Source organism: Scyliorhinus canicula, chromosome 19 (assembly GCF_902713615.1).
Source record: "Scyliorhinus canicula chromosome 19, sScyCan1.1, whole genome shotgun sequence".
NCBI lineage: Eukaryota > Metazoa > Chordata > Chondrichthyes > Carcharhiniformes > Scyliorhinidae > Scyliorhinus > Scyliorhinus canicula.
Window position 1 is genome coordinate 104030388 of NC_052164.1, and position 54202 is coordinate 104084589.

The window sequence follows — 54202 nt, forward strand, 5'->3', positions numbered from 1 at the left end:
CTGGGAGTAACACAGTAGCATAGTGGTTAGCACTGTGGCTTCATAGCGCCAGGGTCCCCGGTTCGATTCCCCGCTGGGTCACTGTCTGTGCGGAGTCTGCACGTTCTCCCTGTGTCTGCGTGGGTTTCCTCCGGGTGCTCCGGTTTCCTCCCACCGTCCAAAGACGTCCAGGTTAGGTGGATTGCCATGCTAAAATTGCCATTAGTGTCCAAAAAGGTTAGGAGGAGTTATTGGGTTACAGGGTTAGGGTGGAAGTGAGGGCTTAAGTGGGTCAGTGCAGACTCGATGGGCCGAATGGCCTCCTACTGCACTGTATGTTCTATGTTTTATAGAGACTGATTCGCCACATTCCCCAGATGTAAAACTGCGATCTATTGGGTAAAATGTTTCCTCCTTGCCCCTCTCTGAGCTCCTAATTCCAGGGATCTGTTGTTTCTTCACAGAACTACCAGGAAGCTCTGTACTACATTGCAAAGCTTCCCTTTGACCAGGCAGAGAGGAACATGATGAAATATGGGAAAACACTGATCCATCACGCCCCAGATGAGACCACTGAGCTGCTGAAGGCCCTGTGTACAGACTACAGACCCGGAGGAGACCCTCCAGCAGAGAGAGAGCCTGTCAGCAGATACAAGGACAAGGTACTGGCACAGCCCACTGCCAACCCCACTCAATATCACCAAAGGTGGAGGTTGTTTGGTTCATTGTGTCTCTGCCAGCCTTTGAAAGAGTTATTCCATTAGTCCACTCTGCTCTTTTCCCACCCGCCCTATCAGAGCCCTGCAGATGTTTTCCAGTCCAGGATCTTTCTAACCCTCTTTTCAAACTTCTTATTGAATTTGCTTCCGCCGCCCTTTCAGACAGAACCTTCCAAATGATCACAAATCACTGCATTTAAAACACAACTTCTCATCTCCTTAATTGTACCCCCACCCACCCTTCTGGTTACAGAACCAGCAATGGAACCAGTTTCTCCTTATTTACCTTAGTTCTGTACATCTTGATCAAATCACTCCTTAACACGTTCTCTATTCTAAAGAGAGCAACCCGAGCTTCTCCAGTCTCTCCCCGGATCTGAAGCCCATTCATCCCAGGTATCATTCTTGTAAATTTCCTCTTCACCCTGTCCAAGGATTGACATATTTCCCAAGTTGCCTTACCCAGAGTTGGACACAATAGCCAGCGGGGCTGGACCAGTGGTTTCCTAAAGTTGCCCATATTTCTCACTTTTCCTTGTGATTTTCTATTTTGTTTTAGGCAAATTCCGAGCAATTTATTTCAATCTTTGCCAACAACCCACGGGAGCTGAAGAATTTCTTGGAGCACATGATCCAGGTTCAGGTTAACTCGCCGCAGGGTGTGTACGATACGCTTCTGGAACTCCGACTGCAGGACTGGGCACACGAGGGGGATTCTCAGGTTTGAACGCTGTGTCTTCCCCCATTGAGATTTTCACTGATTTGCAGATTGGTAATGAAGACATACTTTTGTATCCTGAGTACAGCGTGGGGTAGAGGGGTGGAAATGTTCCTAATTCCTCCTCCAACAATTTCCATCATCACAGCCTCAATAGCACCTCTTTCTGGTCCTCTGCAATTCCTATTTCTTCCACTGTCCCTTCTGGAACTTTTAATTGAGATTCTTAATTTATTGGGGAAGATTCCCATTTATGTTTGTGCTCACTTGATGTCCATAAGACCATAAGATATAGGAGCAGAATTAGGCCACTCGGCCCATCAAGTCTGCTCCACCATTCAATCATGGCTGATATTTTTCTCATCCCCATTCTCCTGCCTTCTCCCCATAATCCCTGATCCCCTTATTAATCAAGAACCTAGCTATCTCTGTCTTAAAGACACTCAGTGATTTGGCCTCCACAGCCTTCTGCGGCAAAGAGTTCCACAGATTCACCACCTTCTGGCTGAATAAATTCCTCCTCATCTCTGTTTTAAAGGATCGTCCCTTTAGTCTGAGATTGTGTCCTCTGGTTCTAGTTTTTCCTAGAAGTGGAAACATTCTCTCCACATCCACTCTATCCAGGCCTCGCAGTATCTTGTAAGTTTCAATAAGATCCCCTCTCATCCTTCTAAAAGCCTTTGCTCCATCACTCTCTGTTTGATCAATGAATAATTATATCAAATTTAAAGCACAGACCAATCCGTGTTGGCATTAACGAGAACCGTCTCCTGTCCTTCCTCCCTCACTCCATCAATGTAACCCTCTCTTACTTTCTCCCTCGTGTTTTTCCTGCATTTATGCCATTTTCCTCAGCCACTCCCTGTGGTAGTGAGTTCCACATTCTCATTGGTATCTGGCTGCAGACATTTCTCTATTTGATTTCTTGGCAACTATTATTTTTTGGTGGCCTTGAGTTTTGCTCTTCCCAAATGGAAACATTCTGTGTCTACTCTTATCAAACTCACCCACAATTTGAAGACCCTGATTTCATTCATCACTCCTCAGCCGTCTCTTTTCAAGATAAAATAGTTCTTCATTTCTTGATAGATATGACCTCACAATTCTGCTATCATCCTTAAATCTTTCTTGCATTTCTCCAATGTCTCTAAATCCTTTTTATAAATTGCACATGTTCTCCATGTGTGAGCTAAGATTTGATATGTTTAGTATAACCTTTCTACTTCACAATCCCCCTCATGTTTGGCTTGCTTTCTATATGACCTTGTTAATCTATGTGACTACCGTTAGTGATGTGTGTATTTACCTCCAAGATTCCATACTGTTGCTCCAAAATGAAATACCTCACATTTACCTACATTGACATTAATTGCTTGTGGACCCATTCTGTTTATTAATGTTCTCTTGTGTTATGGCTGTCGCCCTCTGTACTGACCACTCCAGCTCACCACCAAAATGTGGTGTCATTCACAAAAGTGCAGTTTTAAGAGCCAGGACTCAAAATGATCAATGGCACTTTGATTCCAACTCCAGGGGTAGTGGGTACGGAGGGCGAGCGAGTTTGACGTCCTTGTGCTTCCAGGCAGTCAGTAGTGATGCCGGAGCTCTGTTTTGCTGTGGCCTACGGCTCTGTATTGAATGGTGATATTGTTGCATTTCTCACTCAGGCAAAGAAACAGCTGCAGGAAGATGTGATGAGCCTGTTGAAGAGTGGATTATTTAAGGCTGTCTTTGACAAGGCACTGGTGTTGTGCCAAATGCATAATTTCAAAGATGGAGTGTTGTACCTGTACGAGCAGGGCCGACTGTGAGTACAGAATTAGATCACTCGTGTTTCTGAATTGTTGTGACATCCTTAATCTGTTGCGAAGACACCGACTGTATCAGTCTTTTATAATTTACAGCTGCTGCTCAGAGGCTTACTCAGAGCAAGCATTGCTGTTAGTTTTACTCATAGGGGAGCTGGTGGGGGGAAAGAGGGTCAGGGAGCTCGGGGGTGGGATGGGGGTGTAAGAGTCTGGGAGCTCGGGGGGAGGGGGAGTCGGGGGAGCTAGCAGGGGGTGGGGGGGCCAGACGGGGAGGTTAGGGAAGGACTTCCAGGGCTTAGAGATCCAGGTAATTGAAGGCATGACCAACAGTGACAGAGTGAAAGGATACAGGAGGTCACATTTTGTGGAATGTGGAGAAGCTGGGAGGTCGTACCTCCTGGAGGTTGAAATGGGGAGAGGTGAGACCATTGGAACAGTTTGAACGCAAAGGCCGTGGATAGAGGGACTCCGGGTGGCAGCATCGAGTGTGGCTCAGAGGATAGCACCTTCAGAGTCAGAAATCCTGGGTTCAAGTTGCACTCCGGGAACCAATATTACTGGACTGCTGCACCCTGAGATACCGTGATGTCAAATGAGGACCCTGTGTGCTTCCTCGGGTGTAAAGGATCCCATGGGAATCCCATGGCACTGTTTCAAGAGGATCGGGGGATTTCCCCCTACTGCCCTGGCCAATATTTATTTTATGGAGAGAATGCTGACTGAGGAAAGGGCAAAAGGATCGACATTGTCCTAGTCTCTGGTGTCTCTCGATTCTATGTTGTAACTACTTTCTGTGCCGGTACAGGTACCAGCAGATAATGCATTATCACATGCAGAACAATGAGTATGCCAAGGTGATTGAGACATGTGAGTGGTACGGGGAGCAGGAGGCCTGTCTGTGGGAACAAGCACTGGGATACTTTGCACGAAAGGAGGAAGATTGTAAGGAATACATTGGCAATGTGTTGAGGCACATTGACAGGAACAACCTCATGCCTCCGTTGCTGGGTAAGGCCTGGGTCTTCTCGTTGTATTGTGTCCTATAGCAGGAACTCAGCTTCCTTTGTGGGTGGAAATGGACTCACCCACTGACCCGATTAAACTCTGAATGTCTTGCGGGTCAACCTATCCTTTTGTCCATTTTGAAATGTGCTTTCCAAGTCATTCTAGTGGCAAATCACCAGGTTTCCTTTTACCCCTCCCCCACCTGAAGCTGCACATACAATCGTGTAAGCGGTCTTACCTATTTCACAAACGTCCGCCAGCATCCCATAGCTGAAGAAGTGAACGATTTGTCTACTCTGATGTTTGCTTCAATAGAGAACACAGAAAGGTCCAAGTTGGCAGCCACACGGCATGTGACAATCTGCATCAAATCACATGATCAGAGATGATGTCTGTTACATTTTACTAATCGGCACTAAGTCACGATGTTCGTTTGGAGAAGCAGTTCAAACACGATGGGCCAAATGGCTTGCTGCACTGCTTCAATTCTGTGGGACTTTCATTAGCTACATCTGGTTTCCCAGTTCACCACATGTGGCCAGTGGTTAACATATTGCACAACATTGGGTTACAGTAACAGAGGTTCAGTAAAATACCGAATGATGTTGTGCAGACACTGCTCTGTGAGTGGGCTTACTGCTATGAAGCAGACAGACCAGATCACTTGACCACACCGGTACTTCACAACGGCCTGGTTCTCCTGACAGAAGGACTGTCCACGTGCTTTACAATTGCGAGACCAGAAATAGGGAGGGAGCAATTGTACAGTTTGGGCAAAAGAAATCCCAGCTTGGGGGAGGGTCGTTGCCATTCCCTTCATTCCTGGGTGCAACACATTGCTCCTCTGAAAAGAGAACTGAACAGCACTGATGGAGGCCACTCAGCCCATTGCACCGTTGCTTTCTCTCTGAAAGGGCTTTCCAGATTTACCCAATCTCTGCCTTGACTTTTCCTCATAAACCTTTTAAATGTTTGCTTTCAAATATTTACCCACTTCCCCTTTAAAAGCTGTTTGAGATTCTGCTGCCTGTCTTAGTGGTTCTGTTCATCAATCTGAGCTGTCTCTGGCCTCCTCTTCTCTCAGTTGTACAGACGCTGGCTCATAACTCCACAGCCACACTTTCGGTCATTAAGGATTATCTCATTAACAAGCTGCAGCAGGAAAGTGACCACATTGCTGAGGATGAGCGAAAGATCAAACAATATCGAGAGGAAACCAAGAAAATCCAAGAAGAGATTGAGGAACTAAAGAGCAGGTAAATTAGCATAAAGCAGCCAGGATGTTTCTTTGCCTCATTGAGTCAGGTAGAAGTTAAAAATGGGGTTGATGTCCCCTGTCTGCATCTCACCTACAATGCAAACTGGGACTCAACCTGTAACCAAACCACCTGACATCTGGCACGACTGCGATATGTGTTTTGCTCCTCTTCAAGGTATTCATTTTCCAAAGGTTTTGGGGTAACTCTGTCTCAGGGCTGCGGAGAGGTTTGTTGGGGTTCAACATTCCTGTCTTCAGGAAGCAGAGGCTTAACCTGAGCTCCACACTGCCGTGTGCAGAGAGCAGGTTCCATCCTTTAGCTGTGAACATGAGCTCACTTTCTCTAACTTCCTCATTTTCACCTGTGTTCCTCACCCTCCTGCATGTTAGATTTTTAAATGAAAGATTGTGGATTAGGACAGAGTTATCGCGTGTTTAGGACGGAGTCGCCGCGTGTTTAGGACGGAGTCGCCGCGTGTTTAGGACGGAGTCGCCGCGTGTTTAGGACGGAGTCGCCGCGTGTTTAGGACGGAGTCGCCGCGTGTTTAGGACGGAGTCGCCGCGTGTTTAGGACGGAGTTGTCGCGTGTTTAGGACGGAGTCGCCGCGTGTTCAGGACGGAGTTGTCGCGTGTTCAGGACAGAGTTGTCGCGTGTTTAGGACGGAGTCGCCGCGTGTTTAGGACGGAGACGTCGCGTGTTTAGGACGGAGTCGTCGCGTGTTTAGGACGGAGTCGCCGCGTGTTCAGGACGGAGTTGTTGCGTGTTTAGGACGGAGACGTCACGTGTTTAGGACGGAGTCGTCGCGTGTTTAGGACGGAGTCGCCGCGTGTTCAGGACGGAGTCGCCGCGTGTTCAGGACGGAGTCGCCGCGTGTTCAGGACGGAGTTGTCGCGTGTTTAGGACGGAGTTGTCGCGTGTTTAGGACGGAGTTGTCGCGTGTTTAGGACGGAGTTGTCGCGTGTTTAGGACGGAGTTGTGTGTTTAGGACGGAGTTGTCGCGTGTTTAGGACGGAGTTGTGTGTTTAGGACGGAGTTGTCGCGTGTTTAGGACGGAGTTGTCGCGTGTTTAGGACGGAGTTGTCGCGTGTTTAGGACGGAGTCGTCGCGTGTTTAGGACGGAGTTGTCGCGTGTTTAGGACGGAGTTGTCGTGTGTTCAGGACGGAGTTGTCGCGTGTTTAGGACGGAGTCGCCGTGTGTTTAGGACGGAGACGTCACGTGTTTAGGACGGAGTCGTCGCGTGTTTAGGACGGAGTCGCCGCGTGTTTAGGACAGAGTTGTGTGTTTAGGACGGAGTTATCACGTTGATGTTTATCTGTTGTCAGTGCTAAGATTTTTCAGAAGCCCAAGTGCAGCATGTGTAACAGTCCCTTGGAGCTGCCATCTGTCCACTTCCTGTGTGGCCACTCCTTCCACCAGCACTGCTTCGAGAGTTACGCAGACACTGACTCCGAGTGTCCAACTTGCATGCCCGAAAACCGCAAAGTCATGGACATGATCCATGCCCAGGAGCAAAAACAGGATCTTCATGACAAGTTCCAGCACCAGGTAATGCGAAAAGTTTTGCATGCGAGGGTCGAGGGTTAACAGGACGGTATTGTGTTTGAGGACTGACAGAGTACTTGCCCTTGACGGCCATCGCAGTTGATTCTGATCCCCTTTGACAGCTAGCTATGCAGAAATTGAAACTCAGACTGCCTCTTTCCTGCGACCCAGAGTCACTGTGGACCTAGATCCATAGAATTCCTACAATGCAGAAGGAGGCCATTTGGCCCATTGAGCCTGCACTGACCCTCTGAAAGAGCACCCTACCTAGGCTCACTTCCCCCATCTTTGCCCTGAGGGGCAATTTAACATGGCCAACTAACCTGCACGTCTTTGGACTGTGGGAGGAACCGAAGCACCCGGAGGAAACCCACATAGACACGGGAAAACTCCACACAGTCAGTGACCCAAGCCAGAGTCGAACCTGGAACCCTGGTGCTGTGAGGCAGCAGTGCTAACCACTATGCCACCATGCCACCGTAGTGGTCAGTCGACTGTGTAAAACACAGTGCATTGGACAGAGCCTTACTCAGAGCCTGGCATTCCTCCACACGTGTCACCGATTGTGTCGTGTCGCCGATTGTGTCGTGTCGCCGATTGTGTCGTGTCGCCGATTGTGTCGTGTCGCCGATTGTGTCGTGTCGCCGATTGTGTCGTGTCGCCGATTGTGTCGTGTCGCCGATTGTGTCGTGTCGCCGATTGTGTCGTGTCGCCGATTGTGTCGTGTCGCCGATTGTGTCGTGTCGCCGATTGTGTCGTGTCGTGTCACTAATCCCATGCTCTGTCGTCCCTGTCCCTAACACTCTTAATTGTTTCTTTCCCAGCTGAAGTGTTCAAAGGATGGATTCTCCGTCATTGCGGATTACTTTGGTCGTGGAGTCTTCAACAAACTGACACTAATCACGGACCCCCTCCCTGGGAGAGCAGCCACTGCGAACATTGACGTTGCACTTCAAAGGGACTTATTGATACACACTAAGAGAACAGCCTAGGGGCAGAACCCAACACCTGCACCTTCTTCAAACATTTTGTGCTGTCCTGCTGTAATCTAGAAGTTACAGAAAGTTGACTTGTTTGGTGACAGACTTGCTGCGCCGGTGAGGGGTTTGTGTATCTGACGTGAATCAATAACCCTTTAGAGCCACATCTCATTGGGTGTAGCTGGCAATAGGCATTCTAGCCATAGATTAAACCCCGAAGACCCTTGGTTACTATTGGCGGGAGAGACCGATCCCTCCAGCTCTTATTTTGGGATAAGGCTGGCTCCAGCTTTCAATTTAGAGTAATTTTAAATTGTCGGAAAACACAACACTGTGTCCAGGGTGTATGCTCGGTCCCACGGCCCTCCATAAAGGAGTCAGGGAAGCTAGCAGTGTCCAGCTGCACCGTACATTCATGTGCAATATTGAATTATGAGTTTGAAGTCTTGTATCATGAGAGTTCTGCATGCAGACCCACCAGAACTGTTTGGTGTTGGTGTGAATTGATGCCCTCCTGGTGTGAATTGATCTCCCTGACAGTTCACAACAATACTGGAGAAAATCTTACAAATCATGAATGGATTATTGCCCCAACGCCTCCGCATTAAATCCCCTTCCTCCACCGGCTGCACAATAAGATCCTGTCCGACATTCCCGTAGCTGGCAATGTTGGGGAATGGGAATTGTTTCCTCCATCTCAGTCCATCTGCTCTAAATGTCTGATTGTAGCCGTTATGTATCTTACCAGGAGACAGGAGGGTACAGTCCTGATGATAGTATCCTGTGTGGTTTTCCAGGTGCCCCATAAGGAGTTTACATTGCTTTTAGGATTTGACTTCACTGACTGAGGCCAGCTTCTCGCTCTGACTTACACAGATCACTGGGCAGGTTCTTTCCTAGGTTCTGTCCTAGGTTCTTTGTGATTTGTCTATTTCCTAGTCTTGCATTTTCTGCTCTTCTGCCTGGTCAATGATAGATTGTATCTGTGTAGCTGAAATATAACCGTCACAATTTGAAAATGTAAATAAAGAGTATTGCAGTACTCCAATTGCTGTTGTTTTTACACATTTATGGGATGTGGGCTTCACTGACTGGGCCAGCATTTATGGCTCATCGCTAATTACCCTCTGTTACAGAGGGCATTTATGAATCAACCAAATTGCCGTGGGTCTGGAGTCACAAAGGCCAGACTAGGTACGGTCGGTAGACTTCCTTCCCAAAAGGACATTAATGAACCAGATGGGTGTTTGCAACAATCGACAATAGTTTCACAGTCATCATTAGCTCCAGCACCGGGTTTAATTCCAGCCTTGAGTTTGCACATTCTGTTGAGTTTGCACGTTCTCCCCATGTCTGTGTGGGTTTCCTCCGGGTGCTCTGGTTCCTGTCACAGTCCAAAGATCTGCAAGTTAGGTGGATTGGCCACGATAAATTGTCCCTTAGTTTCCAGCGATGTACAGGTTAGGTGGGGTTATGGGTTTAGGATGGGGAATTGGCCTAGATATGTGCTCTTTCAGAGGGTCAGTGCAGATGTGATGGGCTGAATGGCCTGCACTGTAAAGATTTTATGATTCTATTAGACTTTTAATTCCAGATTTTGTGGTTATTAAATTCAAATGTCACCATCTACCATGGTGGGATTTGAACCCAGGTCCCCAGATCTTGCCGTGGGTCTCTAGATGACCGGTCCAGTGATGCCATTGCTGTTCATTGATCATTATTATCTGCATGGACATTTCGGACAACAGTTGCATTTATCAAAACGTCCAGAGGGAAGTTACAGAACAAAATTTGAGACAGTCACACAGGAAATATCAGGAGAGGTGACCAAAAACCTGTTCAGAGGGGTAGGTTTTAAGGAACATCTTGGAGGTGGGCGGCACGATGGTTAGCACTGCTGCCTCACAGCGTCAGGGACCCGGGTTCATTTCTGGCCTTGGGTGACTGTGGAGTTTGAACATTTTCCCTTTGTCTGCGTGGGCTTCCTCCAGGTGCTCCGGTTTCCTCCCACAGTCCAAAGACCTCAAACAACATGAGTCAGAGTACAAGAGGGAAATAGAGAACCTAGTGGAGTGGTGTAACAACAACAATCTATCCCTCAATGCCAGCAAAACGAAGGAGCTGGCCATTGATATCAGGAAGCAAAGTATCGTACACACCCCTGTCTGCATCAATGGTGCCGAGGTGGAGATGGTTGACAGCTTCAAATTCTAGGTGTGCACATATTTGTGATAATAAAGATTATTATTATTATCTGTCCTGGTCAACGCTACGACCAAGAAAGCGCAACAGCGCCTATACTTTCTCAGGAAGCTAAGGAAATTCGGCATGTCCACATTGACTCTTACCAATGTTTATAGATGCACCATAGAAAGCATCCTATCTGGCTGCATCACAGCCTGGTATGGCAACTGCTCGGTCCAAGACTATAAGAAACTACAGCGTCGTGAACACCGCCAGTCCATTAGTGAAACCACCTCCCATCCATTGACTCTATCCACACCTCCGCTGTCTTGGGAAAGCGGGCAGCATAATCAAACATCTCTCCCATCCGGGCTATTCTCTCCTCCAACTTCTTCCATTGGGCAGGAGATACAAAAGTCTGAGAACACGCATGAACGGATTCAAAAACAACTTCCCCGCTGTTACCAGACTCCTGAATGACCCCCTTATGGACTGAACTGATCTCTCCACACATCTTTACCGTGTAGTGCTACACCGTATGCTCTACTCGATGTCTGTGTATTTACATTGTGTGTTTAATGTATGTCCTATGTTAATGTATGGAACGATCTGCCTGGATTGTACACAGAACATTACTGTACCTTGGTACACGTGACAATGGATCTAAATCTAAAAAATATGTGCAGGTTAGATGATTGGCCATGCTAAAATTGCCCCTTTAATGTCCAGTGATGTGCAGGTTCGGTTATGAGGATAGGGCGGGTGAGGAAGGGTGGGTATAGACTCAATAGGCCGAATGGCCGCCTTCTGCACTGTAGGGATTCTACAGGGAGAGAATTCCAAATCTTTGGAAGGCCTTCCAATGGTAGAGAGATGGTTGCTCGAGGCTGGAATTGGAAGTGTGCTGTGATTTTTGGAGACAGTTTGATGTGGGACTGGGTCAGCAGAGATAGGTTGAAAGTTCCTCTCCATTGAGTGGGTATATTTCATAGTTGGCCCACAAAGCTTCAGAACTACTTTGTCTCCAAGCTCTAGGTGTTAGCTAATCGCAGAGCTCCATTTAAGCTTCATCTAATCACAGTGACCAGACGGGAGAAATGTGTTCAGATCTGGTTGAGAAGGTGAAGGCATCTTTCAGTTAAATGAAATGAAAATCGCTTATTGTCACAAGTAGGCTTCAAATTAAGTTACTGTGAAAAGCCCTTGGTCACCACATTCCGGCACCTGTTCAGGGAGGCTGGAACAGGAATTGAATCCGCGCTGCTGGCCTTGTTCTGCTTTGCAAGCCAGCTGTTTAGCCCACTGTGCTAAATACAGTAAGAAGTCTTACAACACCAGGTTAAAGTCCAACAGGTTTGTTTCAAATCACTAGCTTTCGGAGCACTGCTCCTTCCTCAGGGGAATGAAGAGGTGGGTTCCAGAAACATATATAGACAAAGGCAAAGATGCAAGATGATACTTTGAATGCGAGTCTTTGCAGGCGATTAAGTCTACAGGTGTATTTAAGTTAAATAGACTGTTGACAGTGCAGTCAGTGCACATGAAAAATGGCCACTTGGGTAGATCAATTTGGGAACTGTTGACCTCTGGGTCAGTTCTGCAGTTAAAAGACTGAATTGAAGTGTTCTTAACCAAGCTAGAGCAATTCAGTGACATTGCGACTCAAAATGAGGATCATAGAATTTACAGTGCAGAAGGAGGCCATTCAACCCATTGAGTCTGCACCAGCCCTTGGAAAGAGCACCCTATCCAAGCCCACACCTCCACCCCATCCCCACACCTCCAGCTAACCTTTTTTGGACACAAAGGACAAATTAGCATGGCCAATCCACCTAACCTGCACATCTTTGGACTGCGGGAGGAAACCGGAGCACACAGAGCAAACTCACACAGATACGGGGAGAAAATGCAAACTCCACACAGTGACCCAAGCCAGCAATCAAACCTGGACCCTGGAGTTGTGAAGCAATTGTGCTACTGTGCTGTTCTTCTGCCTCATATTTTGCCAGGGATTTAGCACAAAGATGTGGAAGGTATTTCATCTCATTTCTGAGGCACTTTGCAACAAGACATCTTGAGAAGGAACCTCCAATTATTTTTCTTAATATAAATTTAGAGTACCCATTCATTTTTTTTCCAATTAAGGGGCAATTTAGCGTGGCCAATCCACCTAACCTGCACATCTTTGGGTTGTGGGGGTGATACCCACGCAGACACGGGGAGAATGTGAAAACTCCACATGGATAGTGACCTTGGGCCGAACGTGGGTCCTTGGCGCAGTGAGGCAGCAGTGCTAAAACCTGTACCAAGGCCGGCCGCCTATTGGCTCACCAGCTGAGAAAGCAGGCAGCAAGAGGGAAATAGCGCAGGTAAAGGGTAGCAGAGGCAGACTGGTAACAGAACCAAAGGGGGTCAATCGGACATTTGAGACCTTCTACCGGGGACTGTACACCTCCGAGCCCCCTGACGGGGATGCGGGAATGAAACTGTTCCTAGACGGACTGGGACTACCAGTTATGGGGGAAGACAGACGGGGGGAGCTGGAAGTACCAGTAGACCTGGGAGAAATCATGGAGAGCTTCAGCTCCATGCAGGCGGGGAAGGCACCGGGACCAGACGGGTTCCCAGCGGACTTCTACAAAACATTTACACCAGTCCTGGCCCCACACCTAAGGGACATGTTCGCAGACTCACTGGCAGGGGGCACCGTGCCCCCCACGCTAGCGCAGGCCACAATTTCACTGATACCCAAAAAAGATAAAGACCTGACGGAATGTGGATCATACAGACCCATTTCACTGCTGAACGTGGATGTGAAAATACTTGCAAAGGCCCTGGCCAAAAGGCTGGAGGGCTGCGTACCAGAGGTGGTCACAGAGACCAAACGGGCTTTGTCAAAGGTAGGCAGCTCACAGCGAACATCAGGCGGTTGCTGAATGTGATAATGACCCCCCCCCCCCCCCCCCCCCCCCCCCCCCCAACGGAGAGAACACCAGAGGTGATCGTCTCCCTGGACGCAGAAAAGGCCTTTGAGAGAGTCGAATGGAGCTACCTCCTCGAGGTACTGGAACGGTTTGGGCTCGGAGTGAGATTCAGCGCCTGGGTGAGGCTCCTGTACAAAGCTCCCAAAGCGAGTGTCCAAACTGACACCACCACTTGCAGAGGAACAAGACAGGGCTGCCCACTGTCCCCACTCTTGTTCGCGCTAGCGATCGAACCCCTGGCGATAGCCCTGCGGGACGCAAAAAACTGGAAGGAAATCCGGAGAGGAGACAGAGAGCACAGAGTCTCACTCTATGCAGATGACCAGCTCCTCTATGTCTCAAAGCCACAGGAGGGACTGAAGGCAATACTGCAAATACTGGAAGAGTTTGGAACCTTTGCGGGCTACAAGCTTAACCTGGGCAAAAGCGAGGCATTCCCAGTGAACCCAAATGGGGGAGGGAGAGAGCTGGAAGGGCTCCCGTTCAAAATGGAGCAGAACAGATTCTGTTACCTGGGGATCCAGATAGCTAGAGACTGGACACAGATCAACAGCAGAAGATTAAGTACGCCATCCGAGGGTCAGAGGAAGGCTTCCTGGATACCTGGGGGCAGTTTGTCGGCCTGTTCCAAAACCTGTTCGAGGCCAGCAACGAGGTGTAAGCTAATAAGAATTTATTTTTAAAACCACCAAGATAGATGAGGTACCGAAAGACTGTGGAACCCGGGGGGGGGGGGGGGGGTTAGGCGGAAGGAAGGTGGGGAAACGACGAGAGATGCCCCCCCCTCCCCGTTTTCTCCATTCTGTCCGGAAAATAAAAGGAAAGCACAGCCGAAGCCTGGGGGGGGTGCGGGGAAGGGGGAGGAACCATGGACCGATCCAGAGGGCAACGAAATGCACATAGGGTCAGTCAAATGAAGGACAAAATAAACCTCTCTGTATAATAAAGGAAATTAGAGCAGGTGAGAAAAATGTGATGTGTAGATATACAACCGAGGTAAGAGCAAATTATACAACTGTTTATAAATATGGGAAATGCCAATAAAAAGATTTCTTTAAAAAACTATACCACCGTGCTGCCCAGGCACCTCCAATTCTATGACAAAGAGTCATTGGACTAGAAACATTATTTCTTTTATCTCCCTACAGATGCTGCCAGACCTGCTGAGATTTTCCAGCATTTTCTCTTTGGTTTTAGATTCCAGCATCCGCAGTAATTTACTCTTACCTCCAATTCTATAGCACCTTTCAACACTTCAAGGTGCACAGAGTGTTTTACAGCCCATTAAATCCTTTTGAGTTATCACTGTTATAATGTAAGAAACTGGGCTGTGTAAACAACAGTAAAATAAATAAGTTGCAATGTGACCATGAAACTGAGTAGACCGAAAATGGGATGTTTTCAATGTGCAAAGTATTGCGGTGGTGCTCAGTTGCAGTTCTCTGACTCTCCGGCCGTGGCGCAGCAGCGGGAGTAGCGGAGCAGGGGAAGCGGCCCCCGGGGTCTTCTCCTGGCCTTTCAGCCGTGGACGGCAGGGGGTGCGGGCGGCGTCATGGCGGAGTCGGACTCGGAGGGAGTTAAGGTAACCATAGCAACGGGGCCTAAGTCCCGCGGCCGCCTCACTCCAAAGCGCCGCCGCTCGGGGTTCCGGGGGATGAGGGGAGGCCACCAGGTAACCGGCGGGGGCGCGCCACTGCGCACAGCAAGATCCCACCCTGGGCTCGGAACCGGGCGGCTGGAGAGGGAGGAATGTTGGTCAACACACCGGACCGCCCGGAGCCGCCAAGCTCCGGGGCTCAGAAACCAGCAACACAAACAATCTTCCCACTAATTTACTATAAATAACGGTTAAGGAGCCAGATAGCAAGTAACCCCCTCAATACAGAGCAGCACTCCCTCAGTACTGACCCTCTGACAGTGCGGCACTCCCTCAGTACTGACCCTCTGACAGTGCGGCACTCCCTCAGTACTGACCCTCTGACAGTGCGGCATTCCCTCAGTACTGACCCTCTGACAGTGCAGCACTCCCTCAGTACTGACCCTCTGACAGTGCAGCACTCCCTCAGTACTGACCCTCTGACAGTGCGGCACTCCCTCAGTACTGACCCTCTGACAGTGCGGCACTCCCTCAGTACTGACCCTCTGACAGTGCAGCACTCCCTCAGTACTGACACTCTGACAATGCAGCACTCCCTCAGTACTGACCCTCTGACAGTGCGGCACTCCCTCAGTACTGACCCTCTGACAGTGCGGCGCTGCCTCAGTACTGACCCTCTGACAGTGCGGCACTCCCTCAGTACTGACCCTCTGACAGTGCGGCACTCCCTCAGTACTGACCCTCTGACAGTGCGGCGCTGCCTCAGTACTGACCCTCTGACAGTGCGGCACTCCCTCAGTACTGACCCTCTGACAGTGCGGCACTCCCTCAGTACTGACCCTCTGACAGTGCGGCACTCCCTCAGTACTGACACTCTGACAGTGCGGCACTCCCTCAATACTGACCCTCTGACAGTGCGGCACTCCCTCAGTACTGACCCTCGAACAGTTCAGCACTCCCTCAGTACTGACCCTCTGACAGTGCGGCACTCCCTCAGTACTGACCCTCTGACAGTGCAGCACTCCCTCAGTACTGACCCTCTGACAGTGCGGCACTCCCTCAGTACTGATCCTCTGACAGTGCGGCACTCCCTCAGTATTGACCCTCCGACAGTGCGGCACTCCCTCAGTACTGACCCCCTGACAGTGCAGCACTCCCTCAGTACTGACCCTCTGACAGTGCAGCACTCCCTCAGTACTGACCCTCTGACAGTGCGGCACTCCCTCAGTACTGACCCTCTGACAGTGCAGCACTCCCTCAGTACTGACCCTCTGACAGTGCGGCACTCCCTCAGTACTGACCCTCTAACAGTGCAGAACTCCCTCAGTACTGACCCTCTGACAGTGCAGAACTCCCTCAGTACTGACCCTCTGACAGTGCAGAACTCCCTCAGTACTGACCCTCCGACAGTGCAGAACTCCCTCAGTACTGACCCTCTGACAGTTCAGCACTCCCTCAGTACTGACCCTCCGACAGTGCAGCACTCCCTCAGTACTGACCCTCTGACAGTGCAGCACTCCCTCAGTACTGACCCTCTGACAGTGCAGCACTCCCTCAGTACTGACCCTCCGACAGTGCAGAACTCCCTCAGTACTGACCCTCCAACAGTGCAGCACTCCCTCAGTTCTGACCCTTTGACAGTGCAGCACTCCCTCAGTACTTACCTTCTGACAATGCAGCACTCCCTCAGTACTGACTCTCTGACAGTGCGGCACTCCCTCAGTACTGACCCTCTGACAGTGCGGCACTCCCTCAGTACTGACCCTCCAACAGTGCAGCACTCCCTCAGTTCTGACCCTCTGACAGTGCAGCACTCCCTCAGTACTTACCTTCTGACAGTGCAGCACTCCCTCAATACTTACCTTCTGACAGTGCGGCACTGCCCAAGGAGTATCAAACTAGATTTTTGGCATGAACTTTGAACCCAAAGTTGCTGACTGATTCGTAAATGCTAGTCACTCGCCACGTCTGGCACATGAAACACATTGAAGCAAGAGCTGGAGAATTGTCGTTATCCGGAAATCTGAAGGAAGTAGTCCTGTAATATATAATAGATTTTACAAGGACAGTTGCTAAATATTTAGGGAAATAAAATTTTGGAGCGTGTAAATCTGGAATGAGACAAATTGTAAGTCTGTCTTCTTCATACATTACTTACTGAGGTGCTGCTAGAATGTGAGCATTCTCCTGGTGACTTGATCAGGATTAGCATTCAATAAACACCAAAGTGCATTAACTGTTTATCTCCATGGTATCTGAATCTTGCCTCCCTGACTGTGACAGCATGACAGTGTGAACCATTTTCGACTTTTCGGGACATTTCTGACAAATGTGAAAAGACAGTCTGTAAATCATTTTCTTTTTATAAGAGACTGAATGTAAACCCTTTCCAGTGATGTCCCATGACTGCTGGGTTTGCTGATATCCAGGCTCTTTGCGTATGAGTGGAACCTGTATGTGGTAAACAGCCTGCTGGATTCATGCTGGTAACTTTGTGTTTCCTCCTTTCAAGTCTCGGACTCTGATTCAGTTCTGGCCTGAACATGTACCCAAATGGCCATGCTTCATGTGTAAACCTAGCCTGTGAGTGTCTGCTGAATATTCAACTGTGGGAGTCATCGCAATGGAGTCTAATGACATCCTCAGCAGATGTCTCCAGAGTCTTTCCAGCAAGAGATACTGGATGATGATCAGGATTGTTACCCACACCAATATTTTTCACCCCTGTCCTTTAGCCACGATGTTTATTTAATGAAGTATATCACAAACGACTGATTTGCTTCCATATTTGAAACCGCTTATTTTATTTAAATTAAAATAACCTTTCAATTTGTTTTCAGACAAAGCTTGTTACTAATCAACCATATGATGAAAGTCTGGATGTGAATGATTCTGAAGAGGTAGCTAGCATCTACACTCCATCCCCAAGACAGCCTGGTAAGTGCCAGTTGGAGGAAACATGTGGTCCGAGGGAGAGGTAGAGGCAGAAGAGATGACATAGTAGGGATTGCAGACTGGGATGTTCCATGAAGGGTACACATGAAAATGAAAAAATGAAAATCGCTTATTGTCACGAGTAGGCTTCAATGAAATTACTGGAAGAGCCCCTAGTCGCCACATTCCGGTGCCTGTTCACAGAGGCTGGTACGGGAATTGAACCGTGCTGCCGGCCTGCCTTGGTCTGCTTTAAAAGCCAGCGATTTAGCCCAGTGTGCTAAACCAGCCCCTTTGTGCTAAACCAGCCTCAACATAACCTGACAAATGCCTCGGGCTGAGGAGGGAAATCATCAGAAACAGAGGGCGGGATTCTCTCGTCCCGTGGCAGAGTGTCCATGCCATCGTAAACGCCATTGAGTTTTACGATGCCGTGAACAGGCCGCTGCAAGGACTAATTCTGGCCCCTACAGGGGGCCAGCACGGCGCTGGAGCGGTTCACGCAAACTGGGCGCCGCAGGATCCGCACATGCGCAGTGGCGCCAGCGCCAATGTGTGCATGCGCAGTGGCCTCCTTCAACGCGCCGGCCCCGATGCAACATGGCACAGGCCTACAGGGGCTGGCGGGTAGGAAAGGAGCCCTCCAGCCAGAGAGGTCGGCCCGCCGATTGGTGGGCCCCGATCGCGGGCCAGGCCGTATCGGAGATCCCCCTAGGGTCGGCGCCCCATCCCCCCCTCCCACAGGCCGCCACCCGATCCTTCCATGTTGAGGTCCCGCTGGCTGAGAGCAGGTTAGAACGGTAACGACTCAACGTTTCCATGATGGCCGCTCAGCCCATACCAGCTAAAGAATCGGTGGTCCGGCTGCGTAGAGCGGCCCGCGGCTAGCGCTGCGCAAGCAAGCCGGCGCCAATGGCGCCGATACCCCGCTCTGCGGAGAATCGCGTGCTGGTGTCGGGACGGCATGGCCCTGTCACGGGGATTCTCTGGCCCGGCCCCAGGCTGAGAGAATCCCGCCCATAGTCAGAAGTGTAGGTTTGAATGAAATTCATTGCTGAGAGTAATTTATTCTGTTTCTGATGACTGTAGTTTGTTCCCAATAGAACAAACAAACTGTCTGTTGGCTGAAACCAGTTGCAATTGTCTCTTGATATCTGCAGTGTTATCCTTTGTCTTGCAAAGGCAATGACTTCTGAAGGAGGTACAGTTCCAGAGACATACAGTGCGCTCCACTTTATTACCCAAATAGCTGTTGTTATTTGAGAAAGCTGTTATTCACAGTGGGAGGTAACACAGGAGCCAAATTCCATTCTCACTCAATCGCCTGCACACATAATTGCTTTGAACAGGAATCGCTGGTTAATGATCCAGAGTGAGAATTATTGTGGATATTCTCCTTTACCAAGGATTCCAAATTCAACTTTGCTTCCCTTACTGTTCCCTAGCGGAATCCTGCGCATGCAGCACATATTGGGCATTGAACCTGACACCTTCCTGATTCGTGTTTCTCAATGAAGCAGCAAAATATTGTGTTCCATTTCAGAAAATAACCGTGTGAGCTGAGCTGATTTGTGCTTGGCACTCAGCGGTACCAAGATGCTGAGACCTTCAGGTATTTTATACTCAGGTCCTGCTGTTATTCTGGCTCATTGGGCACGTGTCACTACAAGCTCTGCCTCTCTGTAAACTGGTATGCAGCATTTACATTTGTTATGCAGGTAGCGCAATCATTGCAGTGAAAGGTCTTGAGTTGGAAAGATAGGTATTTCCCAATCAACATAACTCTCAACCCTTAACAAGATCTGTAGTATTTTGTAACAGTTTTATTTCAACCTACTGCTCCATTCATTAAATGCGTTGATAGGAGTGTGTGGCTGTGCCTCACTGTTGTGTACTGCTGAGGTCCACAAAGGAGTCTGAACTATTCATGTATCACTGGAATTTGATTCTGTTCAGGTTGTCCTTGACAATAAATTACTGATGTGGTGCAGCAGATGGGTGTGCGCTCAACATTGTGAAATATGTCCCATCTTTCTTCAAGTAATCCTGTTTAATATGAATATTGAGACCTGTCCGTGTGGAGTTTGCACATTCTCCCCGTGTCTGCATGGGTCTCACCCCCACAATCCAAAAGATGTGCAGGGTAGGTGGATTGGCCACGCTAAATTGCCCCTTAATTGGAAAGAAAAGAATTGGGTTATCTAAATTTAGTTTAAAGAAATGAAAAATCAATATTGAGAACTCTATCTGAACTGCAGTGGAAATAAGATGCATTATTTACACATGCACTATTTAGTCGAAGAAAAACTCAAAGAATTTTCTGAAGTTTCATTCTGTTTGCTTGTAGTTGATTCAAGGTCAAACCGTTCTCAGACCAGGCTCATGGCGGATAACAGCAGTGATGAATATGAGGAGGAGAACAGTAAAATAACATCCACTGAGGTAATGCATATATTCATCAGAACTACTCGTATCGGCTCTACATACATATCCATCTGCAGTGATGCACCAACACAACACGAGGGTAATGTCACCCAGGCTGGACTTAAACCAGTGCGCACACTGCTCTTGCACACTGTTGCACGTTTTACTATGAGCGTAAAACGCGTTTATTGGAGTGTATTAACACGCCTCCGAGTTCGACGTGTGCTTAACACTGCTAGGCTCTGTTCTATGTAATTATTTAAGCTCTGGAGTCGCCAGCTGCCGTATAGGCAACGTCACAAGTATTCCAAGGTCAAATTCAAAGTAATAAAGACGATACACCGATTAGTCAAGTTCAAACGATCAATATTTATTATACAGTTAATAATAAATACTCATGCACACACACACTAAGAGACTAAGCTACAACTAAACATAAGCAAACAGAATACTTATCTAACAGGAACAGGCAAGGTCAGAGAACGAGGCCTTCGTCCTGGTTTTGTCTGCAGCCTTCAGCAAGCGTTCTGGCACTTGGGAGTCTAGCGGGCTTGGATCGCGTAGCGAGCGTTGAACTTACGGTTTCGGCGGCTGGTGCTCAACGGCTGGAGTCAGGATACCAGGTGTCAGTCGGGGCCGGAGCACAGGTTTAACAGACCGGACAACACGAGGTCCCTATCTTTTATAGGGGTTCCGTTGTCCTTCCCTCTTCTCGGGCGGGCTCTACCTATTGGATCAATTTCTTATCGATACTGGATTAATTCCCCAATGCGAGGGGGTCTCCGTGATGGAGGGGGCGTTTCTTATGTCCTTTTGTTCGGAGGTTTCTGGTGCCTCGATGTCTGGGTCTTGATTGGAATGTGTCCATTCAGAACCAAATGTATCTATTGTGTGGGTGTTCAAGTCTGATGGCCTCATTAGCATGCAAAGCGTTTTGCCATTTGCACCTAGCTAAGGTCTCTTCACCTGAGCCCAAACTGGTTTCTGCTGCTGCAGAATGCAAACTGCTCTTTGCAGACTGCTGTTCTGGCTGAACTGTCTGTTTCTCAGCAGCCTTCCATTTTAGTTTGGCTCAGTGTCCATTTTGCGTGGCCAGCATGGCTACATTCCCTCCTTGTGATCCTCACAATCATACTATTGTGAAGGATCACCTATGTACTTTGCCTCCTTGTGTTCTGACCTCTTGCCAGTTCCTGTTCTACTCTGTTCTAAACTATGGGAAGAAGAGAAAAAATTTTTTAACTAACATTTCTACTTGGCCCTATGTCAAAGGGACATGCATTACTACAATTGGGAGCCTCTACCTATCACTATTAACCTTAACCTTAACTTAAACATTTAATCACTCTAAAATCTTAACCATTCACACCACAACATCACACTTCCCAACTCGGCAGTCGAGTATGGAACAATATAATACATGGCTGAATTTTATTTACAGAGTGTTGTAATCAGTGAGGGGTTGAGGGGTTTGGTGGAATCCGAAGATGGGGGATTGCACTCTATAGATGGGTGAGGTGCTGGAACGAGAGGCTCTCCTCTTCCATTTCCTCAACCTGAGGGTCTGCACTAGGATGATGAGGATCGCAATCACCAACAGTGATTCGATTATGTAGGGCATGGAGTACCACGTCATGAATTTAGTACACCAGGTCTGAACCTCGCTGATCAGAGCTGAGCACTGGGGGTTTGCTGTACTAACATTTACGGTGGGGGTTGTGGGGGAAACGTGTCTTGTTTCCACACATATACATATGACATTAAATAGTAATAAGTGGGCTTCCATCATTTTGCTGTTCTTCCTCTTTCTCTTCCTTCTTCCTCCGGTATTGACAATCCTGGCTTCGACCTCTGTCTCGTCCTTTGAAACCTTTGGGATCAAGCACAGTATCTGTCAATACACAGTTTAAGACCTTTACTTGTTAGTGCATCTGTCTTTCAAATCCCAATTGACCCTTTAAAATGACTGGCTAAGTCACACCCTGTGACTCCCCTCATTTTTTTTTCTTCAAAAAGCGAATTTAAAGACCAGCATACACCTAACAATCCTTCCTTCTGCGAGCCGTCTCGCAGGCTTTGCTGATTTACCATCCGAATGTTTCCGGGTGTAAATAGCATGTGGGATGGCGGCCGAAGGGCTACCTAACCTAAAATGAAAACAAACTTTGAAATAAACATCCGAATGAGTTGCGTATGGGCCGCTACGGGTACGAGTTGGATGGGATCCCCGGGTAGGGCGTGCTGTGCCATACCCGAGCTTGGCTGACCAAGGGTTGGTTCTCAGACAGGGCGGGTCCTCAGTGCCGTTTGTCCACTGCCTGAGTAACCTGGAAAGAAACGGGTACGAATGTGTTTACCATGACTTGCAGCCTCTATTTCGCCGAATAGAGGGGCACCTAAAAAACCAAGGGAGCCAAGATGCTCCAACTGAGGACATCACTGAAGTTCTCAGAGATATCTGCAGATAAACTATTTGGCGTGTGGCCTTACAACTTTGGAAAAGATCTCCAATCAAACCGAAGTTCTCAGAAGTATCTGCGGACAAACTAACGTGCATGTGAGGTGGTCACAATCTTTTCAGCTGAAAAGAAGATGTCCATCCTCCAACTGAAACATTTACATTCCTGAAAACAAACAAACATAAAACGAAGACAAACATACGTGCAGGTTCCATCAGAAAGGACATCGTTTCCCTCAAACGATTCCTATCTTACATCATCTGGACACCTCACTCTGATTCTGCCTCTGTGAACAGGGTCACAAAGGGGTTGCCGTGTCGGGAGTCAGACACCGTGTCGTCCTGCTCTCCCGGATCCCACACCCTTGTGTGGATCAGGCATGCAATTTTGGAGTTGTGTGACCGGGGGTCACTTTCGTCATTGCGGACAAGTCTGTAGGAATTGTCCCTGTGCCATTGTGTGGCGTCGAGTGTGTTGTCGGGGTAGTCGGGGTCGGGTGGTGGTTCGGGGTTTTTGAGGTAAGTGACTTCCATGGGGTCACTGGAGTCGGGGTCGTAGTTGGTGCAGTGTGGGCTGTATGGCTGTGTGCTGTCGCTGTCTTCAGAGTCAGTGTCTGTCCTACTGTCTCTGCTGTGGCAGCTTGTGGGCGTGTCGGGGCGTGGTCTGTAGTGGTCTGTGGGCGGAGTCGTGGGCGAGTCCGTGGATGAACTGGTCTGTGAGGGGGATGGTGGAAAAGTGTCTCTGGTGGGCGGGGTGAAGTGTTCTGCCGCGTCCAGCAGGACATGGTGGGCATGGTTGGCCTGTGTTCCATATGCCTTTAACTGGTTTATATGGAACCACGCGGTCTTCCCATTAGGATACTTTATCCTGTAAACGGAGGGGCTAATTTTGTCCGAAATTGAGTAGGGACCGGAATATTTTGGAGCCAAAAAACTGCTGGGGTTATAAACAGATAACATTACCTGTTGCCCAACCTGGAATTCTGTGGTGTGTACGGTCTTGTTGAAACAGGCAGTCCGTTGCTGTCGGCGTTTCCCTAGCTGGACTGCGGCTGCGAGCTGTGCAGACCTCACAGTCTCAACTAGATCTTTAACTGCCTTTTCATGTGTGAGGGCCGTCACTTCGGGGCTTGTCATGTCCAGTCCTAAAAGGAATTCTGTACCTTTCATAGGGCGTCCGGTCATGAGTGTGTGTGGTGTGTATCCTGTCGATGTGGAGACAGTGTTCCTTATGAACATAAGTGCAAAGGGGAGCACTGAATCCCATGTGGAATTGTTCTCTTGAACCATTTTCCTAAGGGTAGTTTTTAGGGTCCGATTCATGCGCTCCACAATCCCGCTGGACTGTGGATGATTCGCAATGTGGAAGTTCTGTTTGATTCCGAATATTGTCAGGACGTTCCTCATGACCCGTCCTGTAAAGTGAGATCCCTGGTCCGAATCGATACTTCGGGGTAAACCCCATCTCGTGAAGATGTGGTGGGTCAGGATCTTTGCAGCTGTCTTAGCTGTGTTTGTTCGTGAGGGAAATGCCTCTACCCATTTGGTAAAGGTATCTATCACCACCAGAACGTATTTATAGCCATTCCGACAAGGGGGCAATGGACCTATAAAATCGATCTGGAGGTTTGTCCAAGGGCCGTTAACTGGGCGAGTATGCCGAAGTTGTGCCTTCTTAGAATACCTGTCCGGGTTATTCTGAGCACAAATCAGGCAATTCTCTATGTAGTGCGTTACATCATTCCTGAGATCAGGCCACCAACAGAGTTGCCTGAGGTGCCTCGTTGTTGCATCAATTCCCTGATGCCCGTGTCCGTCATGGAACAAGGCAATCATCTGATTCCTGTCCTGCTGTGGGACCACATAAAGTCGGTCCTTAATGATCACACCCTCATGTGTGGTCAGTGCGTGTTTAAAGTGCTCGTAAGCAGGCACAAAGTTTCCCTTGAAAACCTCCCTGAGGTCTCTGTCCTGTTTTTGTGCTGCCACGAGATCTTTAATGTCAGTCTGTGAGACTTGGACTGCGCTCACAGGGGCGCTAGCTGGTGCGCTAGCTGGGGGGGTCCATAAGTGTCCTCTCCTGGAACCTGCCTTAGCCAACGCGTCGGCTTTTACATTCCCAGGTGGTGATGACCTATGGTGACTGCGAACTTTTATAATGCCGAAGGTCCTGTCCTTCGCTTTCGCTAAAATATGCTGGAGTAGAGGGGCTGATGGAAGGGGTTTCCCGTCTGCGGAGACAAAACCTCGTGTCCTCCACAGGGGCAGAAAATCGGTTAAACTGTTACAGACATATAAGCTGTCTGAATATATGTCTGCTGGGCTGGGGAAAGAATCGGGGTGGTCCACTATGTACGCTATGGCTGCTAGCTCTGCTGCCTGCGCGCCTAAGTGACCTGGTAACTTAAGAGCGATTTCTTCGAGAGCGCGCCCCTGCGCGTCCTCTACATAGATGCCGCATCCTGTGATACGCTCACCATTTAAAACTGTGGAGGAACCGTCTACATAAATCCTCAAGGGTCCACACGTGTCTGTGGGCTGGGGGCTTTGTTTCGGGTTCCCTATCTTCCTGGGGGGTGTTTTGGCTAAAAAGGGTCCTGTGTTATGCAGGGGAGCTACAATTTCACAGTCATGGGGCTGTCCGGGGTATTGGAGGTTGTCTGCTAAGTATGTGTGGGTGCGTGTCCGTTTCACTGTAATGTCCCGTCCTTGTAAAAGTAGGGTCCACCTAGCTGCCCTAATCTGGCTAACTGAACCGTCCTTCAGTCGACCGTCTAGTAGTAGCTGTGTGGGTGTGTGTTCGGTTAGAATAGTGATGGGGTTGAGTCCGGTGATGTATGAGAAATACTGCACTGCCCAGAAGACAGCAAGGAGGTGCCTCTCACAGGCTGAAAATCCTTGTTCTACCGGGTCTAACAGTCGGGAGGCATAAGCCACTGGTCTTAGCTGCTCGTGCCGTTCCTGAAGCAACACGGCCGAGAGGGTCAGATCGGTGCTCGCTACCTCTATTGCGTACGGTGAAAGTTGGTCGGGGACTAGCAGCGCGGGTGCTGCACTAAGGGCTCGTTTCAACTCTTCCACAGCGCCTGTATGCTGCGGAAGCCATTCCCAGGGGGCTCCTTTCTTAAGGAAGTCTGAAAGTGGGGCGGCTTTTGTCGCGAATCCGTCGATGTGGTTCCGACAATAGCCAACCAGTCCTAAAAACGACCGGAGGGCTGAAACATTCTGGGGAAGGGGCAATTTGACAATCGAATCAATTCTTTTGAATTCGATCTCGCGTTTGCCGTGCGTGATGACTGATCCCAAATACATCACTTTACTTTCCAATATTTGGGCCTTTTTCGGGTTAACTTTACAGCCAATTTCAGTTAAGAGTTCTAGGAGTTCGGCCAGAAGCGAAATGTGCTCTGCCTTTGTGTCTGTCTGCAGTAGTAGGTCGTCTACATACTGTACCAGACATTCGGGTCGGGAAAATTTTTCTAATCCACTTGCCAGCTGTCGGTGGAAAATGGAGGGGGAATTGTGGAATCCTTGTGGGAGGCATGTCCACGTGTACTGCTGCGTTTTAAAAGTGAATGCGAATTTGTATTGGCACGCTTTTGCCAATGGTATTGACCAGAATCCATTACTGATGTCCAATACCGTGAAGTACTTGGCGTTGAGACCCTGCTTGAGCATGGTCTCGGGACTAGTAGCTACCGTTGGGGCTACTGCGGGGGTTACTTTGTTGAGTTCCCGATAATCGATGGTCAGACGCCATGATCCATCGGGCTTCCTCACTGGCCAAATAGGGGCATTGTTGGTGGAGGCTACCGTTCTCAGTACACCTTGGTCCAACAAGCTGTCTATAACCTTTTCTATTTCCACCTCTGCCTCGAGGGGAAATCTATACTGCTTTTGCGGTCGGGGGTCCTGTCCGGTAACATGAACTTGTCCAGTCATTCTGCCACAGTCATGACGGTGACTTGCAAATGCTGTCCTGTGTTTGTTTAGTAGGGCCTTAATTTGTCGGTCGGTGTGGAGTGTAGTCAGGTCGAATGAGTACTCTCCCACTGCGCTAATCCGATTAGCGTAGTCTCCTACTGTGAGGGTGGCTGGGGCTCTGTCTGATCTCGCCATTCGCCAGACACACTGGTTCACTGGGTCGAACGACAAGCTGTGGGCGTTCATAAAATCTATCCCCAGGATGTGCTCTGCTGTCCGGGGAAGATTTACTAAAACTACGGGGTGTCTTGTGCTAATGTTCCCTAGCTGGATCGCTACGGGTGCTGTGATATGTCCCTGCTGCGAGTGTCCGGTGAACCCGCTAAGTGTAATGGTGGAGGTGGTCGGCCACGTGTCTGCGTGTGCCGTGGTTGTGGAGTTAATGGTGGTGCGGGATCCTCCTGTGTCCCACAATAACTCTATGGGCTTCCCTTTGACTTTTGCCGTGACTACGGGCCTCCCTGATGAGTCCCATAGTGTGTCACAGACCCAAGTGGGGGAGCCCGAACACCGTCAGTTCGTCTCGTCCACATTGGTGGGTCCTGACTGTACTGCTACATTGTGGATGGGTTTTGCTTTGTTGCGGTTCAGAGTGCCTGTCTGCTGGCCTCTCTGAGATCGCTGGGGTGCATTACACTCTTTTGCCCAATGCCCTAACTGTCCACAGTTATAGCATTCCTGTCCTTTCTGTTGAGGGCTGCTCTTGCCTTCATTTACCCATGCGGGCTTCTGGTGCTCTCTGACTGCTTGGATATCTGCAGCAGCCTGAGCCTCTTCTGGGGATCTAACCTTTGCTTTTGCCTGAAGCGATTGCTCCCAAGCGCGGGACAATCTTTTGAGGACCCATTTTTCGTTATGGGCCTCTTCTGAGGGGTCGTAATTATTGCAAGCGCTCTGTCCTGCTTCTGTTGCGTGTGAGATAATTGTGCGCGTCCACTTAACCATGTTCTCGCGGGTTAAATGCGCTCTATCTAGCTGTCCGAAAACTGCGCTGAAGTGAATCCACAGCCTTCCTGCGAATGCTGTGGGGTGTTCGGATCTCTTCTGCCTGCACTTATTCAAGCCTTCTACGGGGTCACCTCTATTGTACCCGATGGCATCTAAAATAGCAGTGTGCATCTCCTCTAGGCTGCCTCCTGCCACGTTTTGTGGGTCGGGGAGGGCTGCCACTACACTCTGGTCTAAGCTCAACACGGTGAGCTTAACCTGCTCTCTCTCATCCAGGCCGTACATGGTAGCCTGCTGTTTTACTTTCGCAAAGAACTGGTGGGGGTCTGCGGTGGGGAGGAACGGAGTGATCTTTTCACAAGCGTCCCTTAGCTGGGTTACTGTTAAAGGGGTGGTGTAAGTTATGTCTGGGGCGCCTTCTGATTCGGCTTTCCGCTGTGTGGTTACGGGATTCATGGGTGCGGTTATGATCTGAGCTGTGGGGGGTTGGGGTGCCTGTCGTTTCTGCTGAGCTGCTGGCGCACATGTTCCCTGAACATAACGCTGCGCTGTCTCGCTTAATTCCTGCCAATCTGGGGCGTTTTCCCCATCTAACTGAGCTCCAAAGGTGCTTTGGAAGCCATTCTGCACCGAAAGCAGAGATTGCAGTTCCGCAATCTGTTTTCTGCATTTCGCGTGGTCAACTGTGCTTTGTCTTTGTTCGGTCGTTGCAGCGTGGAGTGCTCTCAAAGCTGCTTTGAGATCGGAACATTGCCTCTGCAATGCCTCCACCTGCTTTTCCGATTCCTGTCTTATCAGAACGGCACGTTGCACGTCCTGATAGGCTTTCTCATACTGGGTCTGGGAACTGTTCAGGTGAGCTAGACAAGACTGGTGAGCCCTCTTGGCATCATCCACCTCTCTACCCTTCTCTGCCAACTTCCCTTTAAGATCCAGGTTTTCTTTCTCGACGTCCCTGACATCGACCTTACTCATTCGGTTCCTTTCCTCTAAATCTGCCCGGAGCGTCCTGATGACCTCCTCTGCGCCTCGCAACTGTGCCAAGCAGGACACAATCGCCATCGGCTTGCGTGCTTTACTTAAACTCTTTTTGTGTATCTGAGAGAGGTTCTCCCACCAAGTATGACCTATACTTCCGGGACCTGTCTCCTCATTTGCACAAAACTCTTTCCAAAGGGGCCATCCCTTTCCCTGCAGATATTTGCGGAGTTCCAGCTCCCACGTGGGACACTGGCCTACCCTGCTACTGCTGCTGGTCGCTGCGACCACAAACTTTTCTGGATCCATCAGACGTTCCATTGCCTGCATGGCCATTTCCTCTGACTCTCTTTTTATAATTTGGAACAGGGGGTTGCTGGGGTGGTGTTTCGAAAAAGGGTACGGCTTACGCTATTTTCCGATTACAAAACTACCGAAAGTTTGTCGCAACAAAAAGCTTTCAGTTTTACCTTACAGCCCTGTTAGTACGCATGCACTAAACACACTTCCGAATTTCGCTTATTATTTTGAACACCTTGAATACTTGTGATCTCTTTCTTTCTCTGCAATTTGGAGTTCTAATTCAAATTTCAGGGTCCTGGACACTGTGGTGTTTCCACTTGCAACAGGGTCCCGGCGGATGTCGCCACTAAATGTTGCACGTTTTACTATGAGCGTAAAACGCGTTTATTGGAGTGTATTAACACGCCTCCGAGTTCGACGTGTGCTTAACACTGCTAGGCTCTGTTCTATGTAATTATTTAAGCTCTGGAGTCGCCAGCTGCCGTATAGGCAACGTCACAAGTATTCCAAGGTCAAATTCAAAGTAATAAAGACGATACACCGATTAGTCAAGTTCAAACGATCAATATTTATTATACAGTTAATAATAAATACTCATGCACACACACACTAAGAGACTAAGCTACAACTAAACATAAGCAAACAGAATACTTATCTAACAGGAACAGGCAAGGTCAGAGAACGAGGCCTTCGTCCTGGTTTTGTCTGCAGCCTTCAGCAAGCGTTCTGGCACTTGGGAGTCTAGCGGGCTTGGATCGCGTAGCGAGCGTTGAACTTACGGTTTCGGCGGCTGGTGCTCAACGGCTGGAGTCAGGATACCAGGTGTCAGTCGGGGCCGGAGCACAGGTTTAACAGACCGGACAACACGAGGTCCCTATCTTTTATAGGGGTTCCGTTGTCCTTCCCTCTTCTCGGGCGGGCTCTACCTATTGGATCAATTTCTTATCGATACTGGATTAATTCCCCAATGCGAGGGGGTCTCCGTGATGGAGGGGGCGTTTCTTATGTCCTTTTGTTCGGAGGTTTCTGGTGCCTCGATGTCTGGGTCTTGATTGGAATGTGTCCATTCAGAACCAAATGTATCTATTGTGTGGGTGTTCAAGTCTGATGGCCTCATTAGCATGCAAAGCGTTTTGCCATTTGCACCTAGCTAAGGTCTCTTCACCTGAGCCCAAACTGGTTTCTGCTGCTGCAGAATGCAAACTGCTCTTTGCAGACTGCTGTTCTGGCTGAACTGTCTGTTTCTCAGCAGCCTTCCATTTTAGTTTGGCTCAGTGTCCATTTTGCGTGGCCAGCATGGCTACAACACTACCTGATACAAAACCAGTATACACACAGACCCTTTCATACATTGAACATGACAGATGTAGATTTGGGTGTGGCATATTTTTTAAATGAACAGGTCTACTTGAACGATACAAATCAGAAGCTCAGGACAACAATAATGTTGAGAACAGTAGAGGAGAAACAAGATAAATTTGCAATAGCGGTAAGATGATAGCTCAATTCCTCCTACTTCTCTCCACCACCCCCCCACCCACCTCTCACACACACGCGCACAGGCACACACAGGCACACATACATGCGTGATTGAAAAACCAACTCGGATATTTTTAAAATAAATTTAAATTGCCCAATTCTTTTTTCCAATTAAGGGGCAATTTAGCGTGGCCAATCCACCTAGCCTGCACATCTTTGGGTTGTGGGGGTGAAACCCCTCGGATATTTATTTAAGATAGCAGTGAGATGGGTGTGCCTACTTTTCACTGCAGACTTTGTCCATCATTGGTATAGTGTTTGCTGGACACCTGAAGCCGGCTGCATTATTACTTTCCACATTATTTTGCGGAGCACTGCACCAGATAGTATCCAAAAAGCAGATCACGTGACATCCAGCCATCAGTCTTTCAGTCCATTCCAGAGAACATGGTTTTCAAGCATCTGTTCCACTCATCAGATTCCAAACTCCCTACAAACACACTCAAGTCAACTCACTCACCAATCTAGAAGTTACAATCCTAGCCACTGTAGCATATCACAATGCAATTGCCTCCAAATATGAACATCGCTTATTGTCACAAGTAGGCTTCAATGAAGTTACTGTGAAAAGCCCCTGGTCGCCACATTCCGCCGCCTGTTCGGGGAGGCTGTTCCGGGAATTGAACCGTGCTGCTGGCCTGCCTTGGCCTGCTTTCAAAGCCAGCGATTTAGCCCTGTGCTAAACAGGCCCAGCCCTGTGCTAAACAGCCCCAGTTTAATATTTAAACTATATACTATACTATATACTTTATACTAAACAGTTTAATATTTAAATCTTAAACTCATTGTACATTCCTTGGATTACTGTTCAACTCTTTCTACATTAACTGATGATTGGAGGCTCCAACAGTCCTTTTCTGTTCTCACTGGAGCACCATTTATATAAAAAGTAGAGTTTGAAGAAGCTGTCAGGACCTTCTACCATGCTTTTTTAAAAAAAAATCAGAGTACCCAATTCATTTTTTCCAATTAAGGGGCAATTTAGCATGTCCAATCCACCTACCTGCCCATCTTTCGGTTGTGGGGCAAAACCCACGCAAACACGGGGAGAATGTACAAACTCCACACGGACAGTGACCCAGAACCGGGATCGAACCTGGATCCTCAACGCCGTGAGACAACCACTGCGCCACTGTGCTGCCCTGGACCTTCTACAATGCTGATCACTGTTAGTAATGCCAGCTCTAAGGAATGGGGATAATCTATGGGTAATTTTAGGAACACCTGTAGGCAGATTCCTCTCCAAGTCCATAAGACAGTTGAGCAACTTTCAGGAAATTGTGTTTTCCTGTGATGCCTTACTTGGTCCCTCGCCATTCATTTCAGTGGTCTCTTCCCTCACAGACATGATAGGCCACTCAAGGAATTTTCAGACCTATATTGACAATAACCACCAATACATGAAGTGCCTGACCAGCTGAGGAGCCTTGTAGTTTCTCTGTTCTCTCATGTGGAAAACAGTTTATTGTAAATTCACCATGCAGTTCAACCTGGTGTCCTTTAGTCTCAGGCCCAACCATCTTCAGTTATGTCATCAGTGACCTTCCCTCCATCATAAGGCCAGAAATGGGGATATTTGCTGATCATTGCACATTCGCAACTGGTCAGATACTGAAGCAGGCCAAGTACAAATGCAGCAAGACCTGGAGAACATTCAGGCTTGGTCTGATAAGTGCTGAATAACGTTTGCACCATATAAGTATCAGGTAATGACCATCTCCAGTGAGAAATAATCTAATCATCTTCCCCTGACATTCAATGGTATAACCATCACTGAAATCCCAATATCAACGTCATGAGGGTCAGTCAGGAGTGTGTTGGAATACTCTCCCCTGTCTAGATGAGTGCAGCTCCAAAACATTCAAGAAGCTTGACAGAATCCCAGACAAAGCAGCCCGTTTGATTGCCACCCCTTCCACAAACATTCACTACCTCCACAACTGACACCGGAGTAGCCGTGTCTACCATTTACATGATGCACTGCAGTAACTCACCAAGGTTCTTAGACAATGCTTACCAAATCCGTGACCTCTGCCACAGAGAAGAATAAGGGCAGCAGATACCTGGGAACCACCACCTGGAGGGTCCCCTCCAAGACACTCACCACCCTGACTTGGAAATATATCGCCCTTCCTTCACTGTCACTGGGTTAAAATCCTGGAATTCCCTCCCTAACAGCACGGTGGATGTACCTACACCACATGGACTGCCGCAGTTCAAGAAGGCAGCTCACCACCACCTTCTCAAGGACAATTAATAAATGCTGGCCTAACAAGCAATGCCCACATCCCATGAACAAATAAAAAAAGCTGCTTTAGACCTGAAGTTAAACAATGCTGACCATCAAGATCCCAGATTCAGGGCTGTAGTGGTGTTGCCAAAATTGCCCTTGGTGCCCTTTGGGTTCAAGTAAAAGGGCAATCAACCAGTGTTACCATTCCTTTTCACCGTTCAATCACTTCAAGTACTGGAAAATGTGTGTATATATCAGAAGTGATTAAAGAATCAGATCACATGTGGGCACTCGCAACCGGTAATGCACATTCCCTGTAGTATTAAAGGACTATTGGCTCCATTGCCAAGGAAGTGGCAGGGCTCAGCAGCAGGCAAGTTCCGGCTCAATAAACGAGGGAGCTCAATAGGCCAATGGTCTTGTCTTGGTTTGAGTTTCTTGTGTTTTTTCAAAGTGGTATAAGTTGGCATTATGCCTCGTTCTTCTTGGATTTATACTCCTGTCAACCGATCACAGGGATCCTGCAGATAACAGCAGTAGGAAATGAATTACCCTTTTCAAAACTGAGTCAGAAGGGCCTTGGATTAGATTTAGGTTGAGTTGGCTGATTTAAGTTGATATGGCCCATTTGGCTTCAGTGTTGGCAGTTAGAGACTGGAGGAATCGGGCACGGTTCCTGCTCATGATCACTATCCACAGATGCATGTGCGTAGACAGGATCAGCCTCAAATGTCACTGATTAATAAGTTTGTGGACGACACAAAGGTTGGTGGAATTGCTGATAGCGATGAGGACTGTCAGAGGATACAGCAGGATTTAGATCGTTTGGAGACTTGGGCGGAGAGATGGCAGATGCAGTTTAATCCAGACAAATGTGAGGTAATGCATTTTGGAAGGTCTAATACAGGTAGGGAATATACAGTGAATGGTAGAACCCTCAAGTGTATTGACAGTCAGAGAGATCTAGGTGTACAGGTCACTGAAAGGCAACATAGGTGGAGAAGGTAGTCAAGAAGGCATACGGCATGCTTGCCTTCATTGGCCGGGGCATTGAGTATAAGAATTGGCAAGTCATGTTGCAGTTGTATAGAACCGCCACACTTGGGAGTATAGTGTTCAATTCTGGTCGCCACACTACTAGAAGTCTGTGGAGGCTTTAGAGAGGGTGCAGAAAGGATATACCGGGATGTTGCCTGGTATGGAGAGCATTAGCTATGAGGAGAGATTCAATAAACTCTGTTTGTTCTCACTGGAACGACGGAAGTTGAGGGGCAACCTAATAGAGGTCTACAAAATTATGAGGGCTTAGACAGGGCGGATAGTCAGAGACTTATTCCCAGTATAGAGGGGTCAATTACAAGGGGGCATAGGTTTAAGGTGCGAGGGGCAAGGTTTAGAGGAGATGTACGAGGCAAGTTTTTTTACACAGAGGGTAGTAGGTGCCTGGAACTCGCTGCCAGAGGAGGTGGTGGAAGCAGGGCCGATAGTAACGTTTAAGGGGAATCTTGACAAATACATGAATAAGATGGGAATATAGGGATACCGACCCCGGAAGTGTAGATGATTTTAGTTTAGACGGGCAGCATGGTCGGCGCAGGCCTGGACGGCTGAAGGGCCTGTTCCTGTGCTGTACTTTTCTTTGTTCTTTGTTCTTGGTTCTCAGGACCCAGGATCTCACTCTTTAGCATTCGCCAAGATACCAGAGTCGGCCAATCCTACAGAATTCCGAGAATGGGTCAGTGCCTCTAGGGAAGGGAAAATCAGCCAGAGTTCATTTCAGTCAAGAAGTACAGTTGTAGAAGGCTTAACAATATGGAACAAACACAATCAGCTGAAATTATTTCTTCTTCAAAATGAACAATCTTTGCATTTGTTTAACAGAAGAAGAAAGGGTCAAAGGCCTTGCAGCAGGGGTTTGTGGAGAATGAGGATGAGGAGGATGATGAAGATTCAGATGATACAGAATCTGATGATGATGACGAGGAGCATGGAGCACCACCTGAAGGGTGAGTCAGCGATAAACGTCAGCAGAAATGAAAATTGCCAGAGATGGGCAGCACAGTGGCCTATCCACCTGCCCTGCATATCTTTGCATTGTGGGGGTGAGACCCACGCAGAACGGGGAAAATGTACAAACTCCACACGGACAGTGACCCGGGGCCAGGATCGAACCCAGGTTGTTGGCGCCGTGATGCAGCAGTGCTAACCACTGTGTCGCTGTGCTGCCCCGCATTTCCATTTATGATGGGCTCAGATGAAAAGTGCCAATGGCATAAGGCTCAGAATCTGAGAGGGTGGAGAGTGCCTGATACTGCAGGACGTTTCTGTGAGCAGTCTGAGGACTGAATGAATTGAAGTATTTTATTCATGCTCGTCATGGCAGTTATTTATGTCCAGTCACTGTTGCTGACCATTTTTCATTGCATCAATTACAAAGGAGCCATTTGAAAAGTATTAATGCACCAACTATTTTTTGCCGTTCAGCACTTACTGACTGTTAATTGTATAATAATTCACTATTTCATTTGTGTTCAAATAATGGGAATTATCTGGAGAATCACCTTTGCTCCGATATGTAGGTGCAGATCCCAAATGCTCCCTCGGGAACTCAGCCCCACAATTTGAGCCATCTTGCGGAAATTTCCTCCATGCCATTTCAATCTGCATGACTGAGTTTCCTGATAGGCTGCTGCTACTACACTACCTTCACTTCTTCACCCTCGTCAACCATCGCGGTACGCTGCGGTGTTGCATCCTGGGGCCCCCAGAGGAGGGCTCTCTACGTGCGAGTTCTCCCCTTTAACTCTGGGATTTAGTCCTGTACCATTGTAGGTTAAGATGGTTGCTGGACTCCCAGGCTGTGTCAGGTTATACAGGGGGCTATTGAACAAGACCATTTGACCCTATTCTGCGACTGTGTCTGCGCCAGGTTGACCCTGGAGACGAAGCACGTGGTGTCCACTGATGGGCTTGAGGCCTTCCATGACAGGTGGACATCAACCCTGGGAACGACATTTTCATTTAATTAGGTAAGTTTCCTTTGTTAGATTGCTCCTTTAACAGGTTGTCACCCTGTCAATTAGTTTATTTTGGTTTATTCATGTGTTTAAGAGTTGGTGCAGATCCAAACCCTCCCTCAGGAACCCCAGCCCCACAACAACTTTAGCTGTTTCTCAGAAATTCCCTCTGCCTTCTCGATCTGCATGGTGGTGTTTCCTGTGCAGGTTGCTGCTGAGAACCCTTCACGTCCTCACCCTCACCAGCTATCTGAACTCTCGGTGCCATTCCGTCCTGTTGTCTGGAGCTGGCGGGGGACCTCCAGTGGAGGGATTTGTAAGTCTACTTTAGCATTGCGGGTTTGGCACAGAAGTTGTTGCAGTCCCTTTTAATAGAGGATTGAGATGTTTCACAGACTCCCATGTCAGGTCGCCTGTATTCTCTGTGACCTCAAGGAGTCAGTGTTCAATGTGTATAGAGGCCATGTGAAGTTGCTGTCTCTTTCCACAATTTGAAGGGATGGCTGCTCAATTTTGTTTACACTTCACCCCAACACTCCAGATATTTAGCCTCCTGGTACGGAGGGGGACAGGCAGATATGAACACACATATATACGAGTTAGGAACAGAAGTAGGCCACTCGGCTTCTCCAACCTGCTCTGCCATGTAATAAGATTGTGGTTGATCTGATTGTCACCTCAACTCCACATTCCTGCCAACCCCTGATAACCTTCCCCTCCTTGCTTATCAATAATCTATCTAGTCCTGCCTTAAAATTGCTGGGTAGGTGGATTGGCCAAGCTAAATTGCTCCTTAAACAAAAAGGATCTTATTTGTTTCAATCTAGTTGTCTCTTACTCTTCTAAACTCCAGTGACCACAGGCCTAACCTGTCCAGCCTTTACTCATAAGACAATCCAGTTATTATCTTTAATTGTTTCCAATGTATTTACATCCTTCCTTAAATAAGGCGACCAATACTGTACACAATACTCCAGATGTGGTTTCACCAATGATCTTTACAACTGAAACATAACCTCCCTATTTTTAGAGGGTCAGTGCAGACTCGAGGGGGCGAATGGCCGCCCCCTGCACTAGGGATTTTATATTCAATTCCTTTTGTAATAAATTATTACATTCTATTCGCTCTCCTAATTACTTGCTATACCTGCATATTAATCACCTGTATTTGTGATTCATGCACTAGGCAACCCAGATCCCTCTGCATCTCAAAGCTGAGAAATCTCTCACTATTTAGATAATAAGCTTTTTTTTTATTCTTCTTGCCAAAATGGACAATTTCACATTTTCCCACATTATACTTCATTTGCCAGATCTTTGCTCTCTCACTTAACCTATCTATATCAACAGCTACTTTATTTATGCCAGAAGGAACTGTAATTATAGGAGGAGACATGAGACACCAGGACTGTTTTCACTAAACTGAAGATTTTATTATTAAAAGGATTTAATTCAGATCTAGTGTTGAATAAGAATCTGGATCACTACCTAGAACCTAGATTGTTCTGTCTCTTTCAGTGCATATGATCCTGCAGATTATGAGCATCTACCCACCTCCACTGAGATAAAGGAGCTCTTCCAGTATATCACAAGGTAACCGTCAGCCAGTCATTTAAAACATTTTTTTTTAGAGTACCCAATTCATTTTCTCCAATTAAGGGGTAATTTAGCAAGTTCAAACCACCTACCCTGCACATCTTTGGGTTGTGGGGGCGAAACCCACACAAACACGGGGAGAATGTGCAAACTCTACATGGACAGTGACCCAGAGCCGGGATCGAACCTGGGACCTCGGCACCGTGACGCCAATAATTTATTTAATGTGGATCCCTGTGTTCATGACAGTGCTTTTATATTCCAGCGGGTTTGACAGTGGTCCTATGGCAATTCCTCAGCAATAATCTCCCACAGTGTATACACCCAAAAGCCTCTGTTCTCCCAACAGATGCCAGGCAGAAGGAACTTGTGAATCCAGTAATTACTCCCAAGATTCATGCCAAAGTGGATTTTTCAGTTTAGAACAAGCTGGCAATTTTATATTAATGACTGCAGCCAGCAGCAGATGGCGGACTTACTGTTTGGTTGAAAAGCATGTCCCTCATTCACTGTGTACCTGTACAGCATGTCCCTCATTCACTGTGTACCTGTACAGCATGTCCCTCATTCACTGTGTACCTGTACGGCATGTACCTCATTCACTGTGTACCTGTACAGCATGTACCTCATTCACTGTGTACCTGTACAGCATGTCCCTCATTCACTGTGTACCTGTACAGCATGTACCTCATTCACTGTATACCTGTACAGCATATACCTAACTGTGTACCTGTACAGCATGTACCTCATTCACTGTGTACCTGTACAGCATGTCCCTCATTCACTGTGTACCTGTACAGCATGTACCTCATTTACGGTGTACCTGTACAGCATGTCCCTCATTCACTGTGTACCTGTACAGCATGTACCTCATTCACTATGTACCTGTTCGGCATTTACCTCATTCACTGTATACCTGTACAACATATACCTAACTGTGTATCTGTACAGCATGTACCTCATTCACTGTATACCTGTACAGCATATACCTAACTGTGTACCTGTACAGCATGTACCTCATTCACTGTATACCTGTACAGCATATACCTAACTGTGTACCTGTACAGCATGTACCTAATTTGCTGTGTACCTGTACAGCATGTACCTAACTCACTATGTACCTGCACAGCATGTACCTAACTCACCATGTACCTGCAGAGCATGTACCTAACTCACTGTGTACCTGGACAGCATGTACCTAACTCACCATGTACCTGCAGAGCATGTACCTAACTCACTGTGTACCTGGACAGCATGTATGTAATTTGCTGGATACTATACAGCCTGTTCCTGACTCATGCTGAGAAGAGGGGAAATTTTAGTGTAGAGATGGGAAGGTGATCATTGGGAGCGTCGCCATGGGGGAAATTATGCATTTCTTGGCCAATTAGAAGGTATGATTTTACCCACACACTGAATTGTTTATCTCAACTGCTGGGTTGGAGAACAACCAACCATTTCCAAACAAACGAGGGGGCTCTGGATTCTCTCAAAACAAGAAAAAAGATAAGGAATGGAATTGTCAGGATTGAAGTGGAGAAACTTGTTTCCATCATGAAAAATAAAAAACCCGGGGGCATCCATCAATACAAAATCCAACAGGGAAATAGGAGAAATTTCTTATTTAGTGAGTGGTCAGCTGTAGAACTCACTACCACAGGCAGTGGTTGAGGCAAATAACTTAGATACTGGAAACTTAATGAGTTTACGAGAGCCTATGGAAGAGTAACTTGCTGAAAGCGGAGGGAAGATGGATGCAATGTGGTGATGCGGGTGGAGAATAAACAAGGGCACAAACTGAATTGGGCTGAATGTCCTGATTTTTGTTTGCTGTTTGTTTTCTTAAATCTATGTATCATCTCGCTTCCCTTTAAATGCATAAACTAAGCGAGTGTTAAGAAGTGGTTATGTATTTGAGTATGTTTGTCCTTGTGTGTAACAGATACACTCCACAATCCATCGAACTGGACCATAAACTAAAGCCGTTCATTCCTGACTTTATTCCTTCAGTGGGTGATATTGATGCCTTTTTGAAGGTAAAGAAGTTAAATATTAATGTAATAAATACATTTAACAGTGGTTTAGCACAGTGGGCTAAACAGCTGGCTTGTAATGCAGAACAAGGCAGCAGCGCGGGTTCAATTCCCATATCAGCCTCCCCAAACAGGCGCCGGAATGTGGCGACTAGGGGCTTTTCACAGTAACTTCATTGAAGCCTACTTGTGACAATAAGCGATTATTCTTATTAATTACAATACTTAGCTTCCCCTTCTTCATGATTGCTTTTCTAGCCTTAATTTTATGGTTTAATTTGTTGCTGTGTAGAATCCATATAATCTCTACAGTGTAGAAGGAGGCCATTCAGCCCAGCGTGTCTGCACTGATCCTCCAAAAGGACACCCTGCCCAGGCCCACTCCCCCTCTCTTTTCCCCGTAACCCCGCCTAACCTGCACATCTTTGGATTGTGGGAGGAAACTGGAGCACCCGAAGGAAATCCACGCAGACACGGGGAGAAGGTGCAAACTCCACACAGACAGTGACCCAAGGCCAGAATCAAACCCGAATCCCTGGCAACAGCGAGGCAACAGTGCTAACCACTCAATCTATTCTTTTTTAAAATTATTTTAAAAAACATTTTAAAAATAAATTTAGGAATACCCAATTCATTTTTTCCAATTAAGGGGCAATTTAGCGTGGCCAATCCACCTAGCCTGCGCATCTTTGGGTTGTGGGGGCGAAAGCTACGCAAACACGGAGAGAATGTGCAAACTTCACACGGACAGTGGCCCAGAGCCGGGACCGAACCTGTGACCTCGATGCTGTGACGCAGCAGGGCTAACCCACCGTGCTGCCCTACCACTCAATCTATTCTAACTTTTTTTTCTTAATGCGCCTGATGAGCATGTTCCACATGTAAAACTCACAGTAATGCATCAAACCAGGAACAGCCATTGACAAACTAGTTGATTAATAAAAATGCCCTCGGAGCCTGGGTCAGCTGGGCAAAGGCCAACGTATCTGTGGCATGCTAAGTGTTTAAACTATTTACTGATTTCAGCACACGAGAAATTAATAAAGACTGTATTGTGAATGTTTATCACTATGATTTCTCTAATTAGTGGAGTTATTTCCTACGTGACCTGTAGGTACCCCGTCCTGATGGAAAGCCTGACAACCTGGGCCTGATCCCATTGGATGAACCTTGTGCGAAGCAGTCCGATCCAACTGTACTGTCACTGTGGCTGACAGAGAATTCAAAACAGCACAGTATCACGGTAAAGGGATAAACAGTTAATAGAGGTGACACACCCTTCGCTGTAGTAACATTATTGATTAAACAAACCAGCTCAGTGCACTCGCTAGGGATTCAGCAGAGTGTAATGGAAATTAAGTTAAATTTATACAGTGTGCCTGCTTAAACTGAAAAATATCCAGCAGCATAATTCGAGAGTCCATCCTTGTAGACTTGTATCTAGAGAGCGTGCTTTGGATTATAGAATGTACTAGTGGTTACAAGATTAGGAGACCCAATCTCCAAAAAAGCTGTTGGTGCGGGAGGTCAGTTAAAAATTTCAAAACTGATATTTATCGATTATTGTTGATAAAGATATTAAGGGTTACAGAACCAAGACAAGCTGGGTGGAGTTAAGATACAAATTAACCATAAACTAACTGAGTGGTGGAACAGGCTGGAGGGGCTGAATGGCCGCCTCCTGTTGACATGTAGGAATTATTTTAGAGGATGAATTCAGAGCATCATGCAAGAATTGTACATTTCATGTACTTTTTTCTCTAAATAGTCGTTTGGTTCCACAGAACTTGAGTATTGCTGAAAAAGATAATTTGTTGAAGCTTTTCCTCTTGCACTCATCAGGACAAGCACAAGAATACCAATGTCAGGGGAAACAACAACTTGATACTGTATGAGAGGCGTTTAATGTTCTTGTCGGATGGCCTGATTTATATTACAAGAACACTTGTAGCTCAAGCTATAAACAATTTCTTAACGTTAACTGGATGAACTATATACAAAATAAATGAATTACAATATGATCATGCACGAGCAACCTACCTTTTCCAGCTCTACAGTCAGTCTCCGGTCACCTGACTCTAACATTCACTTATATACTAATGAGACTCCTAGTGGTCAGCCGGTGAATTACAACACAACCATGATATCATAGAATTTCATAGAATTTACAGTGCAGAAAGAGGCCATTCGGCCCATCGAGTCTGCACCGGCTCTTGGAAAGAGCACCCTACCCAAGGTCAACACCTCCACCCTATCCCCATAACCCAGTAACCCCACCCAACACTAAGGGCAATTTTAGACACTAAGGGCAATTTATCATGGCCAATCCACCTAACCTGCACATCTTTGTGACTGCGGGAGGAAACTGGAGCACCCGGAGAAAACCCACGCACACACGGAGTGTGTTCATCACAGAGAGTGCTGATTGGTTGGCAGGTGGACTTTGGTAGGCACCTATCACACAAATTAATAATGTGATATATGAATTTCAGTGCCAGTGTGATGCTGGGTAAGTAGGTTATACATCCCAAACACTAGCTGATCGTATCAAACAGCATGTGTCTTCTGCTGTTCGCAATAAGCAAGCTACAGACTGTACCCAACCAGCCCATGCTTACAAAACTCAAAGCACAATGTCCAGCATTAGATGTGATTTGGTGGAGCAGCACGGTGGCGCAGTGGTTAGCACTGCTGCCTCATGTCGCCGAGGACCCGGGTTCAATCCCAGCCCCAGGTCACTGTCTGTGTGCAGTTTGCACATTCTTCCCCGTGTTTGCATGGGTCTCAGCCCCACAGCCTAAAAAGATGGGCAGGGCAGGTGAATTGGCCATGCCAAGTTGCCCCTTAATTGGAGAAAAAAAAAAGAATTGGTTACTCTAAATTTATTTTTTTTCATTTAAAAGATGTGATTTGGAGATTGGAAGCCACATATATTAATACATAGAACCCTGTTCTTTGCAGACAGAAAGAACATGTACACACATTGCACCTATTTAGGCTAAACAAAATAAATGGCAGCTATCCTCAGGGCAATGCTTTGACCAATCGGAGTCAAGCTGCCTGGTTTAAATTTTCAGTCAATGCTTGGTAGTTAACTGTCAGCCACAATTATCTGGTACATTCTCCATGGCAATGCCTCTACCAATACGTTTATTTACCAACCAATAAACACTCTCTGCTCACATATTATAAGTTGTTGTTTCCCCTGATATTGGTATTCTTGTGATTGTCCTGATGAGTGCAAGATGGAAAGCTTTGACAAAATGTATTTTTTCAGCAATACTCAAATTTTTCCCTTAGTGGTGGCGTAATTAAAATCGGGGATGCAAAGGGCCCAGAACTGGAGGAGCGCAGATATCAGAGAATATTTAATGTTTGCAGGAGATTACAGAGACAGAGAGGATTAAGGCTATGAGGGATTTAAAAACAAGGTTGGGAATTTTAAATTTGAGGTACAACACAAGCATGATATCACCACAAAGAGACTTGGAGAAGGAGAGAAGGAAAACAGGTCTGTAACTGTCTATCTCGGTCTAAGGAATTATTCCTATAGTTAAAGGTTCTGGTATTACACCTGAATTGGAGGGCTGTGACTAGTGGTGTTCCGCAGGGATCAGTGCTGGGACCTTTGCTGTTCGTAGTATATATAAATGTTTTGGAGGAAAATGTAACTGGTCTGATTACTAAGTTTGCAGACAATACAAAGGTTGGTGGAATTGCGGATAGCGATGAATACTGTCAGAGGATATAGCAGGATTTAGATCGTTTGGAGACTTGGGTGGAGAGATGGCAGATGGCGTTTAATCCCGACAAATGTGAGGTAATGCATTTTGGAAGGTCGAATACAGGTAGGAAATAGATAGTGAATGGCAGAACCCTCAAGAGGATTGACAGTCAGAGAGATCTAGGTGTACAGGTCCACAGGTCACTGAAGGGGGAAACGCAGGTGGAGAAGGTAGTCAAGAAGGCATACGGCATGCTTGCCTTCATTGGCCAGGGCATTGAGTATAAAAACTGGCAAGTCATGTTGCAGCTGTATAGAACCTTAGTTAGGCCACACTTGCAGTATAGTGTTCAATTCTGGCCGCCACACTACCAGAAGGATGTGGAGGCTTTAGAGAGGGTGCAGAAGAGATTTACCAGGATGTTGCCTGGTATGGAGGGCATTAGCTATGAGGAGCGGTTGAATAAACTCGGTTTGTTCTCACTGGAATGATGGAGGTTGAGGGGCGACCTGATAGCGGTCTACAAAATTATGAGGGGCATAGACAGAGTGGATAGTCAGAGGCTTTTTCCCAGGGTAGAGGGGTCAATTACTAGGGGGCATAGGTTTAACGTGCGAGGGGCAACATTTAGAGGAGATGTACGAGGCAAGTTTTTTTACACAGAGGGTAGTGGGTGCCTGGAACTCACTGCCGGAGGAGGTGGTGGAAGCAGGGACGATAGTGACATTTAAGGGGCATCTTGACAAATACATGAATAGGATGTGAATAGAGGAATACGGACCCCGGAAGTGTAGCTGATTTTAGTTTAGACGGGCAGCATGGTCGGCAAAGGCTTGGAGGGCTGAAGGGCCTGTTCCTGTGCTGTACTTTTCTTTGTTCTTTGAAAGTGGCTTTTAAGTGCCTTCATGGTGTGGTTATCATTCATTTCTTTTACAATAGCAATTGAAGGTGAAAAGTCTGGAGAATGCAGAGAAGAACCCAAAAGCTCTGGATAACTGGATGGAAAGCATCAGTGAACTGCATCACTCCAAGCCACCTGCCAATGTCCACTACACCAAGTGAGTGATGCCTGTCCCCTCTCCCCACCTCTTCCTGCACTTTCTAACCGGTTCATTGTATCAAATATTCAGAATCCACACAGCAACCTGACATTGTACTGCTTGCCCCTTAGTTGTGCTAACAGTGGATATTCTTGTCAGGTTGAGTATTACGGATGTGGTTTCTGAACCCGTTGCCTTGTGCTGCTTGCCATTTTTGAAGGTTTACAGGATATCCTCTTGTGGTGTGAAACATCTATCTAGCCAGTAACTCAGATGCTGGACTTTCCCTGACCACATTAATATTTTTCGTTTCAGCAGTAAGCTGCTACAGTTGTCTTCAAAACTCTCCGTTAGGGAGGGGGAAATGAGCCAGGAATCCTGATCATTGCCCAGTGACCACTGCTGGAAAGCACAGGGGCACCGAGTGATGACAGGGATTAACCACGTAACCCATTGAGTCACTGGCCCAGTTTGAATGTGAAGCATTGTGATGGCTCCAGGTGGTGGATGATAATTATGGAACTTTACCCCAATAAGACCCATTGCTCTGGGGAGAAGAAGGGCTAAATGATCAGCTTGTAGCTATGAGCTGATGTAAATTTATACTCTTCCTTCCTTACAGGCCAATGCCTGATATCGAAGCTCTCATGCAAGAATGGCCACCAGAGTTTGAGGAGCTGCTGGGGAAGGTGAGTAAGTCTGGTCAGGACTGTAAAGCTGTGCTATGTATTAGCATTGCAAGTGTGAAATATTTCCCTCGTGACTAAATTATATAACTTCTTTCAACCTAGGTGAGCCTGCCAACAGCAGAAGCCAACTGTGACCTGACCCAATACATTGACATGATCTGTGGTAAGAACAATGTTAGAACACTGAACCAGACCCCAACTTGTATTAGGATCCAGGAAGGGAACCCCAAATAATTTTTATATTTGTAAAACTGTGAGGAAAGGATACTTCACCCCAGGAGTGATGACTGACCAATAGGTGTCTTTTATGTTAAAACAAAGTTTAATTTAAACACGGAATTGACCACGTTAACATCAGACACAACTTCACAATTATCAGTTAAACAGTTCTTAAATTTAAAAAAAATTTAAGATAGTAAATTAAGATAGTACATTCAACTATCTACATCTACCATTATTTCCATTTAAGCAACCCAATACAGTTCAAATGCCACTTATAAATAAAGTTAACAAAACAGCTTTACTCATTTATCTGTGCACAACTTTTGAGAGAGTTCTTTTCATGAGCAGATTCAGTACGTTTCTGCTCAAACTGACAGCATTTGGCAAAACTGCTGTTTAACTTAAAATCCTATAACATACTGCAAAACTACAGATAGTCCTGGCTCCTCCCATTATTATATAATTTGTATCCCACTAAGTTCCATGACCTGCTTGGCTCGGCCAAAATACAATCCCTCAGATTATATACACTCCAGGGAATCTCCAGCAATCAAAACACTATTCCATTAGTCTTTAATCTGTAACCAGGTAAGTGTTTAACATGAATAATCATCTCATCTTTTTTGGCTCTTTAATTACAGCTTTAGTAGTCACACTGCTTGTATTTTCATTATAACCTACGTGGATCCTGTTGGCTAGGGACAATTGGTTACCCCATGTTCTTTGGGGAATATGAGCTCCCCCAAGGAGAGGATGGGGGGGGGGAGGCGATGGGCAATCATTAGCAGTGCAGCTGTATAAATAGAGCTGGCCAGAGTGGTACTGGCCAGAGAGGGAACCAGTAGTGAATTGCTGGTACTTTGTACATATTGTTGTAAATAAAGTTACTTTCTATTTGACTCTACAAACTCGTGCTGGATTCATCGTGGCCCCCACAAAAATTTTAAACCAGGGTTTTTAATAATAATCATCATCTTTATTAGTGTCACAAGTAGGCGTGTATTAACACTGAAATGAAGTTACTGTGAAAATCCCTTAGTTGCCACACTCCGGCGCCTGTTCGGGTACATGGAGGGAGAATTCAGAATGTCCAATTCACCTAACAAGCATGTCTTTCAGGACTTGTGGGAGGAAACTGGAGCACCCGGAGGAAACCCACGCAGACACAGGGAGAACGTGCAGACTCCGCACACAGTGACCCAAGCTGGGAATCGAACCCAGATCCCTGGCGCTATGAAGCAACAGTGCTAACCACTGTGATACCGTACAGCCCATAACATTATTGCAACAGAATATAATATATAACAATTTCTAAATTATTCACAGCAAGTGTTAGCATTAAACAATTGACAAGAAGGAAGTTAATTGCATATTGGGTAACTTCAGAAAACCTGTCCAGATACAGAATGGCTGCCACACTGTGTATGGATCGGAAATCTGTTCCATCCACTCTCAAATCTGCGTGATAATCCAGACTGAGGATTTGAGATGCAGTGTCGTGCGTCAGATCCTGTTTATTCGACACTGCATCTATGAGTCAGCCATATCCTCAGCCAAGGTGTTAACCTCAGCAGCTCGAGGCCCGGGAGAGAAATAGATCAACAGGCTGCCTGATGCTGATCACTGTGCCTCCAGTCCAGTGTGGATGTGAGACATCATTCAGTCTTAGCTGTGGCAGTGCTGCTTCTTTCATGGTTGAATAGCCTGCGTATATTTCCTGTGAAGAATAACTAGTTTGGGAGGCACTGAGGACTGACATCTGGAATTGTCACCTCAGCAAGGTTCAATACCTACAGGGGAGGAGAGCAAAACATTTCTGCTTTGTTCCAACCATCAGCATGTAGATGAGATTAGGAATTTTCTGTGTGATATTTTCAAAAAGAACTAGTACTCTGTACACCAACTCAATGCACTGTCCGCTGTACTGCACCCAGACCCACACCCTTACCCTGTACACCAGCTCAATGCACTGTCCGCTGTACTGCACCCAGACCCACACCCTTACCCTGTACACCAGCTCAATGCACTGTCCGCTGTACTACACCCAGACCCACCCCCTTACCCTGTACACCAGCTCAATGCACTGTCCGCTGTACTGCACCCAGACCCACACCCTTACCCTGTACACCAGCTCAATGCACTGTCCGCTGTACTGCGCCCAGACCCACACCCTTACCCTGTACGCCAGCTCACTGCACTGTCCGCTGTACTGCACCCAGACCCACACCCTTACCCTGTACACCAGCTCAATGCACTGTCCACTGTACTGCACCCAGACCCACACCCTTACCCTGTACACCAGCTCACTGCACTGTCCGCTGTACTGCGCCCAGACCCACACCCTTACCCTGTACACCAGCTCAATGCTCTATCCACTGTACTGCACCCAGACCCACACCCTTACCCTGTACACCAGCCAATCAACGGATTTAACTATGGCAGCTAATCAATAAGTCTAAGTAAAATACTGTAGATGTTGGAAAACTGGAAGAGAAACAGAAATTGCTGGAAATATCCAGCAAGTCTTTCGGTGTCTGTGGCGAGAGAGAAACAGAGTTGATGATTAGTGTTCGCTGTTTCCCTCTCCACTCATGCCATAACCCCAGCTGAGTACTTCCAGCACTTGCTCTTGTTACTCGATGTGTGCCCATCACAGCCAATCAACAGAGGTTCTTCAGGAGTTCATTAGCTTAGTCTCTGAGGAAATATCCCATTTAATTTGCTGCAGCCCAAGCTATTGACAATATTTATTTTAATAAATACTTATTTTCCTCCCTCCCTCCACAGCAATCCTGGATATTCCTGTGTACAAGGACCGCATTCAGTCCTTGCATGTGCTTTTCACCCTCTACTCTGAGTTCAAAAACTCACAGGTAAGAGTCATTGTGATGCGGTCTGAATCGTTGGGCCTCACTGTTTTTAGTTATCCTCAGAGTCTGAGTCACACAACAATCTGCAATTATGGCTGTCAGATTCCTCTATAAAGAAGGAAAGTCTGTCAATGTTCCCGCCATTCTTGCTGTCTCTTTGTCTCTCCAACAATGATTCCACTCTCCATTGGATGGCATTTGTGCAGAATGAATGTACCAGCTCTGGCCCAGTGACTGTCACCAGACAATTCTGGGTTCAGGTCCCATTGAGGAAGTGCTGCACTGTCAGAGGCTCAGTACTGAGGGAGTGCTGCACTGTCAGAGGATCAGTACTGAGGGAGTGCTGCACTGTCAGAGGGTCAGTACTGAGGGAGTGCTGCACTGTCAGAGGATCAGTACTGAGGGAGTGCTGCACTGTCAGAGGGTCAGTACTGAGGGAGTTCTGCACTGTCAGAGGGCCAGTACTGAGTGAGTGCTGCACTGTCAGAGGGTCAGTACTGAGGGAGTGCAGCACTATCAGAGGGTCAGTACTGAGTGAGTGCCACACTCTCAGAGGAACAGTACTGATGGAAAGTTGCACTGTCAGAGGGTCAGTACTGAGGGAGTGCTGCACTGTCAGAGGGTCAGTACTGAGGGAGTGCTGCACTGTCAGAGGGTCAGTACTGAGGGAGTGCCGTAGTGTCAGAGGGTCGGCACTGAGGTAGTGCTGCACTGCCAGAGGGTCAGTACTGAGGGAGTGCCGAACTGTCAGAGGGTCAGTACTGAGGGAGTGCTGCACTGTCAGAGGGTCAGTACTGAGGGAGTGCCGTAGTGTCAGAGGGTCGGCACTCAGGTAGTGCCGCACTGCCAGAGGGTCAGTACTGAGGGAGTGCTGCGCTGTCAGAGGGTCAGTACTGAGGGAGTGCCGCACTGTCAGAGGGTCAGTACTGATGAAGAGCAGCACTGTCAGAGGATCAGTACTGAGGGAGTGCTGCACTGTCAGAGGGTCAGTACTGAGGGAGTGCCGCACTGTCAGAGGGTCAGTACTGAGGGAGTGCTGCACTGTCAGAGGATCAGTACTGATGGAAAGCTGCACTGCTTTCAAATCAGATGTTAAACAAAGGCTTCATCTGTCCACCTAGATGTTGGTACGGGATTGTGCAGTGACTATTTTGGAGTAGGGGAAGTCCCCAAATCATCCTTAGTAACATTTTTACCCTTGTCAACACTAAAGCAAAATATCTGGTCATTATTTAATTGATATTTGTGGGAGCTTGCTGTGCACAAATTCCCACATATCCTAGACCACAATGCATGTCAAAAGTACTTATATGGCTGAAAAGTGGTTTGGGACAGTTTTTCTGAAATTCGTAAAAACATTCATTGAAAACAGGAGCAGGAGGAGGCTATTCGGCCATTCGAGCCTGCTCTGCCAGTCATTATGATCATGACTGATCTATATGAGCAGCACGGTAGCATAGTGGGTAACACAGTTGCTTCAGAGCTCCAGGGTCCCAGGTTAAATTCCCATCTTGGGTCACTGTCTGTGTGGAGTCTACACGTTTTCCCCGTGTCTGCGTGGGTTTCCTCCGGGTGCTCCGATTTCCTCCCACAGTCCAAAGATGTGCGGGTTAGGTGAATTGGCCATGACAAATTGGTCTTCGTGACCAAAAAGGTTAGGTGGGGTTACGGGGATAGTGTGGCGGCGTGGGCATAAGTGGGGTGCTCTTTCCGGGGGCTGATGCGGACGTGATGGGCCAAATGGCCTCCTTCTGCACTGTAAATTCTATATTCAAGTTCAGTACCCTGATCCAGCCTTCCCCCATATCCCTTGATCCCTTTAGTCCCAAGAGCTGTATCTAATTTCTACTTGAAATTACACAATCTTTTGACCTCAACTACTTTCTGTGGTAGTGAATTCCACAGATTCAACACTCTCTGGGTGAAGAAATTCCTCCTCACCTCTGTCCCTTATCCTCAAACTATGACCCCTAGTTCTGGACTGTCCCACCATCAGGAACATTCTTTCTGAATCTACCCTGTATAATCCTGTTAGAATTTGATAAGTTTCAATGAGATCCCCTCTCACTCTTCTGAACTCCAATGAATATAATCCTAACCATAATCCTTAAATCCTGAGTGGATATATTGTAATATGTATACGGTGACTGGTCACCGTTAAGATTCTTACCTGAACTCCATTCTCATTTATTGTGGAAATAAACACACTCTTTGGCTCAGCAGGTTTGTCTTACTGATTCACATCCGGAATCTCACTTCCTGAAACTGCCCCAATGCTCACTGCTCAACAGCCCTTGTTTCAACCTTGATAGCAACATACCAGCCAGGAACCAGAGTCGGCCATTCAACTCTTCAACCTGTTCCACCGTTCATACTAGCAGGGCTGATCTGATTGTGGCTTCAACTCCACCTCTGCCCCTCATAATGATAAGCACCCACCCACTTCGGGCAATGGTGTAGGGCGAGATCTACTGTCGCGTTGCACCCGAAAAGCAGCGTGGCGCAGCCAGAGGATCCACAAGATCCCACTTCTGGGATCTACCTGGCTCACCACGAGATTTTTTTTTTCTCGAAAATATTTTATTAAGGCATTTATAATTTTAACACTTCTAAACAGAAAATCCAACAAAGACAAAAAAAAACACAATAACATAGCCAGCCCCCCCCCCCCCCCCCCCCCCCAAACATCGATACCAACTAACATGGACCATATAAACACTCTGTCTTGCCTGGCGACATTTAATGTGATCTCTCGAGATGCAGCGAATTGAATCCCGCCATTGTGGGTGGGATCACTATCTGGCAAATCTGCATATTAGAGTGAGGAGTGAGACAACTAGTCTCACTCTAATACGCGGTCTCAAGATCTGACCAAGGTGTGGGATCTAACACCCTCGCCTTGGAGACTTCAGGTGAGCGCCGTTCAGTGTTGGTCCCCCACAAATGGGGACCAGCTGGGATGGCACTTGTGGGGGTCTCCCAGGGGATCGGAGGGCCCCCAGGTCACCTATGCCTTGGTTGCTATGTTCTAGGTGCTTGTCCTGTGGGAAGGGTGGTACCCTGGCACTGCTGGTGCCACCCGGGCATGCTGCCACCGCTGGCCTGGCACCCTGGCAGTGCCACTGTACGCCAGCGCGGATGGAACTCCTCCATACAGGCCCTGGCCACGCATTCCCTACTGATGACCCCGATCTATCCGGATGGGCGTTGGATAGCGTGGTGTTTCTTGGCATTCCGAGCTGCAGGAAACACCCGGCCAATCGCACGTGCTGTCCCCATTCAGGTAGATTGTGTCGTACCTTTTTCTGACAAACACTTTGCAGTCGAAGGGAGCAGTGGGCAGGGGCAGGTGTTTTCCTGTTGTCTCCAACCAACAGCTCTCCTCTCCTGTTTGCAGCATTTCAAAGCTCTGGCTGAAGGGAACAAGGTGAGCAGTTGTGAGGAGCCGACACCTCACAGTGCAGAAGCGGACACTGTGACATTCGACTGAATAACAGCTCTGAGCAAAAAAATCTCTGGAAACTTCTGAATCTTCCTTTTGTTTTAAAAACACAGCTTCAGTTATTTTTCTATTTATTGTATAATTTTTCCTAATAAACATTATTCTGAACAACGTTTATCCTCATTAATATATTGCATCTTGTACAACTGGACAAATGTGTCACAGGGCCTTTGAGTATAAATAGACACACTGTTCGGTATGTCATCAGATATTCTGTGCAGCCATCTATCCCCTATGCCAAGGTGTTTAACTTTTATATTTGTCTTGCAAACAGAGACAAAAGTACAGTGAAGATTCACAGTTCCCATGCTGCTATGGTCTGATTCCAATCCATTCTCCGCACATGTTCAGTCAAAGCCCATATTGGAAAAAGCTGAAAATTGAGTTTTTGTAGGGTAGCACAGTGGGTAGCACTGTTACTTCACAGCTCCAGGGTCCCAGGTTCGATTCTCGGCTTAGGTCACTGTCTGTGCGGAGTCTGCACGTTCTCCCCGTGACTGCGTGGGTTTCTTCCGGGTGCTCCGGTTTCCTCCCACAAGTCCTGAAAGATGTGCTGTTAGGTAATTTGGACATTCTGAATTCTCCCTTTGTGTACCCGAACAGGTGCCGGAGTGTGGCAACTAGGGGCTTTTCACAGTAACTTAATTGCAGTGTTAATGTAAGCCTACTTGCGACAATAAAGATTATTATTATTATTTCTTATAATGCAGAAATGGCAGACATGTTGAACAATTACTTTGCCTCAGTATTTACAGTTGAAAAGGAGGATAACTTGCTGGAAATCCCCAAAATATTAATAGTCGATAGAGGACAAGGACTTAATACAATTAACGTAAGTACAGCATTGGAAACTAGGCGATTAACGGAACTAAAGAGTGGCAAAATCCCAGGACCTGATGGTCTAAGGGTGTTAAAGGAAGTAGGGAAGTACATTGTAGATGCCCTAACTGTAATCTTTCACATAAAAGCAAGTTATTGCGGATGCTGGAATCTGAAACAAAAACACAAAATACTAGACAATTGCAGCAGGTCTGACAGCGTCTGTGGAGCGAGAACGGAGCTAATGGGTGGATTCTGGATAATCTTTCAGAGTTTTCTGGATTGGAAAATTGCACGTTACTCCATTTTTTAAGAAGGGGGAAACCAAGGAATTACAGACCAGTTAACTGAACATCTCGCAAAATTTTGGTTGATCGGGGAGAGGAAGCACAGTGGCGCAGTGGTTAGCACTGCTGCCTCATGGCGCTGAGGACCCGGGTTTGATCCCGGGTCACTGTCCACATGGAGTTTGCACATTCTCCCCGTGTCTGCGTGGGTCTCACCCCCACAAGCCCAAAGATGTGCAGGGTAGGTGGATTCTCCACACTAAGTTGCCCCTTAATTGGAAAAAAAAAAGAATTGGGTACTCAAAATGTATTAAGAAAAAGAGGGGAGAGCCAGCATGGATTGGTGAAAGGAAGTCATGGCTAACAAACCTCATTGAATTTTTTTGAAGAGGCCACTAAGGTAGTCAATAGGGGAATGCTTCTGGATGTTAATTATATGGACTTCCAGAAGGCATTTGAGAAAGTCCAGTTAAAAGACTTAACTAAGGTGGAAGCCCACGGAATTGAGGGCAAATTATTGACATGGTTAGAAAATTGGTTGAGTGGCAGGCGACAGAGAATGGCGACAATGTACTCTGCTTGGTAGAATGTGACTAGTGCTGTACCACAGGGATCTATGTTTGGGGCCTCAGTTATTCAGATTATTCATAAATGACTTGGATGATGGTATCGAAAGTCATATATCCAAATTTGCTGATGATACAAAGTTAGACGGCATTGTAGACAGTCTGGATGATGGCATAAAATTGCAAGATGATATTGACAGACTAGGTGAATGGGCAAAATTGTGGCAGATGGAATTCAATACAAGCAAGATATCCATTGGACCAAAAAAGGATAGAGCAGAGTACTTTCTAAATGGAAAGAGGTTACGTACAGTGGATGTCCAAAGAGACTTGGGGTTCAGGTGCATAGATCCTTAAAATTCCATGAACAAGTGCAGAAAATAATCAAAAAGGCTAATAGAATGTGGCCCTTTATCATTGGAGTACAAAAACACAGAATTTATGCTGCAGCTTTTCAAAACCCCGGTTAGACCCCATTTGGAGTCACTGAGAGCAGTTCTGGGCACCACACCTTAGGAAGGATATATTGACCTTGGAGGGAGAGCAAAGTAGGTTTACAGAAATGATACCTGGGTTACAGGGTTAAGTTACGAGGAGGGATTACACAAATTAGGCCTGTTTTCAGTAGAATTTACAAGGTTGAGGGGTTATCTGATCGAGATATTCAAGATATTAATGGGGAAGACAGGGTGGCTAAAAATAAACTATTTCTACTGGTTGGAGATTCTAAAACTAGGGGGCATAACCTAAAATTAGGGCTAGACCATTCAGGAGAGATGTTGGGAAGAACTTCTTCACTCAAAGGGTGGTAGAGATTTGGAACTCTCTCCCACACACAGCAGTTGAAACTGGTACAGTTGTTAATGTTAAATCTGCGATAGAGATTTTTGTTAAGCAAAGAAATGAAGAGATATGGGCCAAAGGCAGGTGTATGGAGTTAGGTCACAGATCAGCCATAATCTCATTGACTGGTGGGACAGGTTTGAGGGGCTAAATGGTCTACTCTTCTTCCTATATGAAAACAAAATATGGGAAAATGTTCTCCAACCTGTGGAGGTGATCAAACAAGTTTTAGGAGCTGGCTGTGACTGGGTGACAAACCACCCTTAGAGACCCAGCTATCTTCTATCTGCTGCTATTCTGGAGAACACGTACAGTTTCCTTCAGAGTACTTGCAGTGAATCCTCATTCATTGCACGTTCCAGCAACTCATTACAGAGAAAAGGAGTCACTCCCAGCATCGAAACCTAGCTCTAGGT

The 54202-nt window shown here is 47.1% G+C and overlaps 2 protein-coding genes across 6 annotated transcripts in view; both read left to right on the forward strand.

Moving 5' to 3' along the window:
- Nucleotides 1–9059, forward strand: part of vps11 (VPS11 core subunit of CORVET and HOPS complexes) — a 23104-nt gene extending 14045 nt beyond the window's left edge. The window contains exons 10-16 of the mRNA XM_038779199.1: nucleotides 444–641; nucleotides 1258–1419; nucleotides 3084–3223; nucleotides 4030–4232; nucleotides 5314–5485; nucleotides 6812–7034; nucleotides 7856–9059. Of these exons, the coding sequence (XP_038635127.1) occupies nucleotides 444–641; nucleotides 1258–1419; nucleotides 3084–3223; nucleotides 4030–4232; nucleotides 5314–5485; nucleotides 6812–7034; nucleotides 7856–8023 (1266 nt within the window). The 3' untranslated portion in view covers nucleotides 8024–9059. The remainder of the gene's footprint in view (nucleotides 1–443; nucleotides 642–1257; nucleotides 1420–3083; nucleotides 3224–4029; nucleotides 4233–5313; nucleotides 5486–6811; nucleotides 7035–7855) is intronic.
- Nucleotides 9060–14685: 5626 nt separating this feature from the next.
- Nucleotides 14686–51384, forward strand: ift46 (intraflagellar transport 46 homolog (Chlamydomonas)). 5 transcript variants are annotated; one of them, XM_038779505.1, is made up of 12 exons: nucleotides 14686–14761; nucleotides 17617–17713; nucleotides 20058–20152; nucleotides 34459–34583; nucleotides 37113–37187; nucleotides 39133–39226; nucleotides 40338–40466; nucleotides 43888–44006; nucleotides 44611–44677; nucleotides 44780–44840; nucleotides 47687–47772; nucleotides 51167–51382. In XM_038779505.1, the coding sequence occupies exons 1-12, from the start codon at nucleotides 14732–14734 to the stop codon at nucleotides 51257–51259; spliced, it is 1071 nt and encodes a 356-aa protein (XP_038635433.1). In that variant the 5' UTR covers nucleotides 14686–14731; the 3' UTR covers nucleotides 51260–51382. The 5 variants fall into 5 exon arrangements, with proteins under 5 accessions (XP_038635433.1, XP_038635438.1, XP_038635436.1 ...); XM_038779506.1 differs by lacking the exon at nucleotides 14686–14761 and adding an exon at nucleotides 14774–14851; XM_038779507.1 differs by lacking the exon at nucleotides 14686–14761 and adding an exon at nucleotides 16754–16904.
- Nucleotides 51385–54202: the final 2818 nt, after the last annotated feature.

What these genes read in the sequence shown, in the direction of transcription:
- ift46 (XM_038779505.1), top strand. Translation starts at nt 14,732, where the DNA reads ATGGCGGAGTCGGACTCGGAGGGAGTTAAG. An exon ending in GTAAAATAACATCCACTGAG is followed by an intron (nt 20,153 to 34,458) that starts GTAATGCATATA and finishes TTTGTTTAACAG; the next exon opens with AAGAAGAAAGGGTCAAAGGC. An exon ending in ATATTGATGCCTTTTTGAAG is followed by an intron (nt 39,227 to 40,337) that starts GTAAAGAAGTTA and finishes CGTGACCTGTAG; the next exon opens with GTACCCCGTCCTGATGGAAA.